At 41.8% G+C, this 72,089-nt stretch overlaps 1 protein-coding gene across 1 annotated transcript; it reads left to right on the top strand.

The window, feature by feature from the left end:
• The first annotated feature begins 49,098 nt into the window (after positions 1-49,098).
• ADAMDEC1 (ADAM like decysin 1) lies at positions 49,099-71,566 on the top strand. Its single transcript, XM_050939752.1, has 9 exons — positions 49,099-49,248; positions 56,713-56,825; positions 57,973-58,049; positions 60,146-60,224; positions 62,232-62,308; positions 63,479-63,671; positions 65,022-65,084; positions 69,517-69,588; positions 71,387-71,566. The coding sequence occupies exons 1-9, from the start codon at positions 49,197-49,199 to the stop codon at positions 71,564-71,566; spliced, it is 906 nt and encodes a 301-aa protein (XP_050795709.1). The 5' UTR covers positions 49,099-49,196.
• The last annotated feature ends 523 nt before the right edge of the window (positions 71,567-72,089 follow it).

Raw genomic sequence — 72,089 nt, 5'->3', positions numbered from 1 at the left:
ATCATTTTCTTCTAATGAAACAGTCTAAATAAATTCTCCCCTTTTGAGAAGTTTTTATACTATAGCTTTGCCTTTAATACCCTGAGGGCTCATCTTATTATGGTACTAATGTGTCCAACTCTGTCCTGATGTTTTCTGCACAACCCCGCAAGCTTCAAACCAATTTAATGCAACAAAGGTCTCATCTGTTCACCAGAACCACACAGATAGTTCAGGAAGAAAAAAAAAATTACAATATTAGGTCGTAATCATGTGTTCAAGTGCTGTCCTGAGTGCTCAGCATTTTATGGGGTCAAATCCTAATGCTGTAACAAGAACAGATTCTGGCACAATGGTATAGAAATATTTGCCACCCCAACAATCCCCAAATTCCCACTGCTACCAACAGTATCAGGTTAGGAGACTCTCAGCTACTCAGCATTCATTGCAAACAAGTGGCATTTTCACTGCTGGTTGTAGTTATTTTTAGCATTTCTGAGCTATCTTTAGGCTTCAGTTTAACGTCACAGGATAATTTGCTAGGATGTAAGCCTGGTGGTGAGGGCCAATGACTGAAAACAACAAACAAAAAAAAACCAAACCAAAATGTTGAATCATGAATGGATGGAAAGAGTGTGCGCTCTTTCCTTGGCCGATGGTTTTTTGACTTTTTTTCCTTAAAATTATTATTTGAGTCTATGATTGGGCAAAGGTTTTGCAAATATAAATTAGTTTTATGACTATATCAGCACCTCTCCTTATCCCCACACAGAAAAAGCACTTTTTCAAGGGTATGCAAAAACCATCCCAGTAGTGCTACATTTTTTTTTAAAAGACACACCTTAAAAACAAACATTTTAAAAAGTTCCAGAGCTGAACAAGTTGAAAATCATATTTACAGCTTCCTTTTCTTCAAGCCAAAATAAACGGGGAAATCTTTAAGAGCACCGTTTGACAGAGCAGAATGTTTCAGCTTATCTTATGACACATTCCAAGAGGTCACTGTGGCTGCATCAGATGTCACATTTTATATTAAGGCTCCATTTAAAAAAAAAATGTAAAGGATTAACAGCTGAATTGATGTTATAAATATGTGATAGATGAGTAATAGATACTTACGAGCACATCCGTTAAAAGGTGTTATGGTTATAAGCAACATTATCCTATATAACAATCGACTAACCACTTATGAATACTTTCTTAATGCTTTCTAAACTGTCCATAAATGGAATTTTATGACAAAGTATGACCAAGATTTGAATAAAGAATATCCTCCCTAATGCTTGTCACTGGGGGAAGAGCGGAAGTAACAGAATTCACATGGGTGTTATGAGGATAGATACATTAAAGATTGTGGTACTCAAATACTACCAGTTATGGGGTGTATGATGTATGTACCATAATAGGTTGATAGTAGATGTGAGCTGTTCTTGTTCACCACCTTTACCGGGACTACTTGTATGAGTAAGAGTATACAGGATACACAGTCAGCCAAAATAAGCCATATAGTGCCAGCAGTGTTTAAAACATGCTCCTCATTGAAATCAGTAGTTAAAACAGCCATTTATTGCAATGGGGGGCAGGACTGGGTTCTAAAGGGCTGAAAAATAAACACTCATTAAGCCTACTGGATCTTCTGGATTTAGATGTTTGGCTGTAGCTGGCAAAGATCACTTTCCCCTAAAGCTACAGCTTTGGTAAGCCTTCCTTCTACTGTATCCAAGCCTCAGCTGTCATCTTTGTTCCCAGCTGGATTCTACACAAGTCTTCCATGAGGGATAGCTCAGTGATTTGAGCATTGGCCTGCTAAACCCAGGGTCATGAGTTCAATCCTTGAGGGGACCATTTAGGGATTGGTCAAGCTTTGAGCAGGGGGTTGGATTAGATGATCTCCTGAGGTCCCTTCCAACCCTAATAATTATTCTATTTTATTTGCTCTAGAATGGGGGACTGGACCAGTGATAGCTGTGATGTGTCACCTAACTCTTGGGAAGCAGAAAAAAAATCTTTAAATATATTAACTCCTGTTACTAAAGCCTTCCTTAGAAAAACAAATTCTCATAAAAACCTGTGACTTGGGGAACCTGGCTCCTAATGATGAAACAACATTTCAAGATGGTTAAGATTTCTATACATGGTAGAAGGAAAGTGATTTCCCTTTAGCTATAATGTTCTATTAGTGTTTAAAGGGCAACATACAGCTCTTTGGAAAATATGGTCTTTAGATTCCCTTATAATGCTCCTTTCTCATTTTGCTCCTATGAATTGTATGGTAAGTTTCTTAAAGTGCTGGCTAGAAGCCCTGTACAGAAAGGAGCAGTTATTGAAAGGTACAGTTTAGTTGTGTGGGTCAGGTCTTACTGGGATTACGGACAGCACCTGAGCTCTCTTAAACAAGGGTAGATGCTCCTTACACCAAATGCAAGAGACAAAACACACAGTTAACAGGTATCAATTATACAAAAGCAGAGACAGCTGTTTAGTCTTCACAGAGTGTCAGATATGGGCAGTTTTGAATGAGAACTTTGCACAAGTCCACAGTGCGTTAACTATTATGAACCTGATTTACATTTACACTGAGGCTTACTATTAAGCAGTGGACTCAGCTTTAGGAGAACTAGAGGAAGAGCCAACTTCGGTAAAAAAAAAAAAAAAAAACATAAGACACTAGACCAAAAGAAACCTAACCACTCTATTGGTTCGAATCTTTGCACTGGTTTGCCATAACCACCACTTTGGATAGGGTAGAACTTTCAGTGGCAGGGGATCACCATTTAATTCTAGCTACTGTAGGAGCGAAGTTGTTAGCTCATGCAAATTGACTGTAAATAAACATCAGAAGTGAAAGAATTAAGATCCTGAGATGCAATCACCTTTCCAATATCTGCCATTGCATCAGGCTCATTTTATTAACATGAATCTTCTCCCACAAATTAAAAAAAAAAAAGTTAACTGGGCAACATTAGACTCAGTGAATAAGTTGAAGTGCTGTGATGTATTTGGTGGACTGGCCTTGCCTTTTCTTCAGTTCCCATTTCAACAGATGATATCCCAATTTTGGGGAACACAAAAAGGTATTTCTGCACAACAGCTGTGCTGTCTTCACTGCTATTGTTACATGACCTACCTGGATTCAAGCTAGCTAAGGTAGAATAGCCCATGCATAACTTTTGCTGTGTGGACATACCCCAAAAAAATCTTACTGTAAGATAGTCCAGGGGTGATGAACCTGGCCAGGATCTGTAGGGGCCTTATACAAAGCCTACTGAAGCAATGAAATGAATCCCATTGTATTCAGCAAGCTGTGGATCAGGCCCCAGAAAAAGACGTTGGCTTCATAATTATAGCTTGCTGTAACCATGTATTGTGCATTTTTAGGTTGCTTTTGTTAGCTAGTGTACTAGAATATTTACCTTCTTTTCTCTTTCCTAAGATGCAAATATCCGGGTCCATGTTGCACCTGAGTGGCATGGTGCCTCTTCTTCCAATCTAAGACCTTAATCCAGCAAACATACAGGGTGTGTTTTTACATTTATGTACATGCACAAGGCTGAGTCTTCACTATGAAAAAAAGAGGGGTGTTCTTCAGTTGAGTTTTCTTCACAAGGATTTTACCATGAGTTGGGTTAAGGTAGTTTTCATACTAGACAGAGTGTGAGGCCATAAGACACCCCCAGATCATCCAGTCTGACTTTCTGTATATCAGAGGCCACTATCACCACCCATCCAGCCTCACACAAAACCCAACCACCAAAATTAGATCCAAGTATTACAGCCCTTAAAAGGCTCAACTATTGTAAGCCACAGGCACAATATGGGAGATAAAAACAGCAACACTATTGCAAGACTGCCTATTGCTAAGATTGTAGACATTTCAAAACATCCTCTACTAGAGAGGCAAGAAATTATTATTTTCATATATCTTCATTACTCGTGAGAGAAAGAAAAATGGTTTCACACAAATACATTATGGAAACTACTGGTTGGTAATCTGAAAGAACCTCAGATTACGTAAAAACTATTACTCTAATCCTTCAGATGTCTGGCTATGCCAATTTCCTGGCAGCAGTCATTACACACACTTACAGTAAATCTTTGCCTTCCCTAGTTCTAATCTAAAACTGATGGACAGGCTTATTTTTGGCATCTCTTTGGTATTTTGCTATAGAGGAATGCAAATGTCAAAACCGAAAAAATAAAAACCTTGGTGGAAAATTAAAGCGCAACTTTGACTACAGCTCCGGCAATTAGACATACACAGATAACTGATCTTTAGCTGCTGTAGCCCTAACGCCAGAGCCTGGTGTTTTTGCTGCTTGCATAACGAACGCCCAACGAAGGTCACTGGAACATTGCCCCAGAGTGATCAGCAGTGCCAACATTTAACATTAACAGCTCTTTTTTCACATTCAGTTAGTAGATTGTAACCCTAGATAAGGGTGTTTTTCCCCCTTTTATGAGCAACTTTTCCCAGCATGCTGCAGAGGAGTTTTCAGTTCATTCAGAGAGGTGGCGGAGTTCATTTAACGCCCATTAGCAGCAATGGGAAGTGCATGTGTATTGATGGCAGAGTGGACCCCCAAGGTCAGGGTTGGAAGTGGATTCACACAAATTTAAATTTCACAAACTTTGGATGCAAATCTCCACTCTCTTGCTTCTTGTAGTGTCAACAGGCCAGATTCCTCACCTTGGGTACTCATTTACACTACTGTAATGTGAACAGTAGTGTTTAGCACCCACTGTTGCTCCTTTCTCAATGGTGCATATGGCTACATAAAGTGTAAGGCAATGGAAAATTAAGCCCATATACTACAGTGCAACATGAAGATGCAGAGAATTGCTTCAGGTCTGTTATCTCTAGTTTATATGGCCAGGTACATCCCTGAAAAAGTCCTCTCCTCTGCTTGTTTTTAATATATATACCACCTTTCAACTATCCATGGATAGCTATAGACTTTATACTCGTCTCACTTAGGATAGATCTACACTGCAATCAGATGTGAATGCAGCACCTGTAGTGACACTTGAGCTAGATTTGATTTAGCTACAAACAATAGCAATGAAGCCGTGGCAGCATAAGCTGGCCACTTGAGTGCTTACCCAGGGCCCCAAGCGGATTTGTACAGCCCACGCTGCACCCCATGCTGGCCTGGCTTCTCTGCTATTGTTATTAAAGTTAGCTCGAGTAGGTGTACACCTGCCTCAGTCACCCTGCCAATTGCGGCATGGACAGAGCCTTACTATAGGTTCACAGCTATGTCACTCCATTGACTTTAGTGGAGTCCTAAGGTAAGTGGCAGGAGAATCACACCCAGCATGTCCCCAAACCAGAAAAGTTGATGGTATGCTGGGTGGCAGGATAGTGCTAGAATTTGAAAACAGTCTGGGGTTTCATGAACATTTTTCACAAAAACATCCCCCCCCCCAAAAAATTTAAACCTGCTACTGTGTTGTTGGGTTTTGGTCCTCCCCAACCCCCAAAGGAAATTAACAAAAACACATTCCTCTAGACTAGAAAGCCTGGGCTATGCAAACAGATTCTTGTGTGCAAGTCATTTTTGCCTGGCCTCCAGGAGGGAGGAAATTAGAAAAGCATCACGTAATCTAGAACTCACATTTTGTCAGACTTGTACTGAAGTGGAAAACTCAATCCAACCTTAATGATGGAGCCACCCCTCAACACCTTTGTAAAGGGACTGGAGAACACAACTGGCAGTTGTCAGAGTTCATCTAGAACTCACAGGGCCTGACTGGCCTTCACGTACATGACATTGTACACCACTCCGGTAATAAAGAGGCCTTAAAATGAGTGCAAATACATGCATGTTCACTTTAAGGTCCCTTTACACTGCCAAAGTAATGTAGGATGACCTTAGTGTCTACAAGAATCAGGCCCATGGTTTTCTAATAGGTTCTAGATTAATTATTCTGCCCAAATTCCTAGTCATCATCCAGAGACCTCAAAAGCACTTTACAGAGGAGTTGAGCATCATTAGCCACCCCCCTTTATAGATGAGAAAATAAGATCAGCCTTTTCCTCATTTATTAGTATTACGTATTCATAATCTTCTTCCATGCAAACTGAAGCCTTCCTTCTCATTCCCCCGTTTCAAAAATTTGATTCAGAATAAAATCTTTTGAAGGGCTCTATTAACTTTTAAGTCTACATTTTGGGGGAAGAGGGGAGGGGGGCAGGATATACTAGGAGGAGTTAGGAGCTCAGAGTTCTATTCCTGGCCCCACCACTGACCTGGTGGGTTACTTTTGACAAGTTACTTACCTCACCTGTGCTTCAGTTTCCCCATGTGTAAAATGGGAATCCTATCAATGTCACAAGGATAGCATGAGACTAAATTTACTAATGTTGGTGAAGAGCCTCAGATAGAAGAGGCTATTTACATCTTTGGTTACACAAGGCTTCTTCTATATTTCCAGGTTTTGACAGGACTAGAAACTGGTTAAAGTACCACAAGAGAGACTGTTCTTGATGCACTTCTGCCCTGATCACAGCAGTAAACAAATCTTGCATCAGTCTCAAATTGTGATATTTCTAGCTAGTGTCTCAGGGCCAAACCTTATGCAGTTCAGTGTATGGTCATGATATATAGGAAAAAAAAAAAAAACAAACAAAAAAACAACAAGTTTAGGACACCACATAAAGCTATGAAATGAACTGCACTTACTGATTCTCTCTGTAAGGTAGGTTGCTAAGCTGCTAATGGTAGTTACCTTCTTGTAGTTGTACTGATATGCTGGGAAATTAATTTCCCGTTATACTTACTCCCAGTAACTGTTCAGCATCTGAAGCTGAAATCACATTTTCACATAAGAACTTACAATACATTTGTTATTAGCACATAGAGTCTTACCTATTTTTTTCTGAAAGGGTCATTTAATGGAGCAAAGACTAAGCAGCATTGTTTTTTAAAAAGATCCTTCTCTGCCACCGATGACTTTTTAAGATCCAGTTAATAAATTGTCGCTGTGGAACTAGGGCTCCAAATGCTCATTTAACTACAACTAGCCATGAGCCAAATCCCGATCTATTGAAGTCACTGTCAGTTTTGCCATTGATCAGGATTTGGCTTCAAGATTCTTCACCATCCATGCTGCCCACAACAGGGGTGTGAAGTAAAGAATTGGCAGGCGGCCTGACGTTTGCGTCAGGGCTGTTTCTGGGGGCTGTTAGCTTAAAAAGACAATAGGGGCAGCTTCAGAAATGGAAAGCAGCTTTTCACCTCCATCTCACTGACTCAAGTCCAGCCCATGCCACTATATGAAGAACTGATTTGGTAGCTTTTTTTTTTTTTTTTTAAAATAAAGTTGCCACTGTATACTCCTGGACCCTTACATTTACACCTGTCCTGCGGGGAGGAATTCTATTCCATGCTGGACTCTGCTAGTAGAGACACCGAGCTTGATTCTGAGTCCCCCATCTCTGGCTTGAGCAGAAAATAGCCTTCCTTTACAGACAGCTTCCCCTATGGGAAGCAAAGAATAGCTGTAAACTCCATTGACACCCCTTCCCTCCTACTATATTGTGTGTAGGCAACTCGTGTGGCGCACAGCCCTTATGCCAGTTCTACATTGGCTGCAGTGACTGTCAGCATAGGTAAGATTTGGGGGGGGGGGGGGGAAGGGAAGGGGATAGGGCTGGTTCTATCCTCTTCAAGGCCCCTTTTCGCTGCCAGAGTGGCGTACAGATCTTTTGTGCATCTGAGAATTAGGCTCTTCCCCTGCCGGACATGTGGGCTTTTAAAAGATCCAGAGTTGCACTGTGTAGCCATGCTATTTCCTGCAACTATTTGCTTTTTCCTTGTAGATTTCTCCTCTAAACATCGACCAGGGCCAACGCTGTATAGTCCGTGACAGAGTCACTGCCTGAGTCTTCCTGACTTCTTCAGCTGAGACACAATTGAATATGCCTCTTGTAACTTGGCAGTTCTGCGGAATTAGAACACTTCCTTCTCTTAGTAGGTTAGTATTGGTTCCCTTGTGGAATACAAAGTTCTTGTTTTTATATGGAGTCGCTCAAGCATTTGCTTCTTTTTTCAATAGTAACTGTACTTTGCTGTCAGCTTCCAACAAAAAAACATGCTCATACAAATAGAGGGATATCTCCCTCTCAAAGGGTGCGAAGAGTTTCCTGGTACATAAGAATGTAAATCCTAACAAGATGGCTTTGCACTGAACATTTCCTGGTGTCTGTTGGTTTGTGATGAGAATTACACTTGGAGTTGCCCCTTTGGTCCATGTGAGAAGTTGACTAAGGCTCTTCTACAAGTAAATTGTTGTTGAATTTCTGGCAGTACTCTTTGCTCCTTGGAGTGCAGACCAAGAAGTCCAAAAAATTTGCAACAAAAGGAAACTGCTTGCAGCCAAAAGAAACTGTTTACACGGAACTAAAAAGAAGAGACCACAACAAACCACACACAAACTTGTACACCTGCTTTTGTCCTCAGATGGTAGAATAAAATTATTGAATTGGCCTTCACCTGGGGTTGGAGATGGTAAGGGTCAGTAGACTAGTTAGTTTGTAAGAGCTTCTGGGCAGAGTTATCTTGTTTGTACAATGATTAGCACAATGGGGACTTGACCTCCAGGCACTCATACAATATTGCTATTGCTAACAAGATAGATAATGAGGGACAGAGCCTCAGCTGGTGTAGGCTGGCACAGTTCCATTTTCTTCAGTATTGAAGAGTGTTGAACAATGGGTTGGCAGTTCAAACCCAGCCAAGGTTCTGGAGTGAGGACCAGACAGATTATTCCTCAAAAGTAACTCAGTTGACTTCACTGGAGCTAAGACAGGGAGGAGTTAGGCCCAAAAGTTTCCCCTGTTGGGCCAGATTTCCAAACAGAGCTCAGCACATTGGATACCCGGCTTTTTTGAAAATGGTATGCTCATGGCATACACACAGGGGGTTAGAAACAAAGCAAACATGCTTCCTGGAAGACTGGAACACAACACTACTTTATTTCTAAGAATCCAGACCTCTAAACATAACAACTAGAGAGAGAACATGCATACAGACATGCTAAGGCACAGAGAGAGTCATACCTTCACCCACTGTCAGTGGAGGATTTAGAGTTAGTGAGGTCTTGTGTGCAGCTTCATTTTTGCCCCCTACCCCTTGGCACCCAGCCACTAAACAAAAAAAAAAAAAACCAACCAAAAACCACACACAACTTGTGCCTCTCCACCCTGTTTTTCCATTTTTTTTTCTTGATTCTCTTATAAGTAATGGGAAGCAAGTGAAAATAAAGTGAGGTACCTTGATTGGGGTAAGGGGCTGGGGTGCAGGAGGGAGTGGGCTGTGGGAGGAAGTTTAGGTGGGGGGGTGCAGACTCTGGGCTGGGGTGCGGTGTTTACCTCAGGTGGCGTAGCTCCCAAAGTGACTGGTGCACACACCCCTCTGGCAGCGGCTTCTATCTGGAAGGAAGTGGGGGCCAATTCCCAGCCAATGGGAGCTGTAGAGTTGGTGCTCAGGGAGGTGGCAGCATGCAGAAACATCCCCCCTTAGGGGCCACAGGGACATGCTGGCTGCCTCCATGCCACTTGGCTCCTGGACGAAGGGAGGCAGAGCAGGCAGGTAGCTGCCTTAGCCCTGCTGCTGGCACATCTCTGTGTGCCTGTTGGGGGTGGGGCAGTGCACAGAGCCTCCTGCCCCCTGGCAGGGGCATGCAGAGACCTGCCAGCAGCCAGCTGGGAGTGGCATGGAGCCACCGGCCATGGCATACAGGCAGCCTGTCTGAGCCCTGCTGTGCTGCTGGCTGGGACTCAGGGACAGGTTGTCAGTTGTCCTGCATTTTCGGGGGCCCGTTGTTGAGGGCCCCGTGTCACTGCACAGTTTGTTTCATGGTAAATCTGCTCCTGCCCACCTTGCTCTAGACAGATTCTTTTGCAGACTGACTGCAGAAGACCCAGATCACATCCTTCCTTACAGAGCCTGCAAACAGTCCCCTATGATTTAAGGGGATCACTGAATTTTGACAGTTTTCAATACACCACAGAAAATCTGGCCATAGATGTCACAATGAGAGCTGCTGGGAGTTAGGCACTAAAAAAAGAAAAAAATCTGGTCCTTGTTTGGGTGTCTAAATGGGAGCTGAGCGCTTCTGAAAAGTCTGGCCTGACTCTCCAGCATATTTCTCCAGTTGTGTCTCAGTTTAACACCATTGATTTCAATGAATTGCACCGGTCTTCTATTGCGGAATAATTCAGTGGGGGAATCCAGGCCTCCCATTTCCAGGAACACACCACAATAATATGGTTTTACTCAGCCAGCCCTAGCTGTAACGTTCTGGTGCTTGTGAAAAGCTAGCAGCTCTGGAGACTGAATTCCTTCAGTTATCCACAACACACGTGTCACATGGCCAGCAGAAGCTTCTCCCACCCCACCACCGTGTATCAGCCACTGGCTGGTCAAGCGGTTACTTCTATGAGTGAGACAGTGTCTTTGATTCATTCCATTCTTGGCCTCTCTGAGGCTCCCAACATCCACCAATTGCAGCAATGGGTTTCTGGGTTGACACCTGTGCCACTAAGAGTTGGGACTGAGAATTGGAGCCAAGAGTCCTTTTACATAGGTCAAAGTACAATAGATGGCAACAAGTTTGGGTTACCATCCCTTGGGATGAATTTGAAGTGGTGAACTAGAGAGAAGTTATGTCCAGTTGTTGATGCCATTCCCATGGTAATAAGGTTCAGACATTTCAATTAATATCCTTGGAGAAATTCACACCTGTGCAGGTGCCAACAGGGGGTGATGGTGGGTATGTGTGCACATGCACTACAGGTCCCCCACCTGGGCCCAAGCCATAGAGGAGGAGCTAGAGGCATTTGACTCTGTAGCAGCTCATGTTTTTAGTTCTAGAGATCCCTGGTTCAATACCCAGTGTGTCAGCCAAGTTAGTGGCCATGACACCAGCAGAAAGCCTAAACACCATTAAAGGCCTTCTCAATCCCTCAAAAAAACCCAATCATTATGGGAAGCATAAAGCCTTAGTGAATTTTCTACCCTTATTCACCAGGACTTTACCTGACACTCATCTCTGGTAGCTAAGAAAAATCCTACAGGTGGAGTGGTGGGTAGGTGAAAGATTCATCTGGCTTTGTTCTTTGGACACAATTTGTTATTTGGATTACAGAAAAGACTCTAGCTGTCCATATTTTTAAATCCCAATGACCTTTAACTATGAGAAATAAGAGGAAAAATGTAAACCCAGACAAATTCATAGCTACAGGGCAGGGGAAAGGAATGTGTTCCTTTAACATATGAGAAAAACATTGCAACATTCTGCATGAAATGTCTATTTTCCTTTCAGTCCTGTAGCTGTTATGAATTATAAATCAGATGATTAGTTGTTGCTTGTGCTATTTTGATCATGAGTACTCTGGCTGTTCTAATTTTTATTGTTGATCAAATAATTGTGTGAAATATATTGTTTCACCTTTGCAGAATCTTGTTTTAATACCATGGTCCTCTACTGATACATCTGAGCCACATTAATGAGAGGAAGCAATGATGCATTTTCCACCCAAGCAGCATCGAGTATTTTACAAGATGAGGAATAACTCTAATTCCCTACCTTAAAGAAATGGATGCAACAGTGAGATAATGGTCATACAGAGAGTAAGTTGAGGAATTAAAAAAATATATTGAATTTCACTCCCCCCCCAATTCTAACCACTAAACCACATTGTCTTACGTGTGTAGTGAACCCATCTAATGGAATATATAGTTCCTTATATAAGAATAGGCCACACTGAACTGGCAGGCAGTGTGGTCTAATGTTAACAGTAACACTTCAGGAAGATGCAGATTACAAAAAAATTCTGGTTTTGGCCCATTTTTCATTTAAAGACAAAATTGTACCAAAATGAAGGCAAATGGAAATGCTATCACAACTCTAGTACGTCCCCCAAAACAAAAATGTTTCCGTTGTTCAGCTGTCAGCAAACAGCCCAACAACAATAAACCAAAGAATCTCACAAATACCACGCTCCTTTTAATATGGAAAAGTTACCCCCAGTGTCTCAAATAAAGTCTGAGATGAAGAAACCCCATGCATCTTGAAATTTATGACTGTAATAAAAGCGTTGTTTACTGTTACTCAGTTGCAAGTTCCCTTTGCTTTATGTTTGACTCATTTTGCAGCAGGCAAGAGACCAAAACTCATGTCTCGTTCAGAGAAAGATCTGGAAGAAACTCACTGATTTTAGTCAGCATTGTGGGGGTGGAGGGAAAACTATCACTCCACCTAACTCTTCCACACCAAGAATCATCAGGGATAAAAATTAATAGTGAAAAAGTGGAGAACACCATGAACACATCCGAATAGTTGGGGCATCCGCCTTACCCTTAGAAGACATTGGTTTAATTCCTTGCCCTGCTACTGACTTCCTGTTTGCCCTTGGGCAAGTCAGTCTCTATATGGGTACATGTAAAATGGGGAGAAAAAAGCATTTCCTTATATTACCAGAGATGCTGTGAGGTGTAAAAGTTGTGAGGTGCTCAGATGCTATAGTAATGGGGCTAGATGAGTACCACAGATATACAAAGGATCAAATCCTTGCCAGGTATAAACTAGCATATTGCCATTGACATCAATGGAGTTATGTTGATTTATAGCAGCTTAGGACTTGATCAAAAATTCAGGTTCTGAAAAGAACCTAAGAAACCCAGCACATCCAAACACACACAAATAACTGTGCCATTCATGATCTTGTGTGTCAAGTCAAGGTGAAATTCAGCCCTCTGCAGAGGTCCAGCCCAGGCAATGCTCCAGTCCCACTGAAGTCCTATCCTGAGGGCTTAACTCTGACTTAGTGGATAGGCCTGTGCAGACCCTATGCAAGGGGATGCATTTCCCTCTGGTGATACTCCATACTGGTTTCTCTACGAGGGCACCTGAGTGTTTGGTTTGCCTTTAAGTTTCAAGGAACAAATCACAATGAACAAAGATGACGGTTGTCTCAGCAGAGACATCTTTCCATATTTTTTGCATTTAGGAATGAATCTTAATCCCATCTCTAACTGCATGTGGCCATTCAGGAGCAATATCACTGCCATCGTGCAGCACAAGGGGCAGGATTTGAGCCCATACAAGGGACAGGCATCCCCAGTGTGGTGCAAAGACAAGTCACGAGGTGGCTTCAGCACATAGCTGTGCCCTGGTGCTATACTGAGGGAGATAAGCAGCCATGTACATGGATTTTTCAGTCCTCCTCACCCCACAGATAGAGCCTACAAAGGTTTCAGCAGCCTTCAGGCGAGAGCTGCTGCCCAGCAGCAGCTCCACTCTCACTCCAAGGGAAAGACTCCTTCCCTTTCTAGGGGGATCCCTGCAGCCCAGCTACTGAGGCCAGGCACTGGAGTATGGCTTTTGCCTATACACAATGTTTATTTCATTGGATGTTTTCTACTGTAGAAAGTGTAGTTCAGGTTCCCCTGGAAAGGTCCCACACCATCCCTGGAGCTTCCCTTTGCTCCACATCCCTTTTAAGGAACCATGTGATATGCAAGTCTCAGAGCAATGTATCTGGCTCCCTCCTGTGGAGATGGAAGTTGTTAACCCCCTCAGCTACCTCTGATTTACACAAGACGACTCATGCCAGCCAGTGCCACAGCTTAGGTCTACCAGAGCTTCCATTACAGCAGCATCCTACATTCAGTGCTAGCCAACAAGATCCTCCCTGCTCTAAAAAGTTACTAACAATGCCATGGAAGTGGTTAAAGGTGATACACTGCAGTTATAAGTTTAGCATGATGCAGCAGAAACCTGCTGCTCTAATGATTCTCAGCAGAATTCTTTAACACAGTAACTTCCAGGGTTTTAATTCTGCCTCTCCCTCCCATCTAAGTCTAAATCCCAAAGTCCTTTCTTGCTCCTTACTACTCACTCAAGCAAAGCTCTCTTGGAAGCAAGCAGAATAAGGCCTGAATAAGGCCTTCCAAATAGGGCCCTGTGTATATTTGATATAGATCAGGTCTAGTTATTAAAATAAAATGAAAAGCCAGTTAACTCCTCCACTACTAATATGCAGAAACCTAGGGTGAAATTGGCCAGTGGGTCAGTACAAAAAAAAAAAATCCAATTTACTCTGTAAACAGGCTTTAAGTGGGACTTTAGTTATGTAAAGTCCTTGTAGTGGCTCTCTGCACAGAGGTACATTTCACCCCTTCAACAGTATCTTATTCCAGGATTAGCACCGTGGGATTGCTTTGCAGAATAAAGCACTACTGAATATGGGTACAGTGGGAGAATTGTGCCCAGTGTGTGCATAATGCCCTCCCCATTCTCAGCCTCTAAAGAAAATAGAGGAAAATAAATTTAAATGCAGAGGATTCGATAAAAAACTGGGAATGTAGTTAATATCACTTGCCATCTGATTCCCCCTCCCCTCCCCACACCCACCCGTGGCCTTGTGACTTCTTAAGCCTCAACTTTCTGCAAGCAATGCCCTAAGAGGGACTTACAGGGGGATTTTGAACAGCACCTAAGCAGCTTAGGCACCTAACTCCTATTGAAAGTCAATGGGAGTTAGGCAGCTAACCGGCTTACGCACTTTCATATCTGCAAACTTCCATCTCTCCCCATTCACTCTCCCACTCCTATGCATAAACAGATCCACACATGAACTGCCCTCTACTGGTCATTAGATACAGGAAACTTTTCCATTTACTCATGCTGTTTTCATAACTCATGCATTTTATGCTCACATGTAGAAGTTCTATGGGCCTATTCCTTCTCACTGGGCCAGATATTCAGTAGGTGGAAATCAGCATAGTAGAGTTATGCCTGATTTACACTCCCGCAGGAGTTGAACCAGGATTGCTGCATGCCTGATAACGTACAAAGATAGCTGCAGGCCCTGTCTGATTAGTACCAATTAATAAAAAAATAGATGTAAGGCTGCGTATCCTTAAGTTTTTGTTTACCTGTTGAAAAGGTGCATGGGGCTGTACAAGACACAATATAGTCTTTGCAGAAGGCTGGATAGTAGGAGATCTGGTCAACATTTTCAAAGAGTGATTAAAAAAAAGTTTCCAAAATAGCTTTAAGTAAGAGATCAAAAGTCACTGAAAAACAAAAAGCAACACCACAAACTTGATATCGGGGGGAATTGGGGAAAGATTGTTTTGCTGACCACTTTTGAGTCTAAATAAGAGAGGACTTTAGCCGAGTTACTGGTGTGCAAGGGTTTGGTCCAGCTGCTGAGGAAATAAATGGAAAGGTTTTCTTTGACATCATGCATTCAAGAATGAGATCAGAAAGAGGCTCAGAGCATAGGCCAGATGCCTTAGGATGCCCAGAAAAGAAACTAGTCTGTTTTTAAAAGTAGACTTATTTGTTATATCATTGACGACTCACTTCTTGTGGGTATGGTGAATGCCCACATCTGTCCTGTAACACAGCCCTGTGAGGACATTAAAAGTCAGCCTCAAGGGGTTAACGCTTAGTGTGGTTTGACCTGTTCCAACCGCCTTACAAAGCTTGGCGAGTGTGGTGGTTTAGAACATATGTGTCAACTTTCCAGCACAGCTGAACTATATAGTCAGGCTACATAGAGAGAGTATAGATAAAGAACAGAGCAGATTTTATACCAGTAGGAATTCAAGCCTCTCTAGGATCGTGGAATAGGGTCTCTGAATAACAGTGCTGTTGGAAGAGTCTGGATCAGGCTGGCTCATCTGTCAACATAGAGCAGCTTTAAAGCCAGCTTGGTTCCAGCTACCTGTAGGTTCCACAGTTTAGTGGGATCCCCCAGTGGAATAGAGCCATTGTAGGGGCAACACTTCAGTTTCCCCTTCTGGCCAAAACAAGCTCAGGTGTATCTGGATCCTGAGCTTGGGGTCAGAGCCAATACTCTGAGATGTATGGCTGAATGTGATCCCCAGTGACTGAAATCCAGCAGCATGCACTAGAGCTGCCTTCTCCACAGCGGAAGACATGCAAGTCAAGGTCATTGTCAGACCTGCATTCCTTGGGCTTCAGTGAGGGAGGCTGGCGAAACTGCCCCACAGGTAGGGAAGGGAAGCCAGGCTTCTTCACAGACTAGCAATTAAGGGGGCACGGCTGCACATACAGTGAAACCCCATGTATCTGAATTGGGGTCTAAACTGACTCCATTGCATTAGCCAACTGATATTTCTTGGGGGGGAGCGGGGACTGGAGGGGGCTGATAGGCAGTTCCAAGAGAGACTAATCATCAGCTGGGGCATGATTGTTAAGGGGAGCTGCAGGTTTCAGCTTCTCTGAAGTCAATAAAACCCAAGTGCACTTAGTGCTTCTGAAAAATAAGACCCCAGGGACTTGGGATATGTTCCTGGTTCTGCCACTATGCGGCCTCATGTGCATCATTGCACTTCTGTGCCTCAGTCTCTCTTTCTGTAAAATGGGGAGGGGGGAAATATCTTCCTCACAGAGGCACTGTGAGGCTAATCTAATAGAATGGGCTGGAGAATGCAAAATGTTACTAATTATTGTTCCATTACCAAAAAAAGCCTCTACAAACCCCACTCTGTTACATCAGAACCCATGAGATGAGGCTTCCACTGTGTCATGCTCTGTAGTGGATTACTTCACATCTTCTGTTTTTAGCATCTCTGCTCAAAAGAGCCAGTGGCAGAGGTTCACCCCAGGCAGGATTTGCATTGTACTTCTCCCAGTTGGAGTTTAACAGCCCGTTTTGCTGGCTCAGCATTGAAGGCTAGTTTGGGTGACCTTTCCAGCTCAGATGCATGAGGGAGGAGGGGGGATGGGGTGGTGTTCTCACAATAACACTGGGTATACACCAATGCAACTCCTGCAGTCAGTGCATTTACTTTGGTTTCACACTGGTGAAAGTGCACGCTCAGGCCCAGACAGAATACAGAGACCTATTAAAGCATTTACACGTAACATTTCTATGCTCTCCTTCTAATTATTTTGACCCTGGGAATGTACTTCCTACAAAACCTTGTAAAGACAGAGGGCCAGATTCTCTTCTCATTTAACCCATTGTAATTGGATTTACCTCCATTTCATTGGGATACAGAGTTAGGGACTGGCCCTAGATCACTAGCATAACAGCTTCCAATTCTTAAAGTGGGAATTCCAGAAGCTAGTCCAAAACCACTGTATTTATGCCGATATTTGTCTTCCAGCTTTAACAAGCAGAGCGCATTCTTTGCATGCACCTCACAGTAGTGATCACTGGGTGGCAGCAAAACACTAAGTTGGGTTAGATCCTTAGGGGTGTAAATTGGTGCAGCTCCCTTGACACCATGGGGGCCAAAACCTCTGCTTGACATGAGTGGAGCAGTGTAGATTTACAGCAGCTTAGGATCCATGCCCATCACCGTGTCATTTGGTGTCATGTTCCCCCATTAATATTTGTAATTCATAACAATAATCCAACATGTATGAAGGGCCTAGCTCCTCCCTGCCTTGGGTGATGTAAAATGACACCAATTTTCTTTAGCAGTGGTTTGCTCTCACCATGCACCCTTGGGGCCACATATGATGCAGGGCAGTAACGAATGCAGCTAGCAGTCTTTTACACCCACTTTATACAGGTCTCAGTGACTAGGCTGGGTGCATGGCCATACAGATTCTGGCACAAGAAGTTTGTACGAGTTGCTGAAGGTCACCTGGTTAGTCTGGGACACAGCCAGGAATAAGAGCTGGAAGTCTGGATTCCCTGTGACCTATGATTCTTGTGAAACAAGCACCTTAAGATGAGCAGTTCTGTACACTAATACAGTGTCAAGTATTTTCTAGTAACAAACATGAATAGGTTAGGCTCAATCTTCATTTGGTGTAGATCTATTTAGATCCATCGATCACAGTGTAAGTCAGCTTGGCTCCAATTGGAGAATCCTCTATTTAGCTAGATATTAGTAAATATCATCGGGCCAGATCTCTAGTTGGATAGCTCCACTGGATTCAGTGGAACTATACTGATTTACATCAGTTATGACCTGGACCAGTAGATCCATTACTCATGGGGTAGTATGAATCATGGTTTGATCTGACCCTGGGATGAGGTCTTATTGCTTGGGTTTTCTTCACAGTTCCTCTCTCAAAACTTAGATTTTGCTAATAACCTGCAGACAAATAATGAACCAAAGCAAAAAACAGAAGGAAGTTGAAATTACCAATGGGTAAAGGTGTTCTCGCTGGAATGAGATCTAATTGTTAATACCTGTATCTGAATAGGTAGTGCCCTACCCCCCAAAAAAGCGCTTCTAGTATTGTCTTATTGGCACTGAATTTGTTTTTTTACTGTGGATTCAGTACTGGACTGAGTTCCTGAAAAGTCTACTCCTCTGTTTGTCGAGAGAACAGATACAGTGAGTGTGGCAGCAGGGCAAGCTTCTCCTACACACCACCCCACAAATGCTCTCCATCTGACCTCTGGAGGCTCTCTCTAGTGGAGTTTAAGTTGGGTCCCTGGCCTCTCTTCTGAGAGAGTCACCAGTGGGTGCAATTAGTGGTGGTTATGATATGGACACTAGCCACTGGGAACTGACTGAGGCCCACCAAAGTAATTTCACACAGGCCCTCAAGCAGTTGCTATGGTAACCATTTTTAGATGCTACCTGTTAGCATGGGCTGCATTAGCACCACAGTGGAAGAATCCCTAAACTGTACTACTAATCCCCTGAGCTGTTCGGTCCCCTGGCTTGTTTTGAAACGATATCTGACCCATTATGCTGTATTGGATTGTGAATGGCAACTGTGTCTCAAAAGACAATGGTGTAAGTGCTAAGGCTGTTGAGTTACTATGGGTTCTGCCTACAACATCGCAAATGGCAAAGACATCTAACTCTGGAGCTACAGTCCTTTCCCCCTCCCCCCCCCCCACATAGGGCAGGCATAAGTTGCAGGGCCAGAAGATGAAGACAGTGCACTACTAGTGCTTGAGGCCTCCTGCACTTTGTTCTGTGTTCTCCTCGCTCAGCCACCTGACTCCCTGGTGCAGGTCAGCCCTAGCTAGCTGCATCTTCCCAGCTTGAGTCATTTTCAAGTCCCTCTTATTAGTGTCCTTGAACTTGAGCCTAGGTTAGGCCGGTGGCCGTGGAGCATTGGATTATTGTATATTTGTGTAAAAAGCGTTTTATAGCCCCCCCATCTAATTAATAGGCAAGATCAGAATCTCTGTGGCATCATGGAGACCTGGTTCGATAAATCTGATGACTGGAATATTGGTCTAGAAGGATACAGCTTTTTCAGGAAGGAAAGGCAAGGGGAAAAAAGAGGGGGACGTGTTGTATATATTCTTTATGTATAATGCACTTGTTCTGAGGTCCAGGAGAAGAAGAGAAGCAGATCAGTTGAAAATCTTTGTAAAGATGAAAAGGGTATAAGATAGGGAAGAGGTCATGGGGGCAGTGTCTATTATAGATCAAATCAGGAAGGAGGGAAATGAGACATTTCTAGAACAAAGACAAGTCCCTTTTCCAATAGACGTCTGCTTGAATAAAGCAAAAAGCCACAAATTTTCCACTAAAAATCCAAATACATTCAAAGGACAACTTTTTTCTAAAACGTTTTAGACTTGCTTCTGACCAACAGGGAGGAAGTGGTAGCAAATCTGAAGGTGGATGGCAATTGGGGTGATCACGAAATGATGATTTAATGATTCTAAGGAAAGGAAGGAGTGAGCAGCAGAATAAGAACATGGTCCTCAAAAGAGCAGACATTAAACTCAAAAGTAAGTAAGTTTTTCTTCTCATGGGACCTAATGGAAAAAGGAGTTCAGGAAAGCTGGTAGTTTTCCAAGAAGTCAATATTAAAAAGGCACAACTACAAACTATCCTTATGCAAAGGAAAAAGATAAGAGGAATCTTACAAAAAGTGGAAAAGATGACGAATTGCTAAGGAGGAGAAAAAATAAATAGCACAAGCATGTAGGGACAAAAATAAGAAAGGTTAAGGCATAAAAATGAATTACATGTAGCAAGGGACATAAGGCAATAAGAAGAGGTTCTTAAAATACATTAGGAGCAAGAGAAATATGAAGGGACGTACAGGACCTCTACTTAGCAGGGAAGGAGAGCAAATAACTGATGACATCAAGAAGGTGCAGTGTTTAATGCCTCTTTTGCTTCAGTCCTCACTATGGTGACCAGATGCACAATACAATTATTAACAAAAAAGGGGGAAGGAACACAAATCAAAATAGGGAAAGCACAGGTTAAAGAATAGTTAGTAAGTTAAATATAATTGACTTGGTAGGACTTAATGAAATTCATCATAGGGTGCTTCAGCTAGTTCCTTAAGTAATCTCAAAATCATTAGCAATTATCTTTCAGAATTCATCGAGGATGGGTGAAGTCCCAGAGGACTGATGAAGGGCAAAATGTAGTACCTATCTTTGAAAAGGGGAACAGAAAGGACTCTGGTACCAGTCAGCTTAAACTTTAATACTTGCTGTCATTTGTTGTGTTTGTACAGTGCCTAGAACAATTGGGCCAAAACTGGATAGATACTTCAGGTGATACACTAATAGTTTACTACTACTACTACCTGGCAGTTTAACTCATGTCCCTGGCCTCTTGATTGCCAGACACACCCAGAGCACGGGATTGCATCTCTGACCCTTCTTGCTAATAGCCATTGATGGACCTATCTTCCATGATCTTACCTAATTCATTTTTCGAACCCCTTTAGTTTTGGCCTTCACAATATCCCCTGGCAATGAGTTCTACAAGTTGACTGTGCTTTGTGCGAGAAGTACTTTTGTTTATTTTAAGCCTGCTGCCTATTAGTTTCTCTGGGTGACCTCTACTCCTCCTCATAACACAAGAACTAAACACCCACTTCCTTATTCACTTTCTTCACACCATTCATGGTGTTATGAACCTATATCATATCCTCCATATTCTCTTTACCAAGCTGAAAAGTCCCAGTCTTTTTGATCTCACTTCATACAGAACTTGCTCCATACCCTAATCATTTCTTGGACTCTTTTCTGTACTTCCCCCTCCCCCTCAATTCTAATATCTTTTTTGAGATGGGGTGACCAGGACTGCATACAGTATTTAAGATATGGGCATATCATGGATTTATATGGTGGCATTATGGTATTTTCCATCTTATTACCTATCCTTTTCCTTATGGTTCTAACATTGTGTTAGCTTTTTTGACTGCTCTGCACATTGAGCAGATGTTTTTAAGAGAACTAGCCACAATGATTCCAAGATCTTTCTTGAATGTAACAGCTAATACAATCCCACCCATACACACAAAATGATGGGATCTAAGTTTACAATGTGCATTACTTCACATTTATCAACACTGAATTTCATGTCATTTTGTTGCCCAATGACCCAGTTTAGAGAAATCTCTAACTCTTTGCAGTCAGATTTGGACTTGCCTATCTTGAGTAACTTTATATTGTCCACAAACTTAGCCATCTCAGCTTACCCCTTTTGCCAGATCATTTATGAACATTGAACAGCACTGGTCCCAGTACAGATCCCTGGGATACACCACTCTTTACCTCTCCATTCTGAAAATGGACCATATATTCCTAACTTTTGTTTTCCATCTTTTAACCAGATCCATGAAGAGGACCTTCCCTCTTATCCCATGACTGGTTAGTTTGCTTAAGAGCCTTTGGCAAGGGATCTCGTCAAAGGCTTTCTGAAAGTCCAAGTACATTATATCCACTGAATTATCGTTGTCCACATGTTTGTTGACTCTCAGAGAATTCTAATAAATTGGTGAGGCATGATTTCCCTTTACAAAAGCCATGTTGACTTTTCTCCAACAAATCATGTTAATCTGTCTCATGATTCTATTCACTATAGTTTCAATCAACTTGGCTGGTACTGAAGTTAGGCTTACTGGCCTGTAATTGCCAGGATCACCTCTGAGCCTTTAAAAAGAAGTAGGAGTCACATTAGCTGTTCTCTGGTCATCTGATACTGGAGTCAATTTGATGATAGTAGTTCTGAAGGAACTCAAATATGAAATAGCATTCACTCAAGAGTTCTGCTATCTGGCCTGGTGACTTATTTGTTCTAAAACGTGGACTCTATGACCATGGACCGGAGGTCACACTAGATGATCTTAAAGGTCCCTTCGGGCCTTAAAACGAAGATCTCATTGAATTTAAATACAAATCAAATGCTGTACAAGCATATGGGTTACACTGCCAGTTAGTAGTATTCAACTAGTTTTGGCTCAATTATTCTAGGCACTGTACACAAATGACAGTCACCAGCCTAAAGATCTTACAATCCAAAAGACAAGAGGTAACAAAAGTGAAGGCCATGGGTGTTGTGCTGCTTAGGCTAGGGATTAGTTTCGTCTTCCCAAAAGCTATCATAGGGCTTTCCTGAGGCATAATTCACTGAGGGCTCTGCATCCTGTGCAGTCTTTTATACCGGTGCAATGTGCACATAAATGGTTATGGGTCCGACCTGGTAGTTTTACACCCACTTTGTACACCTGTTTCACTGGGGTAAGTGATGGCACAAGGCAATGGTGATTCAGGACTATGGAGTATAAGAGGCCTTGTCTGTACTAGACAGTTGTACCTCTAACTATACCAGCATAATTAAAGCAGCACAACCTCCCTCCCCTACTTATGCTGCTATAAAACTTTTATACCAGTACAGATATTTCCATATGGGAAAGGAAATAAGCCATACTGGTATAAGACATCTTTATACCATTAAGACTGCAGCCACAATCATCGTGGGACTGGTATAACAATATTGTTAGAGAGTTACTCATCTAGCCAGCAATTACACAAAAACAGTGTATAGACCAGGCCTAGGAGAACTATATGCTGTTGTAACTAATAATAAAAAATAGTTTGATAGCCAAGTAAAAACACACAGCCTACTGGTTTTGACAAGTTTAGTGTTTCGAGTTTATGCTAAAGCCAAACTATTTTGCCATACTGACGTGAAGAACAAAAGAGGTGGAACACAAAGGATGTGCTAAACTTGCAGACAAAAACTACTATTTAAGAGTTTACAGCGATTGCACTATAACTGTGTATCTAAGTGACCAGAAGAGACAGACTTGTTTATTACCCTCCTTTTCCCAGAGCTGCCGAGCCAAACGTGAGTAATAAATAATCTTAAAGAGTCCATTCAGCTGCCTCTTTTCAAACATGGTTTTACAACTGTTTGATTAACCCACAGTCATACTAAATGCTAATGTGCAGAAATAAGACTTGAAATTACATGCCTGCACGTCCACCGCTTGTCTGTTTGCAGTTCTTGAACATGATGACATGTTGATTGCAGAGATTTTTACTTCAAGCTCTTTTAAACTTCACTGAAGTGGAGTGGTTTTGATGCAGTGTGTACTGTATAAGGAGAATGGGCCCTGATCCAAAGCCTACTGGAGTCAATGGGAGTCATAGCTGTGCCAAGGTGCCAGAGCAAACCGGAACCTAATTTTTTAAAAAAGGTAAATACAGCTTGCGCAGCTCGGTACAACTTTAAGCGTCAAAGGCTGTAGAACAAATTGGGTGCGATTTCGAGAGTAAGTTATTTTACAGATACATTCTCAGGCATATAAATTTTAAGCCTTGCATAACACTAAGTTATCTGCGATCTCCAACTTTCTAGCTAGCATTGGTCACAGACATGATAGTATGAAACAGGTACATGAATTAATAAGCTCTCCAGTGAGGATAAACTGTTATATCAGGTGACCAGGGAGCTGCTTGAATCAAAGCACTGAGAAATGATCAGGAGCATGACTGTCAATTTAAGGTGAATTCACGCAGTAGAGGTTCAGCACATACACCATTTAAGCGTCACTCAAAAATAGAGCTCAGGATATGCATACCTGACGCACGGGGTGATTTTTCACCACGTAGGGGTGCCCACTCAGCACTAACTCCACATGTAGTGTCAGAGCCTCAGCTGGTGTAATTTCATTTACTCCGAGGGGGGTTTCTTAACACAGATTCAGTTCAGTATGAAGCATCCTCAGTCATTTCAGAGTTCTATACAAGGGATGTTCCTTTGTTTTCACTGAATGAATTTTATTAGTCATTCTATTGCCAAGTAATTTTAGGATGGCCAGTGTATTTGCAGTGTAATTTCTAGTGATGGTTGGACCTCAAATGTAGGTTTGCAAAACAACCTCCCACTATGGGTTATCAAATGAACTAGAATCAGTGAGCTGGCTCAGACTCTTAATGGAGGTTTGGCCACTAGAAGGTGACAAGATATCCTCAATAGCATGGTTACACCTACTAGTGGCCAGATACTGATCAGGTCTGTTTTGAAAACTGGTTTCAAAATCTTAAAGTTGGTCACTGAAGTTTTCACAACTTCCTGATTACACTTTCAAAGGAAATACCACTAAATCAGCCTCTTTGTGGTATTTCACTACTTCTGCTTCCAGTCCCATCCCAAACTAGGGCATGCAGAAACATGCAAAACATTTCCAAGGCCCAAACAACATAATCAGACTTGGCTTACTTGTTGTTTCAAAATCATTTGCATATAATTAACAAATGTATATGACAATGACTAGATTCACGGAATCTCACTGAGAGCTCATTTGCAGCTGTTTATTAACTACAAACTCCAGATCTTTTCCCAGAGTCACTGCTTCCCAGGTTAGGGACTCCCAGACTAAGTATGGTCTACATTCTTCTTTCCCATTTAGCCATATCAAAATGCATGGCTTGCTTGTAGCAAGCCGACTCTGAATCAGTGACCTGCCCTCTTCATTATTTGCCACTTCCTCAATTTGAGTCATCAGCAAGCTATCAGTGATAACCCAAATCCAGACAACGCTTGTCTGTCCAGCTGGTCAAAATCAGAACCCATATTTGCAAATGGACTCTATTCTTATGAGTCAGACCTTTGGGACTCTTAGGTCAGTTCAAATCATGGATTTCCAACTCTAAAACATACAACTGACAACAAGCATGCTCCTTTTATGAGGACAAAACTGGCCTTTAATCTCCAACCTGATCGTACAGAAACTCAGACTAAATTCCCCATTCGTCAGTGTTTACACTAAATTAGACTCTGAGACAGCAGTAGAGAAGTCTGTGTTAGGCAGTCTGTTAGCTAGCAAGTTAGTGTTAAGGGACCCACCTTACATATCAATGCTGAACTGGAGTCCATGTGAATTTTGGCTTGAGTGCAGAATCAGCCCCTTTAATTGTTGCAAGATACTATGATAACTTTAACACACACTTACAGTCCACTTTAAAAGAAAAAAAAAAATCTTGCTCTTTTGGCACCCTGGCAATGGAATACGTGGAGGAACACAGGTGCGCAGTCAGATTTGGGAGGGTTCAGGGGCATGGATAGCAAGAAAAAGCTTATTTCTGAATGGTGCTTTTCATCGGTAGATCTCAAAGCACGTCACGATCTTTTAAAAGCAATCCTGGAACAGCTCAGAAGCAGTGAACTATTACCATCCTGATTTTACAGAAGGGGAAACTGAGACACATGACTTGCCCAAGATCACACAGGAAGTCCAGAGGTGGGAATTGAACATGTGTTCCCAAATTCTAGACCAGTGCCATAACCACTGGGCCATCCTGGAACAGGGATGGGTCTGGAAGAGTCACAGTTGCTTTGACCCTCCCTAGTCTTCCCCCTCCCCATAGCAGCTCTGTATTAGTGATGCATTAGCCACTGGAGCAGATATGTAGTCACTTTGTGGGTTTGGATAAGGGTGCCCTCTCCTCACTCCATGTGCCTCTCTCCAGTACTCCTATGACTGCATAATGGAGTGAAAATGTGGCTCCTTAGCCCTGATCCAGTAGTGCACTTTTAAGCATAGGCTCAACTTTGTGCACTTGGGTGATCCTTAGCAGAGTCAGTGGGACGGCTCATGCCTTTGATGTTAAGCACCTTCTCAAGTGCTCTGCTGGATCAGGGCCAAAGTGCATAAAATGGTATGCAACAACAATCCATCTCTCTACTGGGGTTGGAGATCTTTAGGGGAACTGAACGCTGAAGTATTTTGCTCCTTCCTCTCCCATGTGAAACCCAGAACCACGGCAGGAAGCTGAAAATGGTGGTCTCCCACAGAAGCTGAACAGTTTCAAACCTCAGGTCACTTAGTGTGGAGTTTTGGGGTGACCGTTCTGATAAAATTAGAAGTAACTTGAACTGGTTCTCTTGCCTCTAAAAGCCATGGCACAAATTCCACTCAGAGCCCAAAATGGCTCTCACTGAGGTAAAAGGGAGGGGTGCTATTGATTTAAATAGGGACAGGAAATGTCTCTGGGCTACTAAGCTTTTTAATTTGCTCAGCTTGTTTAAAAGGCATAGTTCCCCAAAACCTTGGGAACAGCTAAGAGACTCCCTCCTGCACACCCTTTCTTTTATCATCAGCAAAGGACATTTCTCAGTTTTTTTTTCCCTCGGCTTTGTTGCATTGCAGTGAATAGCACTTCCTTAGAGTGGGTGTTTGGATGATGTAAGTGCAGAATCATTTGCCTAGCGATAGCTGTGTGGTATTGGTCAGTGATGCAAGAGCTGTCGGAAGGAAAGTACAGTGCCCAGAGACCTTGCAAGTTTACAATCTTATTTTAAATATTTTTTTCAAGAAGTTTACCTAGACAATGGAGCTGTAGTTCAGCTCTCTTTTCACCATTGCTTTTATAACTGTTACACTAGACTTAAAAACTTCCCTTATCAAAGATTCCCCCCCGCCCCCCAGGACAGTTGTAGTCTGGGATACATTTTTCCAAGAGCTTTAAGTGACTTACAACCCAAATTCTTAGTCTCAAGTGATTTAGGCACTGAAATGCTTAAGTCTCAATGAGACATGCTAATAGTAAAATTTTCTTAAACACCCAAGTGACTGAGGAGCCAGAGTCTCGCTGGCTTTTAAGTTACTGCTGAAAATGAGACCAGCTCCTTAGTCACTTATGAAAACTTGGTCATTACAGCTGTCATTTTCAAAAGCCCCTCAGTTATCCAAATCCCATTACAATTCAATGGCAGTTGTGCCCCAGCTTCCTACACACACCTTTGGAAAAATCTAGCCTGAAAGCTGTGGTCAGGTAACAGGGAGACAAAAGACCAGATTCTATTCCTGACCCTTGCTCTCGGTACAACCTGGGGCAAGTCACTTCACTCTGCCTCAGGTTTCCATCTTGTAACATTGGAATAATAATAAATAATAACGTTTGCCCTGTGAAAGTCTACTCACCACAGACACATCCCCTCATGGCTGGGCATGACACAGCAGCAACTTCTCCTTTGGTAGGCCCTGCCAACCCTTGCTCCTTTCCTGCCATGGGCTGCTTCTTTTTGCGACTTAACTTTCTGTTCAGCTCACTGTTAGTCCTTCTCCATTCAGGGTAAATGGAGTCCAACACACACCAATACCATGACAGCATCATGCCAGAGCTTCAGCCCACCTTTCTGGCTTTGGGGGCCCTACAGCCTTTGACTCTGGGGGTCTTCACACCACCATCCTAGGTGGGTCAGTAAGGGAAACTCAGGCCCAGTCTCCCCTCTGGGGGCCAGCACAAGGACCCTGTGCCAAGTAGCTAAAGTCAGTTTGTTCAGCCCCTTTGGTACGCCCCTGGGCTGTTTCCTACCAGGGCCCGTAAGAAGGCCTTTCTCACAGGCTCTTCTTGTGCTGACATCTCTGCAGCTCCCAAAACAGGGCCCCCCAAATGAGCTATAGAGAGCAAAAGATCCCACACCAGAGCTATCTGCCCTAAAAAACCTCTAGTTAGGCCACAGCCAAGACTTCTAGCACAGAACTAATTCAAAAACCTGACTCTCTCCCCAGCAACTAGGGAATGAGGTAGGATTTTCCTCTTTTAACTGACCCCTCCAGGCTAAGGCTTGATAACTCACACAAGTGTAACAGGGTGGGGCTGACTGGGCCCACCAGCTCTCATTAACCCTTTCTTTGTCAGCGTGGGTTCTGTATACCCCATCACACTTCACCTTTGTAAAGCGCTTTGAAACCCTCAGCTGGTTGGTCTCAGATGTGTATTTACTGCACCATTGTCTCAGGGAGCTCAGCTTAGGCATATTCATAGTAAAATAATGATAATAAGAATGATATAGTGCTTTTCATCAGTAAATCTCAAAGAGAGAAAAGAAACCAAATAAATAAAGGAGAGCATGTTTTTAAAAGTGGTAACAGAGACTGAAGACAGAGAAGTGGAGACATTGTTACAATTAAAATATTGAGGTAGGTCCTCCCCTGTAGAGTCGGGCACCACTGAATGACACCAGCTGAGGCTCTGATCTCATCAATCAGTTCTAAAGAGCTTACAGAACAGCTGTATGACTGTAAGGTTTCATTTATATGTCAGAGGTGGCCAAACTTACTGACCCTCTGAGCCACCTATGACAATCTTCAGAAGTGTGAGAGCCAGGAGTATGTTTGCTAGGATTTGGGGCTTCAGCACTGCTCTTGAAGCCCTGAGCCCCGGCAGGTGCATCCCATGGGGCTGAAGCCCTGAGATCCCCTCCCCCCCACATTGGGAAGAAGCCCCTACCTACCCCACCATCCTGCTGCAAGGGAGAGGTTCCAAACTCCCCTGCCCTGCACTCTCTAGTAGGTGGAGAATGGGGTGGGGGGTGGGGGGGTGTGGGTGCTCAGTGAGCCGCACTTTAAAGGTAGCAGAACCACAGGTAGCTCGCAAGCCACAGTTTGGCCCACCCGTTAGATGTCATGGTAGTAACTCCCTTTCAGCTCTTTATAAATAAAAGAAAAAAAAATCACCCTATTAGTCATTTTACAGAAGAATGTAGAGCTTTCTTAACTCACAAATAAAGAACATTCTTTCTCTCTCTCTCTCTCTGGATGGACACACACACACGTGTGCGTGTGTGTGTGTGTGTAGCCATATGGGTCTGATTCTTATTTATACTAAGTCCTCTTTAGTCTACGCTGGTAGTGTTTCCCTCCACTGTGGCCTCTATATTTCCTTTTGCTGGTGTTTGTTAAATTGCATATTCAGGCCAGGGTAAACAGCATCCCAGCTAGAAGTGGATTTTTGAAATGCAAAGCTCTTTCTCTGGGTAGTGTTGTGACCATAGGATGAAAACATACAAACCTCTTTACTTCATATTATCACCAGGACACCAGTGTGACTCAGCCTATTAAAACAGGCTATAAAGATAGGAGGTAAAGCAGAAGATTAGTATTATGTCCCTCATAAAACCTGTTTCCTCCTTGTTTCCTAAAGCTTTTGAATTAAGAAACAAATACAAAGTCAGCAGGTATGCTTTTAAAAATGCTATTCCTATGGGTGAGCAAGATTGCAGCTAGAGAGGAGTCCCACACAAAACCCTAGATCCAAACAGCCCCAGACTTGAAAATTGTTATCCAGTTCTCCCTGCATCAACCTACCCTTATCTTTATAAATGGTCTAATGTTCCCCAAATATGTGGGCTCGTGTGCATATGCATATGCATGCTTTGCCTAAAGCAATCTATACTTGTTTAAAAAAAGAAAAAAAAAGCTTAGGAACAAAGTACCTTAGAAGGCAATATTTTTATTGGTCAGAGCTGAGAATTGCTGTTTGGGATGCCTGGGTTCTTATCCTGGCTCAGCCACTGATTGACAATGTGACCTTTGGCAAGTCATTAAACATCTCATTTTGCCAACTTATGGAAAAGTCGTAGGTAAATTTAATAGAGATGTTACCATTAGGTTTCCACAGCAGTGGAGTCTGTCTTCACTGCACAGATTGCATGAGTTCTTACTCTACTGTTACTCCTAATCTGAATCTGGTCCTCACATATGCCATGTAGGCAAACCACTCAAGTATTTCCATAACTTTAAGCATGTGCTCAGACCCACTGGACCTAATGGGACTATTCAATACACTTAAAGTTAAGTTGGTGCTTACGTGCTTTGCTGGTGTAGGGCCATAACAGGCTTTTATACAAATTACTCTCGATCTAATCAGTATTTATCGATAGAATCATCCAATTGAGATCTAATTCAGAAATATCATTCCCTCTTAAGATCTAAAAGGAAAGTTGGAAAAAAACTTAAAGAAGGATCTCATTCTCTATTAAATACTATACAACTTTTCCATAAAGCCTATATGTCTAATTCCAATGTTATGGAAATTGACTTTTTGGGCATTCAATGGCATAAATAATATTCTGCCATCTGCAAGGCAGATTTCAAATTTGAGATTATTGATTTTCTAAATTGCTTTTGCTCTTATTTTAGAAATAAGTAAGGCTACTACGGTTTTGTCACAGAGGTCTTTCGAAGTCATGGAATCCGTGACTTCGAAAGACCTCTGTGACTTCAGCCCTGACGCCTGGGAGCTTCAGGGTCCTTCCGCCTCCTGCTGAGGTAGGGAGCTATGAGGTACCAGCAAGGGAGCACCCGGCCCCCAACCTCTCAGCCGCCATGGGCAGGGGGATACGCTGCAGCTCCCAGCTGCTGCTGCAGGCCGGGGATGGGGCAGTGTACCACACAGCTCCGGCTGCTACAGGAGACAAGGGGATCCCTGCAGCTCTCCACCACCACAGCAGAGCAGGGTGACCCCTGCAGCCCTGGCCTGCCACTTGGGGCAGGCAGACCCCCACAGTTCCCCGCAGTGGCAGGGGGATTCCCAGATTCTGGTGGGGACCCCAGAGCTCCCAGCTTCCTGACAGCTGCCCAGTCCCTTCTCATTTTACCATGGATACTTTTAGCAAAAGTCAGGGACAGGTCATGGGCAATAAAGAAAAATTCACGGAAGCCCGTGACCTGTCTCTGACTTTTACTAAAAATATCCATGACAAAATCTTAGCTTTGGTAATAAGATATATTGCATTTGTGTGCACGAATATCATACAGATTGTCTCATATCTGGTTTTCCATCAAGTTTCATTCTGACTGGCCAATTAGTTGACTAAATCGCAGAATAAATAGACGTTGAATTAGATTTTAGCTTGGCAGTTTTCTTAATGCACTGACTGTTGACTTCTTCCTGCCATCAAAGGCTGTTTGTTGGGCCAAGAGTGTTTGTCCATGGAATACAATAGCATCAGGTGATTTTTCCATTCTAAGCCTAAACAAAAATAGCAAGGAATTGAGGACCTAACTTCAGAGTTGATAGATATCCGATTTCTCTCTGCTACAGGCCACCATCCAGTTTCTGCCCAAATATAACCACAGGCCAGGGGTTATTTCCCAGTACATTTCATGGGAAAGCCTTTGTTTAAATGTCACATTGAATGGTTATTAGTTAGAGATATTAGACACAGATAGGATTTGACATGGTATATTATGGCGCCCATTCTTTTAGGATTAGGGCTGGCCCTTTAGTGGCATTGGTGGCTTTGCCAGCGCAGGGGATTAGACAAAACTAGTCAATGACAATAGATAAAAGTTAAGTTATATAAGGCTACAGGTACATCAATGAAAAGTGGGCTTGAGCAAGTTTTTGGGAGTAAATTGAGAATATTGCATGGACAGGATTGGAACAATGAGGTTGCCTACAAAGTCATATGGCCTATCTCAACTGCCATTAGCAAATAGCTTTTCAACAGCCGGAGATAGGACACTAGATGGAGAGAGCTCTGAGTTACAAGAGAGAATTCTTTTCCAGATGTCTGGCTGATGGGTCTCACTCACATGCTCAGGGTCTAACTGGGGTTGGGAAGGAATTTTCCCCCAGGTCAGATTGGCAGAGACCTTGGGGTAGGAGGGGTCGCTTTCCTCTGCAGCACGGGTCACTTGCTGGTTTGAACTACAGTAAATGGTGGATTTTCTGTAACTCAGAGTCTTTAAATAAAGATTTGAGGATGTCAGTAACTCTGCTAGAGGTTACAGGCCTACTGGAGGAGTGGGTGGGTGGGTGAGGTTCTGTGACCCGCAATGTGCAGGAGGTCAGACTAGATTATCATGATTGTTCCTTCTGGCCTTAAAGTCTATGAGCCTTGGAATAAGAAAAAAAGTTTACTGAAGGCTTAGGTTTGAACATGAAATCACCTTCTCTGGGTAAAAATTTTCTATAGGGGTTTTGGTTTAATCCAGATTGACACAGCTATGGTTAATGTCTCCAGTGGCCCATTCCTTCCATCAGGTTCTATATGCAGTAATTCAAATACACCCCACAATAGAGGCTGGGATTTTCAAAGGAGCCAAAGTGAATTAGGTGCCCAACTCTTATAGAAAGTCAGTGGGAGTTGGGCAACAAACTTTCTTAGATTCCTTTGAAAATACCAGCCATAAATGGTACCAGGGTAACTCCTATGTTTCCCAAAGCTCCCTGCCCTGCCTTCTGGTCACCACAATGCCTTCCTGCCTCCTCTAAGTGTCCCTTCCTTTAAGGTGTTGAGGCAAATTTGGTGCAGTTGTATAAAAATTCACTCCCAGCTAGGAATGCTGCCCTAAGCTACCTCTGAATCGTGGCTGGGATATATCGCAGAAACCTCAGCCCATTGTCTGGCTTGGTAGCAACTCCTGAGCATTTACTGGGGCTTGTGGGCAGAATGAGCAGGGTCTGGGGGTTCCCTCCAGAGGGTGCCAATAGACCTGTACACCCCATTATACAACTAGTAAGAGCAAAAGCAAGGATGAACATTCAGTCAACCCTCGGCACAATAATTATGACTTTTTCTTTCTGATTTTAAGATTTGCTGCATGAAAATGATCTGTGTGTTTAGGTTGAGATTCTCAAAGTTATCTCTGGGAATTGCATGCATAATTCTCATTAAAATCAATGAGAGCCAGACATCAAAATCTCTGAGGTAGTTTTGAAAACTTCAGCTTTCAACCATGCACTGTGCAGTGCATAGAGCTTGGGATAGGTGTATCCATGAATTGTAAATAATAGAGAGACATGGGTGAATAAGGCACATTTGCCAAATATTTGATCAAACATATTATGCAATGTAATACATACAACTAAGGTAAATTGGGTGAACTTGAAGACCCTGGGAATTAGGTACCTGTTTAAATATAAACTGTGTGTGTTTCTGAATTGTGTAGTGAATGAGCGGAAGGTGCTAAGATACCATGGTGATGGGCATGGTATGAGAACCTGAATAGAATAGAAAATAGGAATTGTGGGTGCTCATAACCTCTCAGGTATTAAGCCAAGTGCTTTCACACTCTTGATCACAAATTCTCGTGGATTGCTAGGGGCACCTGATTAAATCCAGGCAGTGAAAACAACTTTTCCTTACATGTTTTATCACGTACAGTAAAAAAGATTGAGTAAAGCAGCTAGTGTGTTTGCTGCATTGCTAAGCAATGACTAAAATAAATATTATACTGATTAAATAAGGCAATAAAAGCCATTTATTTAAGGGAGTGCATATAGTTATCCATTGTATTTCATTAATATATGATTTGGTGTTAAAGTTTCACTGACATGCCCATTGTTCCCACCCTAGAAACTTTTGAAAATAGAGGGCCTTTACCTCAGTATAGTTGTTTTAAATTAGATCCTTGTTTTGTTCTGTTAGAGACAGAAGTCTGTCAAAAGGATTTAGTTCTGTAGGACACTTATCCAAAGGTATCTGAAACCTTTTTATTCTGGAAATTATGTAAGATTTCTTTCTCATCAAGCTTTTTTTTACTACTACTCAATGGCATTTGTTGATCGGGAAATACTGCAAAAACAACATTTGTGCAGTGTGCTGGCACTTTTGTGCCCAAAACTGGCTAAAAGCAGGATGTTCAGAATAGCTTGAAAAGTTGTTTTTTTTTTTTTTAAATTTCCCTGAAGTTTTATGAACGTCAAAAAGAGGTTTGGCTTTGGATTAATGTCCCAGAGAAGGTTCCAGGGCTGGTGTGCCCTTCCCACATTTTTATGATTTTAAAAATATATATTTTATGTTAATTTTCCTACGAATCAGATCAGAGCTTAAAAATATCCACCAGACTTATTTTAAGAATAGAGCTGTAACACTTCATAATCCCTCTCTCTCTCACACACACACACACTCTTCCAATACCTGGCTGCCAGAGAAGTCAAAACGCAAAGGAGTGAGGGCCGGAAGCTCAAGAACTCAGCACCACCAGGGCTAGAAGTTAAAAAGATCTCAACTCCCAATTAGGCACCAAAAGAAGTGGCCAGATCTGCAAAAGTGCTCAGCATGGTGGGTGCTGAACTCTTCCAAAATTCTGGCCCTAACTGTCAGAATGGGAGCCACTGGATGGTGAAAACTTTGGAAAATCTGACCCTCATTTAAGGGCCAGAATAGGGGCTGAGCTTTGAAAATCTAGCCATTTGTGGGTGCTGAACCCCGAAAAACTTGCCCTGAGTTCATTTCAAATCTTACCCCTCACGCCGCCTCCCCTAAAAAAAACCACAAACAGGAATAACATTTGAAGTGTGAGTCTGAGCTCAGACTTAGCCAGTAAATGTCAAGCTTAGAAACATATTCCAGTGGCTTTTCATGAGGGAATAGCTGATATGTGCACCAATGGATGGATATGCTTACACAGCACGTGTCAAATCAGGAGTGTAATTTTGCTTGTTCTGTCAAAGAGTAGCAAGCTGTCCCTGCTATGTCACCCAAAGGATGGACCAGGCAAGACCACTAATCTGATGAAAGAGGTGAAAAAGTATCAAGGAGCAAATTTACTGTCCTAACACAGGCTAAAGCCCTATTGACTTCAGACTTATGGACTGTAGGATGAGGTTATTATTAGTATTGGCATTAACTGTTCACTGACAGTGTGTTAGCTCCATGCAAAGATAGAGGAACACACTGTCTTTGTCTTATTTTTTATTGTTATTAATTTATATTTCAGTAGCACAGTGGCCCCACCCAAGCTTGGGGATCCATTCCACTTAGTGTTGTAAGAGATACTAGAAGACACAATTCCTCTCCTGAAGATACACACAGACATATATAATACATAGGTTGCTGGTAAAGGACTAGCAGCTGGTTTCCATGACACTGGCACAAATTTAGAAAATCTCAGGTGCAGTTAGCCTTGTTGAACAGGAGTCTCGTGGACTCTGTTCGCGGTTCACCACTGAGTGGTTGCATAGTATTGGAAAGTCTATTCCTTCACATGCTACTACACAAACCTATCTGCATAATGAGAAATGACATATCAGCCTGTCAATAGGGTCTTGTGAGTCTTCACTTATGCGCTAAGATCCTCAAGTGAAAGACACTATGCAGAGTGGTTGCTTTTAGAAAGTCAGCATTTGCCAAACTAGAAGATGCCATGCTACAAGGGAATACTGTCATAAGCCAGAATCACTGTATGGTCACTGTTGGTCAGCATCGACAACCATTGTGTATGCAATATGTTGCAAGAACATAAGAACGGCCCTACTGGGTCAGACCAGCAACCTGTCTTCTGACAGTGGCCAATGCCAGGTGCCCCAGAGGCAATAAACAAAGCAGGTAATCATCAAGTGATCCATCCCCCATCACCCACTCCCAGCTTCTGGCAAACAGAGGCTAGGGACATCATCCCTGCACATCCTGGCTAATAGCCATTGATGGACCTATCCTCCATGAACTTATCTAGCTCCTTTTTGAATGCTGTTATAGTCCTGGCCTTGACAACATCCTTTGGCAAAGAGTTCCACAGGTTGAATGTGTTGTGTGAAAAATACTTCATTTTGTTTGTTTTAAACCTGCTGCCTATTAATTTTATTTGGTGACCCCTAATCTTGTGTTATGAGAAGGAGTAAATAACGCTTCCTTATTTACTTTTTCCACACCAGTCATGATTTTATAGACCTCTATCATATCCCCCCTTAGTTGTCTTTTTTCAAGCTGAAAAGTCCCAGTCTTATTAATCTCTCCTTATATGAAAGCTGTTCCATACCCCTAATCATTTTTATTGCTCTTTTCTGAACCTTTTCCAATTCCAGTTGAGATGGGGTGACGCAGTATTAGCTATCCCTTTCTTAATGACTCCCAACATTGTTAGCTTTTTTGACTGCCGCTGCACATTGAGAGGATGTTTTCAGAGAACTATCCAGAATGATGACACAATCTCTCACTTGAGTGGTAACAGCTAATTTAGACCCCATCATTTTACATGTATAGTTCTTTACATGTACAGTGTGGGTCATCTGTTACACACATCACCATTTTCTCCTGACTCTCATGAATTCTTTGGCAAGATCTGTGCTTTAAAAAAAAAGTTTTATGAGGCTTAAAGCAACAACAACAACAGGAAAATGTGAAGCAACCTTCCAAAATATAGTCAGTTAATAAATCTTCTGTTTCTTAAAACAGGCTAACTTCCAATTACATTTCACCATTAGGTATATTCGGAAGATTATTTTTGCTTGATTTTCTTTCATAGAATTGTACCCTTTGCAGGTAATAATTTTAAAGGACCTTATTCTATTTAAAGGGCCTGCGTACGTTTGTGTTGGCATACAGCAAATGTACTATTTAAACAGGATGGTCAAAAACTTCTCCCATACGAATGTAATTTTAAAGCCGCTTTTGCTTTTCTCCCAATGAAAATACATGAAGTGTCCAGCACTCAGAAGGAAGTCAGGACGATGGTAAATCAGTTTCATCTGGATGACACCAATTAAAAGTTGGCTAGGTTCCAGGGCTAAACGAAAAATGAATGCAGGTCTGCACAATTTAAGGTTAGCTAACATTTACATAGTGAGGGTGGACAGGCTGGCACAATGGCTTCCGTGCACCTGTTGTCTCTTCTGTGACATGGTTATGTGGAGTGAACACAGGTGTTTGTCTCCAGAGCTGCGACCTCCCCTTCTATTTTTTTGGATGAGTCATGTCTGAAAGCATTCCACAGTATGGCAGCAGGATGTTGCAACCATAAAGATGAAAAAAAGCACTTAGCAGCAATATTTGTGGACAGTTTTGCTCTGAGTTAAAATGATTGCAGAGCTAACAAAAATATAATGGGGAAAACAATTTTAATCATTCCATGATACTAAAATAAATAAGAGTCTTTGGGTCAGATTTTCTGGTCCACTGTACAGCACAGAGGGGGCACAAAGCACTCTTACAACAACTGAAGTAGGCCAATGGAGCATTCACCTTCTGCAGGGAACTCTCCACTAGTGGAATTCATGAGAGATGCACTCTCAAGGCTGAGCACAGGGAGGAGGAGAGGCTAGCTCAGGGGCATTCCACGGGTGGGCCAGGCATGGCTCCACTCTACCCAGTCCTTTATTGGTGTAAATTAGGGCTGCCTCCCTACAGCCCTCACACATCAGGGGCCAGATAGTTCTCAATCCAGAGGCCAGACCTGGCTCCCAGTGCCCCTCCCCCTTCTAGAGCTGATGGACTAGAGTGGAGAACCCAGGCCTTTGTGTTTATCGAGTGGCTTTCACAGCATTTCACAAACATTAATGATTTTAGCCTTAAGACACTCTGCTGGCAGACAGATTATCATCCTCATTTCATAGCCGGTGAAACTGAAACATAAAGAGGGGGAAATGATTCATGCAAATTCACACAATGAGTCAGTAACCGCACTGAGGGATAGAACCTAGAACTCCTGACTCCAGGTTCCACTAAATCATGCTGGTTTTAGCTGACTCTAGTGACATATCAGTACACTACATGAGACTAACTGCTAGCAATGGGTCACAGTTTCACTTACACTAAAAGCCTTTAGCAAAACTATACAAAAGCTCTGTAATGTTATCATAGAATCACAGAATATTAGAGTTGGAAGAGACCTCAGGAGGTCATCTAGTTCAACCCCCTGCTCAAAGCAGGACCAACACCAACTAAATCATCCCAGCCAAGGCTTTGTCAAGTCGGGCCTTAAAAACCTCTGGAATGTTATGGAATGTGCCAGTCCCATTTAAAAACAAAACAAAACCCAAAGCCTTCTGTTTTCCATGCAAGTAATTCTATGGTACTGAAGAGAGTATTTTCAGTTCAGGTGTAGGATAGTATCAATTTTACATAGCCAAAGTCTGTTCTCAGTTACCTCTGTGTAAATGCGAAGTATTATGCGCGCAGTGGAGTTACTCCAGATTTACATTCGGCTGAGTGAAACAAACCTAGCCCACAATGAACAAGGTAATGTTAGCATTGCAGATAAGCGAAATTTCTGTCTATCTATGTCCTTACATGGTCCCTATCACTGAGAGCTGAGCAACTCTCAAACATGAATGAATTTATCCTCACAGCCCCACTCACAGCTCAGGAACATTATAATACCTTCCACTGCCAATGGGAAATTTGTAAAATGCGAAACTGGGGCCCAGAGGCCCAGATCCTCAAAGATATTTAGGCATCTGACTCCAAATGAGGGTTAGGCACCTAAAGGCCTTTGAGGATCTATGTCCATGAGTGACGCATGCACCCCCCATTCAGGAAGGCTAGCCTCCTGCCCTGCCAGTTCAATCTGGAGGGGCCCTGGCCAGCAGCTGACACCAGGCTGCCCAGAGGAGCTCTGAGCCCTGCCACGGTCCAGCCCCAGGCCTGCGGCAGGGAGAATTAGCAGAGGTTCGGGAGGCTTAGCCTCACCCAACCTCCATTACCCACCGCCCATAGCTAGGTCAGAGAGTTTCAGGCTGTACTAAGGTCTCATAGGGAGTCTGCGGCAGAGATAGGAATAGAATTTAGATCTCCATGGTCCTAACCCAGTGCCATAACTGCAGTCCCATCCTTTATACAACATGCAGACGTCACATGTTACATGATATTAAAAAGAATGCTATGGTAGGAAAGTTATTATTATTATTCAAAGACGCTAATGCCGAGTCATTATCAGGTGAAAAGAAAGGTTACATGAGAATGCTACAATGGACTATGCAGCCTTTGAACTTGTAAGGATTATTTTCTTTCATAATTTGCTTCTAGTCAGCTGTTCACAGAATGTGATGTCTTTGTAAATTCTGGTATCTTACAGTTTGTCCAGGGATATAAAAGGTGCGGCTTTCTGGAAATGAGAATTTCTAAGAACATGAAAATACACTGCTTTCTCTCTAAAGGGATGATAGCTTGATTTACTAACCATTCTGAAGATAATTTCTCTTACCATATATTTATTTGCAGAATATTTTTAAACCCCTTTGAGAGCAAACTAATATAAAAATAAAAAATGACTTACCACCAGCAGAATTTTTCTTCAGCATATTTTGCTAGTGTTTTGTCAATTAAATCAAGTTTTCCAAACTGGGCCATTAATTTTTCATACACACTTTTGATGCACTCCCCCTTATGCACCAAAAGATTGCCTTTGTAAACACGTGCAAATTCTATACCTAATTGCAGGGTAAAATTTCCAAAAGCACGTCTGCCATTTAGGAGGCTCAGAGCTTGTCTACACAAAGACAACTCAGGAAAACGAATCCAAATTAAATAAAGGTGTGACTTTCAAGTGGATTAGTTAAACCTCATTAAACCCTGTGTGAATGCTCTTATTCGGAATTAAAGTGGCCTTAGTTTGGTTTAGTTTAATTTACTTAAGGCCACCTACATTCTCAATAAGAGCACCTATACAGGGGTTTAATGCAAGTTAACTAATCCACTTTAAAATATTAGTCCTGAGCATCCCTGTATAGACAAGCCCTTAGCCTCGCTGACTTTCAGTGGGACTTCAGGTGCATTAGAAAATGATATTTAGGCTCCTTGGTGATTTAGAGTATTTTTGAAATTTTACCCACATCATTTGCATATGCAGATTTTGTTATTTATATCTGCAGCGTACTAGTGTGTGCAGAAATATACATTCAAATACATACTTGTAAAATGTGCAGTCATAGAAGCCAGGCTCAGACTCCTTGGAAAATTTGCTTTATCATAACAGATTCTCACTTAATATAAACTAGGGCCCACTTATAAAGCAGAGCCAAATCCTGCTTCCATCTCTTATTGCATTTGAGGGGAGTTTAGCCCAAATAAGGATTGCAGGAATTGATCTATGCTGAATCAGGACCAGTGACTCTTTGTTTGTACTACAGTGCACGATAGGACGCAATACGCAACTCTACTAGGAATGCAAATTTTCTGCAAAAATACATGCTGTTGTACTTAAGTACCATGACCACGATGGGGACAGTTTCTTTACATTTAGATTGGATTTGCATTTGTGTAACTCCATTAATCTCAGGGGAGCTACTTGTGATTTGCTGAAACAACAGGAGAAGATGGCCCACACTTGAGTGTACGTTCCAAGGGTGAAGCTTTACCTCATGTTAGCTTATACTGAGACAGGTCTAATCAGTGTAAGGCTGTAGTATAGACATACCCATAGATTTCTCTGCAAGAAGGTCCTCTTGTGTTCCTACAGAGGTAGCTTTAAAAGAAGCAATAACCACTAATGGAAGTTTGATTTCAAAACTGGAATATAATATCTACCTTTCTGCTAGGCTTCCATTGCAGAGCTAGAAAAGAAATAATTTACTTTGTGAGCTAGGGAGACTGGTAATTGTTTCATAACTGTTTTGTTAGGTCTGTTGCCCAGATCTGGTTCTGATTTCTAAGAATCTAACGGAAGAATGTTCCGCCCAAGGCAGCTTTAATGTGCAGCATTCGGGATCCTTGACATCATATTCCAGGAATGATGAGTTCATATTCCTCATGCCTAAATTAGTAACTGCAGCTCTGTCTGCAGTGGGGTAAAAAAGTCACAGAGGGCCAGTATAAGGTATCTCCCACCACAGACCTCAAAATAGGGCTTAAGTGGTACATAGACCTTGGTACTGGCCCTGTGCACTAGTGTGCATTTTACCATAGGCTCAAAGAGTTCCATACACTTATCTGGAAAATAATATTAATTAGAAATATAGAATTTTCCTTTTGTGGGAAATTTCACTCTGTTAAAGTTATTCTCCATTGTGAGTTGGAACAAAAATTCAAAATATTGAAAAATTTTCACCAAACAAGAAATTCCAAACATTTCAGATTGGATGTTGACATTTTCAATCAAAACAAAATGATTCAGCATTTCAAAACCAACATTTTTCACTTCAGTTCTCCCTGTAGGAACATTGACCAAAAAAAAAAAAAAAAAAAAAAAAAAAAAGAGAGAAATGGAAATAGACATTTTTCCCATGGAAAATTTCAATCTTGACAGAACTATATTTTCCTATGGGAAGATTTTTGGCAATATGAGTTTTAACCAGCTTTAATATTAAGGTTTCCTTGTGTTTTCTAAATCTATTATAATGTTATCAAACCTACTTCTCCAACAGAGCCCATATGGATGGATGGGAAGTGTTAGAGTCACAGATCAAGTGCTTGTACATGTGTGGCTGGCAGGGGCATTCCAGAGGCCTCATGCTTCTAGCACCAAAACCTATTACCATATCAGAGATGCACGGAGCTTATGAATAGTATAGTATAGAGGTCAGAGTACAGCAAGAGGGATACTTGTGGGCCATATTTTAGTCTCAGGAAAATCAGAGTAAATGTGAGATAATTCTACTGCCTTGGGTCTAAAACACCAGATTGAGACTCATGAAACCTTGGTTTTAGTTCCTGGCTCTGCTATTAGCCTGCTGGATGACCTTGGGAAAACTCATTTCCCCTCTTTGTGCCTCAGTTTTCCCATCTGTTAAATGAGGACAATAATACTGACCTCCTTTGTAAAGTACTTTAGGCTCAACTGATGAAAAGTGCTATATAACAGCTAGATATTATTCTTAATAGATTCATTGGGTCAGCTTCTCATTCACAATAAGGCAGTGTAAAAGGACCTTAAAGTGTGTTTCAGTTACATTCACATTCACTTTACACTCTCAGAGCACTGTAAAGGGTGCTTAGTGTAAACAAAAATCAAGCCCACTCTGAATTAAACTGGCATAACTGAGAGAATTTGACCCCTGCATAGTTGTTACACCAGGGCAAAGCAGGTGTAAAGTTTTGTAGGTTTTAATCTACTCTTACATTCACTTTGCACACAGATACAAAGAAATGCAGAACCAGGTTCAGAGCACTCAGCTTACTGGATCAAACCACCAGAAATGGAGGCTGTTTTCTTCTAGTCAATCAGGTTTGGAGTCCTGTTTGCAGCAGTGGCCAAAACTTGATGCTTCAGATAGAGGCTAAAGGCAAAATGTCCCTGGTTAATTATAGAATGTAGTATTGTGGAGGTGTGGGAAATTCTTTCCTGTCCCCTGTGGGTAAGAAGTCAATCACTTACCAGATAATACCTTTCTGTAACCTCCACATGTCAGTGGGGGTATATCACACAAAGGAGCTGTTGTATTTTCTATCAGCTGTGACTCAGTTGTGGTAGGAGTCAGAAGCAGGAAGTTGTATTCACAGAAAACAAAAGGGCCAAATTCTCATCTCAGTTCCACCGGGGGTAAATACAGAGTGACTCTGCTGAAGTTATTAATAGGCTTGATTCTTCACTGCTTTGTATCTTTTGTAGGGATTTACATGTATGCAAAGTAGGGTGACCAGATAGCAAGTATGAAAAATCGGGATGGGGTGGGAATTAACAGATGCCTTTATAAGACAGAGCCCCGCATATCGGGACTGTCCCTATAAAATCGGGATATTTGGTCACCCTAATGCAAAGTGGGTGCATTCCTGGTTGAAGACCTTTTACATTCTTGTTGAATCAGGGCCCAAAAGCTGGAAGGCAAACTCCCGTTGACTTCAGTGGTAGGAAGATTAGACCAGTAGGATAGATCAGGTAAAATATTTGGTATGTGCTATATGTGACAAGCAATCAGAACCCATTGCAGAAGCATCATCCAGGTACAACTATCTCTGCTTCGCCCTTTGCAAATAAATAAATACAGACAAAAGGGATGTGCCTGATTCTCTTCTGAACTTTTCCCAGTGACGTAAATCCCCAAATTAAAATTAAGGCCCAAACTGTGATCCAGCTTGCAGGGCAACACATAGGACCAAAAAGGTGTAACCGGCCCTTTAACTCATTTGCACTGGGTAACTATACCAGTGTTTGAAGCATGGACAGCAGACTCCACAGGTGGGATGGAGTGAAGTTAGCCTTTGCTCCACTCCCCCAATGCACTGGCTAGAATGGCTGCACTGATATGCTGGGCCAGAGAGGCGAGTATGCTGCCCTAGATAGAGTCCTGGAGTAGGGTGTTTCCTCGGTGGAGCATGGGAAGACCAGCATATAGGTTGTGAGACTGAGGCCTTGTCTACATTACCAAGTTTTGTCACCAAAAATTGCCTTTTGTGGCAGAACAGCAAGAGTGTACACACTACAATGGGAATTTTATCGTGAAGAACGCCCAGTTTTGGCGACAAAAATCTTCCACCCCTATGAGAGACTTCTGTCTTTTCCCCTCCCTTTATTGCCAACAAAGAGCCAGTGTAGACGCTGCTGATTGTTTTGTCGACAGAACTGGCTTCCACCAGTATCCCACACTGCCTGCCCTGATTGCTCTGCTGCCCTCCCCTTTCAAAGCTCCGGGAAGTATCTGTGTGCTGCTCCCTTTGGGGAACCAACAAAGGGCAAATCATTGGAATGCTCCTGTTCTGTCCGGCACTAGGAACACAACAGCAGGCAGGCTGCTGCTGCAGGGGGGAGGGGGACAGACTGCTGATCTGCTTTGCAATTCCTCAGCACAGAGAGCTCACAGAGCTGCTCATGATGCTGCTCTCAGCAGCTGAGGGGGCTGTGGAAGAACTCAGAGAGAATCCCAAGATGTGCAGCGATCCCACAACACTGCATGGTGCATTGCTCACCCTGTCGATGATGGTGTCCCCAGCGTGGACATGATCTGTTGACAGAGGGAGCAAGCCTGAACACCCTTTTGGTGATTTTTGTTCTGTCGACTTTTGGACGTCGACCTAAGTTTTGTCAACAAAACTTGGTAGTGTAGACAAGCCCCGAGTCACAGACTTGCTTCCTTCTCTGCTCTGAAGCCAGCATAACAACTTGTTGCCCCTTTGCAAAGCCACACCTTGATTTGATTTTAAAGGAGAAAGGAATGTCTTCTAAAAGAAGAGTTTGATGATAAAAGGGCTGATCCTCCATTGTTTTGCCTCATCGTTTACACTGCACACTTTGCACCGGTGTGAATGATGGCTTGGGATGCAGGGCAATGGGGAATCAGGCCCCTATTAAGACAAATTGTTAAGAAAAGTTAGTGTTTCTTGAGTATCAGAGGGGTAGCCATGTTTGTCTGGATCTGTAAAAGCGGCAAAGAGTTCTGTGGCACCTTATAGACTAACAAATGTATTGGAGCATGAGCTTTCATGGGTGAATACCCACTTAGTCGGTAGAATACCCACACCGACAAAGTGGGTATGCACCCAAGAAAGCTCATGCTCCAATATGTTTGTTAGTCTATAAGTGCCACAGAACTCTTTGCCACTTTTATAGTGTTTCTTGAGTTACTCTCTCTTCTTCCATGCTTCCTCCTGCAACATGTGCTGTGCCAGTCTTATTCCTTGTAAGTACTGATGCGGTGGAAGGATGAGGTAAGCAAAACACAGTAGACATAGCAGAATTGGGCAGGAAGCTGTAATAATAAATGAATTCCTTTAAAATAGAAGGGGAAGGAAGGAATAGAAGGAGGGACCTAGGACAGAGTTTTCATTATCATCTATTTATATTATGCATATGCTGTTGCACAAGACAGAAGGTATGACATGGGGCCAGCCACAAAGATTTTGTGATCTAAAGCCCTTCCTTAGATTCTAAATGGACCTGAGTGAAAAGTGAGGGGACTCAGTATCACACTGGAGGGACTCTGCACCTTGTGAGATTGGACCTTATTACAAGTAAGACCAAACAGGGTAATCTAGGGAAATGCAGGGAGACCAAGAGAGGGTAAGGCTTCATGGAAGAAGTAGGCTTTAAGGAGGGATTTGAGGGACAGAGCCAAAGTCCCTTGAAGAGAATAGCAAGACTTGCACTGACTTAATTGGGCTACAGATTAGCTGTAGAGGAGGGAGTAGACGCTAAGCTTGCAAGAAGCAGCAATATGTTGGGGGAAGGTTAGAAAGTAGCTGAGAACAGAGAAAAGAAGTAAACAGGGAGGACAGCTGGCCTCGAACCCAGATGCTCAGAAACCATGCAAAAGCTTAATTGTTTTGTTTGTATTGCAGAAAATATTTTTTTTGGATGTGCCTTGGGTTTGAGTTCTGCGAAAGGAAATGCAGAGAAGGAGGAGAAGATGGGCATTATTATTTCGTCCAAATCAGTTTGCCCATCACCGAAGGAATGTTCTGGGATGGCAATTGGGTCTCTGAGGTCACATGCTCACTGAAAACATACCAGTGGGGACTAACTTATTAACAGTCCCCATTTGCTGAGAACTAGAAGTTGAACCACTCACTTAAACTGAAATTGTGCAGGGGTCCAGCATGAAGTCTCTGCTATGGTAGTTACACGGCCCTCATTACCAAAGTACCTGAGCACTTCACAGCTGCTAATGTCATGAACCTCACAGAACTCCTTCCTGTGAGATAGGGATGTGCCGTAATCAGGCCTCAGTTCCCCATGAGTAAAATGCTTGAGACCCAACTTCTATTGAAATTAATGGGAGTTAGGTGCTTCATCTGGAACTTTAGGCATCTCAAAACCTTCGATAATCGATTCCTAATTGACTTGCCCTAGGTCATACAGAGAGTCAGTAGCAGAGCTGAGAATGGCACCCTGTTTTCCTGAGTCCCAGCCTAGCATCCTAACCATTGGACCATACTTCTGAATTTAATCCCCATTTAATTCCTATTCTAAGAATGAAAATGGAGCATAAGGCTGTGTTGGGCCTCTGCACAAGGCTGAATTTTACCCTTAGAGATTATAGATTATTGTGGGATTTTGATAACACATCTGTTTTTTTCCTCCTTTCATTAAACAAAGCATGCGTTGCATATTTAAGGTAAACTAACTAGCAGTGAGATGCAAAGATGTTAGTTATTGAAATTAAAGGTGGAATGAACCAAACTTGCAAAAACTGTAATAAAATTTTACCAGCCCAGGAACAAAAATCTACTTGCCTGGCCGTTACAGTGAGGATGAATGACACAGAAAAAGCAAATGATAGCTCACTTGCCAATCAGATCATACCGTATGGATATATTTCTGATCCCCTACTAGAGAGATGCTAGAAAGTATTAGGCCATTAGGGAATCCCTGAAACAAGAGGATCAACATTTAAAGTTACATCCAAGGCCCTTTCTACTCCATCCAGGGACTTCGTGCACCATCACATGGTCTAGTGCTAATATTGTCAGCTTCTTGGCATGCGTAACCTTCTTCAGCATTAATTTGTATTCATTTAGATTTTGAAAGTGCAGTTTGTTTTAAAACAACAATTAATTTATGAGATCACTATGGACACAGATGATGTTCAAAGGCATTGTATTGAGTTCATGCCTTGGGAGGAATGCTTGGGAACACACCATACAATTGTAAGCAAAATTGTTCAGATGAAGGTAATTTTTTTGGCAATCGAGTGCAGCCATATTTATACTAACTGAGGATATGGCCCAGTAGATTTACTTTATTAGTATTGTTTTAAACAAAAATGTTCCCAGATTTCTATGTACATCTACAATAAACAAGCAAACAAACAAACAAGTAAATACCTAGCTCATCTTAGCATTCTTCATCCATAGATTTCAAAATGTTTTCAAGGAGGTCAGTATCATTATCCCCATTTTACAGATGGGGAAATCAAGGCACAGGGGCAGTGGCTTGCGACAGGCACCCAGAAGGCCAGTGGCAATACATTCCAGGTCTCCTGAGTCCCAACTCAATGGTCTATGCAGTAGGCAACACTGTCTTTATTTATAGTGATACATATTTTCTCACTTGCATAAGACCTCTCAAATATCTTACATCAGCTAGACACCTTGCAAACACAAATTAAACCATGCAACCCCTCTGCGAGGTTTGCCGTTATTAAAATACACTTTCATTGTGTGTGCACACACTCTTCGCAATGAGGCCTCTTGAGGTACTAGTGTTGATGGCTCTTGCCCCGTGTGGAGCAACCATGACTGGTTACACCTCTTTCTTTAATTGGAGGCAGCTGTCTTGCAGAAAGTAAACATTCTGTGTCACCAAGCTGGAGTGCCCCAAAGTACTTACCTTCAAAGATCCTTTCTGTCCCAAGGGTGTTGCATTACAACTTTGTCTCAATGAGGTTTCGCTCCTATCGCAAGAGGCCTGAAGTCAATGGAGATGGGAGGGAACCGTCCATCATAGTGTTGTTTGCGTGGGCAAAATACAGCCTGAAATTAAGACAGGTCACATCAGCAGAAACAAATAGAATTAGAGATTATCATTGGCATCAATAATAACCTAAGAATACAACTGTGGCTTGTCAAAATTCCTGGATTCCATTCTTTGAATATAGGAGGGGCAAAGACCTAGTCACCAGTACTGGAGATCAGGCCTGTTCCACGTGTTTTTTTCCATGTTCTGCCACTGTGTGCCCTTGGGCAACTCACTTAATTTCCCTCAATTAAATGCCTCCGTGTTACCCATCTGGGAAAAGAACACACTGCATAGGGTGTTGGGAGGCTTAATTAAATAATGTTTTTTAAACCTCTATGAAAAGGGAACAAAGATATTGGGTACAAATATGTGCAGCTCAACTCTTTTAGGCCTCAACTCTGTGGCAGATTCTATTAGCACAGACTTCACTTGAAGCCAGTGGATCTCTTCATAAGCCACAGGGTCTGCACTAGCAGATCCCAAAGCAGGACCAAGTCCCAGATGGGTGTTTGGCCCACATAATCTCCTGTGAGGAAGAATTTTATATTCGTGACACTTTGTAAAAAAAACTACTGTCACCGTGCCAAAGCTTGGGCTAGATTCTCCACTGCCCTGCACTCTATGTAGTCATTTACACTAGTGCAAAGTAAATGCAAAGTGATTTCAAAATGCTACCATTCTAATTTGGTGGAGTTTTACACCCACTTTGCAATAGCTTTAGCTTAGTATAATGACTACAAAAAGTATCAGGCAATAGAGAATTGGGCCCTTATCTTGGAATCAGTTTTTATTAAATTGCTACCTCTACTGATAGATTCACATATTGCAATCAGCCTTGGACTTGTCTTACTAACCCTTGTGAATCTAAACTATTCATGAAAGCTCAACGTATTGAGACCTACAATATTGACTGACTGACAGACAGACAGACCCCTAACTCTCACTGCACCCTGTAGATTAAATACATGTTATCAAATTGTTTTAACCAAAGGGTTAAAACTGAAAAACATGGAGGTTAATACCAATATTTCGAAATGGGGATGCTTTGAAATAGACACCTAAAACTATGTTTAAACACCTAAGTAAGGCCTGTTCTTCACTTGAAAGTTTTTCTGGTATAACTACTTCTGTTAGGAAATGGAATTTTTGCTGATATAGTATAGCAGGGGGGAAAAATCGAGTGTGGACAGGGTTATATCCTATCAAGATGGCTTATACCAACATAGATATTAACCTTCTCAGTGCTAAACTGGCATAAAGCCCCTTTATTCACCTAACTGCTTCCAATCTAGCGGGTTTATACTGCTTTAGTTGCACTGGTATAGTTAAAGAAGTACAACTTTGTAGTGTAGGCAAGGTCTAAGTTGTAGAAACTTACTTGTTTCTTCCCCTCTAGATTTTTGACTTCTGAGTTGTTCTCATTATTGATTTCATGAATTCCATTTTCACTTCTCTGTAATTATGAATCTACATCATCAGCCCAAAGTGAACATCACTAATGAAGGCGTCATGGGGGAGGGGACATGAGTGTAGTGTTTAAAAAATAGAAATGATTCGCGGACTGGCCATTACTTTCCCCTTACTCATTGCTCAGAGCCCTACCCTGCCTTACAAGTTAAATGTTAATCAGCACAAACTGAAATTCACATTGATTTAATGGTGATAAGTCAGGACCTGAAACCTTTGTGGTGCTGAAATCCATTGCATATCTTTAAATCTCCATGGAAGTATAAGGTGTCAACATTCCACAGTCTCTGATTCTCTCTTCCCTAACCCTGTATTTACATGTAAAAGGCATGAACATACATATAATCCCAACTCTAACGGCACAGAAAGAAAAGCCCCCTGCATTGTAAGCAGCCATGTCTGTTTTCTACCAGCCAGGCTAAACAAAAAGAGCCTTCGGACAACTCCAGTCCCTTTGGCAATAGGCAGCAGCTCTGTGAAATCATTTGAAAGAAGCAATCAATAGATCACAATTCACTTGACACCAACTAACTGGCAGCAACTTCCGCCTGCAGTGGCATTGCTGTAACTTGAAAATTGTGCAACACCTTTAGTAAACACTTCCTCATGTAGGAACAAGAATAAAGCCGAAGGACCCAGTCTCCCTCCTTCACTGCAGAAGGCAGGGCAGGTTAAAGTAGGAAGAAGCTAGAGGCCAGTCTTTCTCAAAGCAAGGAGACTGCTTTCCAGGCTTAGCTGACATGATTAAAGTACTTCTGATTTCTACAGTTTTGCTCCTTTCTCAACACCGAGGTAAGTTTTTTCTCCTTTTATCAAATCGCTGCTAAGTACAGTGACTGATAAGTGTCTATAGCTTTTGTGAGCTTTTAATTAGCAACAGGTGGCTGATACTGAAGAACCATGGTTGCATTTGTTGTACTCACACCAAATGAAGTCACTTGAAGACAATGGCATTGCTGAAAATAGAGGTTTTTGTTTCACTACCAAAGTTAAAAAGTAATCACTAAAATTCTCAAGAAAGGCGGATTAGTAAAGAAATAGTTACCCGATTGAGTCAAGCCTTGGAACAAGTTTGTTCTGAGGAAGTGAGAAAGCCATTTTTTGACAATTGTGAGAGAATTTATTCAACTTGGCTAATTTGTTGCTTTTACAACATTTGAATTATAATTTTTTTATTGGAATTAAATGAACAGTCATCTACTTGCAATTGAAATAGAATGATAAACGTCTATTTATGCAGCACCAGGATAATATCTTGAGATCACCCAGAATATGATTAAATAATTATATATTAAGTCCTTCCCAATATTAAGTACGTATAATTATTTAACTGTATTCTATATAAGGTGCCATACATTAGTTTTTGAGTGTATTCTTGCTTGCTTGCTATTTGAATCAGGAGCAGATTTTCAGACCACGACATGCACAAATATACACACATTTGCACATGCAATTCATGGTCACTTGGACATGTAATTGTCTTCAGTTCACACACCATATTATGCACAGAATTAAACACATTTGTGTATGGAATTATATGCATTTTCTTAAGAAGAGTTCTGAAAATCTTCCCCTTGAGACTTTATATATCTTGGTCAAAGAGATTTAATTTTTATATGTAGATCCACACTAACTAGTGGTGTTAATTCCTGATTTAAGATGGTTGGGAAATTGAGGTATTTATTTATGCCTTATCGCCAATTTTTTACCTGTTGTAACAGATCCAGAATCCATTTCTTGCTTAGAAAAAACTGAGTTAAAATCATGCCTGAAGCAAAACAAGATGACCATACATTTACTCTGAAGAACTGACTCTAGGAAAACTATTAGAAACAGAACAAAATATAACTGCCTACTTAACACACCCAGAATCTTGTAGCTAAAAATCCTCATATGAAATACATACCAAAAGTATTAAACTGTAAGGCTTGTCTTGACTAGAGAAAAGGTCAGGTTTAGATCAGGCTACCTAGCTAAACCCAACCTAACTTGAGCAACCAAGGCTGTAATCTGACTTCCTAAAAATCAAGCTAAAGGCATTACCCTGAATCTGCAATAGGAAATTATGGTTAGGTTGATTTTAGTAACAACACTCAATCACTTTTCCTATTCTAGTCAAAGCCAAGCTAGGGGCTGTTTCAGGAACTCATACTCTCTGATTAGTGCTCACTCACATTATTCACTGAAGAGACCCACTGATTTCACTCAAACTATTTACATAAGGAACTACTTCTCAAATGGAGGAGCTGCAAAATCAGACCCATAGAAAGTAACATTCGTTGGGTGCTGAGCTCTTTTGAAAATCTATCTACAAGTGTCACAATGGGAGATGCTGGGTCCTGAGTGCTTAGGAAAACCTGTCTGTTAGTCTATAAGGTGCCACAGGATTCTTTGCTGCTTTTAGGAAAACCTGGCATTTATTTATGTGATTAAAATAGGAGCTGACCTATTTTTGAAATTCTAGTCCCAAATGTAGGTGCTGAACCCATGAAAATTTGTCCCTTAGGGTGAAATTCACCCTCATGCAACAGGATTAAAGGGGGCTTATGCGGTACATAGGCCTTGTGATGTCTCATAGGACAGAATCTGATTTTCAGGGACTCTGAACACCTTCAAGGGAAGTCACATGTGCGAGAACCTCTGAAAATCAGGTCGTGATACACTGATGTTCTTCATGTGCAGAAGTTGAAAAACACTTCTTACCCTTAGTAAGCTCTTTACTACCACAATACCTCTACCACATACTTCACTACTATACAGACAGACATACAACATATGCACGTGCACAAGGGGAGATGGAAAAAGGCCATTTGGGTCATCTAAGATGTCTCTCCTGCCACCTCCATCACGTACATGTATGTTCCCTACCTCCAGCACATTTTCCAGTGCTTTGCCCAGTCCATTTCAAATGCCACCAGCCACAGCAGGTCAAAAATGTCATTGAAATAGAAACTTTCCATGGGAATGTGTCAATTTTAACAAAGTTTCCCTTTTTTAAAAACAAAAGTTGAAATGAAGTGTTTTGACCTTTTCAGAACAAAGCATTTTGAAGGTATGTATTGAAATGACTTTTCATTACAAAATATATTTTAGTTTATATTATAAATTATGATACAGCATAACATTTTAAAAAGTCAAAAATCAGAAGAAAACATTTCAACTTTAACACAATGAAATGCTTTGAATGGCCCAAAACAATGTCTGTCCTCCCCCCTCCCCCCGAATAATTTTGGGGGAAACTTTGAATTTTTTTGGTTTTCATTCCAATTTGGACCCAGGAGTCCCAACCTCAGATTCTACTTCTGCACATACTTCTACTTCTGCCCTCTCACTCTAGTGATCCTAATGGATTCTGGACGTGGCTCCATGCTCCAGACAGGGATATCAAGAGCTTGCACACCACATCACACTGGTACTAGTGTATGATCCACAATGGGGTGATCTGTCCAAAACAGGAGAGTGGCTGTAGTCCAGTCCAGGGGTTCTCAAACTTCATTGCACTTCAACCCCATTCTTACAACAAAAATTACTACATGACCCCAGGAGCGGGGACTGAAGCATGAGCCCACCCAAGTGGGGGGCCAAAGCTGAAACCCCAGGGCTTCATACCCAGGCTTGGGGCTTGTAACCTGAGCCCTGCCTCCCACAGCTGAAGCCGAAGTCTGACCCCAGGCAGTGAGATTTGGGCTTGGGCTTCAGTCCCGGGCCCCAGACAGTCTAACTCCAAACCTGATGACCCCATTAAAATGGGGTCGTGATCCACTTTGGGGTCCTGACCCACAGTTTGAGAACCGCTGGATTAGAGGATGAGGGAACAAGAGCAGCTTGGAAAACGAGAGCATCTGTTACCATAGATATTAGAGAATATTTAATGACTCAGTTCTGGATTGGTGATAAAGAAGCTATAGGGATATGGAGATCTAACAGGTGCAGAGTAACCGTAATACTCTGATCCAGATCCAGCAGCTAGGATAGGCTGAACCTCAGTGGTACCAGTTCTAGTCATTGTTCCATACCTGATGTAGCGAGCACTGTACAGCCATTTACATTCAGATCACTTTTCAACGCAATGGCTAATACTGCTCAGAAGGCAGCACAAGAGAACATTTTTGGCTACCAAATATTTTCTCAGCCTGGCAGCTGCTTCTAGCAGCAGCAATGCAAAAACTACGAGACATATTGCCCATTGGCCCAGAACACTCTGGGGCCAGATGCATCCTCTTTCTGCTGGGAATGATAAAAGGGCCTTCCCTCCCATTGTGCGACTATTTCTGATTGCCTCATAACGTGAATAAATGTCAGCAGTTTTAGCTGAGCTGTTTGTTCTGCGGATACAGAATAGTGTCCAGAGGACACAAAGCTAGATCTTCTCTGGAATAGTTTAGACCAGGGGTTCTCAAACTTTATTGCACTGCAACCCCCTTCTGACAACAAAAATTACAACTGGACCCCAGGAAAGGGGTCCAAAGCCCGAGCCCTGCCACCCTGAGGTGGGCAAAGCCCAAGGCTTCAGCCACCACAGGGGGCCTGTAACCTGAGCCCCGCCACCCAGGGCTGAAGCACTCAGGCTTCGGCCCTGCGTGGTTGGGCTCAGACTTTGGCCCTGGCTCCAGCAAGTCTAATACCAGCCTTGGCGACCCCATTAAAATGGGGTCTCGACCCAGTTTGGGGTCCTGACCCACAATCTGAGAACCACTGGTCCAGTGCATAAGTCATATGGCTTCTGCTATCTCAAAGCTTGTTGAAGGGGAGATCATGGTAGATGGAAATAATACAGGAGTAACAGATGCACAGCAGCCACCTGGGATAGGAAGATAGATGGATTCATGTATATACCCACATATATGTCTAGTAATGATCAACATCACAGAGGAATCAGTAGCAATCCAGAACAATCAAATTCTTCCTGAAAGAACTATCTCGGAAGACCCCTGTGCAACTGGTCTGTTACAGCTATTAGGTAATATGCTAATCGTACCTAATGCTATGCTAGATGCTATCTAATATATACAAGTTCTCTGCTGCAAAGAGATTAAAAACTAAGTTAGACCCGGATTCAAGAAAGCATTTCTATTTAGGACAACACTTAAGCATGTGCTTAAGTCCCATCGGACTTACAGTGAAGTATGGGCCTAAGTGCTTTCTTGCATTGGGGCCTCAGATATAATGCAATAAAGGGGTTGTACAGAAGGTTGAAGGAGTGTGCCCATGGTTAAGATCATGGGGTTACTCAGCAGAGGCCGGTGTACAGCATGATGGAATAATATTTAGAGTAAACAGACATTAGCTGGCACTAGTATATAAAAGACACACAGGTGCCACATATCCTCTGCAGCCTGAGCGGAAATTCTATTTATATTCCTCCCACTCGGAAACAATCACAAATTATCCTGTTAACATGAAATAGGTCAGATTTTTTCAAAAACCATTCATGCGCCTTGAAACAGATGCTCTGTTCCAGTCTTTCTTCTGTGCACTGCTCCGAGATCTGAGTTTGTCAAGTGTAACAGAGGGATCTAGAAGCAAAATCACATCTAGCCAGAGCTACAGGCTTAGCTAATAATTTAAGAAGGGCTAAGCTCCCACAGCCAAATCTACAATGCCCATCTGAAATGCAATTCGCTCTCCTACCCTAAGCTCAGCATTATACCCAATAGAGATTTGAGAGCCCTGAGAGGAGAATTTTGCTCTTGAGGTAGGACAGAAGAGACACACTGGCAAAAGAGCACTAGCAACATGACTAGGGCCAGATCATGATAGCACAAGGGGAGCAAGAGAAGGAATGCAGAGCTGGCTCTGCACAGAGGAGGTACAATTGAAACCCCCAGGCCCTCCTCAGCTCATGGTCAACTCCTTGCTATCATCCATCTGCTTGTAATCCACCCCAAAAGAGCTATGGTCCTGCTCCCATCTGCACACCCACCAGTGAAGATGGCCAGATGCACTGTGTGAGGGGAAAGCAGGATGGGAGAAGGGTAGCTTGCTGCACCTTCCTTAACACAATCCCCACCCACACCTACTCACCAGCCCCTGTGATAGCCAGATGCACCTGCCCCAAAGAACTATCCACCCTCAAGCTAACACTGAGTTGATGAAGCTCTGAAATGCCCCCAGTGTGGGCAGGTGCCTATCAAGGTACAATCTGACCCATAATACAGACTGCAGCTCTCCCACGCAATAATGGCACAGGAGACAACTACTGGGTATTGCAAAATGTGCACATGCTGATGTACTGACTAACCATGAGGCTCCCTGGTTACCTAACTGGTTTTCTTGTATTCTGGCATGATGATTAGTGCTGTGCACATCTGTTCACAGTGAAGTGTGCGGTCAGTCAGTCATTATCAAAGTTTCATAGCCTCAGGGCCTTTTGGCATTGAACTCACTCTGGTCTTGGATATCTACAGTGCTTTTGTGTGAATGCATTTAACTAGCCTCAAGAGGAGTTAATTAATGAGATTGGTCCAATCCCATGGCCATACTAATACATACGCTTTGCTGGATAAAATATCCATATTCTACCATCTGATACTTCTAGTATGCAAGCACCTGTATGCGGTCTGTGAAATGTATTTTTTCCCTATGATAGTTCCCTCTGAAATTTTTCTGATTTTGGCATACAAAGATTCAGATTTTCAGGTTTTCAGTGAAAACCCTCTTTTTTTGGACAAAACCAGAACTTTTTTGGCAAAAAATTATGTTTCATTGACAAGCCATTTTCCATAGGAAAAAAGGACATTTTGATGCAAATTTTCCAACTTACTCAAGTGAGGAGGGGCAGAGAAAAATGGTTAGATCACATGCCTAGCCATCTAGCCTCTTGGGGTTTATTCTCAGCTGGGCCACTGACTCGCTATGCAACTTACTTACCCTTTCTATGCCTACAAAATAGGGCTAATAAAAATACCTGTCTCACACATGAAAGGTACAGTCTCAGCCCAGGCTCAGCCCAGGCTATTAATGAGTTCTGGACAAATTTTCAAAAGAGACTAGTGTCCAATTTTTCCAATGCTCAACTTGAGACAGATGTTTTAGCAGGGCCTGATTTTCAGAGCACGTCTGCTTAGCCCTTAATGAAAATTAAGCCCTCTAAAGTTGTTGCAGATTGGACACTCAGAATCCAAGCCACCAAAAAAATCACTAGTCACTTTTGAAAATTTTGGCCGCACAATCGAGTGTTGCGTTTGGATTCAGCACCAGGTGGTGTCCAACTGCTTGTGCTATGGACTGGGTATAGTTTCTGCATGAGGAATGCAATATGGAAGCTCAGTTCTAAGGAAACATGGTGGTCATCTGTTCTGCTTCCAGAAGAGATAGCTGTAACCTCTTGGCCGGCTGAAGATGAGAAAAAAGCCAATATGGCTGTTGCTATCCCTGGATATTCTAGCAGCAGCTGAGGGGCTAACCACAAACACAGACTATGAATCCAATCAACCATGATGGGCACACCCTCAGTCTAAGAGTCTGATATCACTCCTGCCATCTCTTACAGTTCCTTCCTGTGGCCAGCATCACTTGGACTGTATTATGCAGGAAGCCAGATTAGCTGATTGTAATGGTCCCTTCGGGCTTTGAAATCTATGAACCACTCTTTCTCCTACAAACGTCCTTGTACACAACTATATTGATCACAAAACAGCTGGTATGAAGTGTTCTCATAAGGAACTAAACATATTCCATACTCCTATATAAAACCCCAAATAAAAAGCAGGAGCAGGGAGCAGGAGAGGACTGAACAAAAGGAGAGAAAAAGACGACAATAAAAAGCAGAAAAGAGAAAAAAATTTCAACTATCACATGCAGATAATCACGCCCAGTAAGATATAATAGGTGAAACATGCTACAGGAGGAGGATTAACTGGAACTATTTCTATGAAAAGACTAGTTGAAAATATCTCTAAAGAATTAATCTGACATTGCTCCCAGTCCCAACTACCCATGAATACTGTAAACTTACTTACCTACCATACAGGAGGAATTCTTTGTTAATTTACACGACTTTCTGTAATAGAGTCTGGTGATCATTAACTCTACAGAACCACCTGACCTCACCTGCATCAGTTGCAAAACAGTGAATGCACAAGTAAAGGTGACATTTTGAAAATCTTGCCCAACATGTTGATATAAAAATTGTGCAGTGCTAAAATACAATTCTATGAAATGCATGAAAATTAAATAAAATGATACAGCATTTAGAATCTATGGAATTTAAAAAATAAATACATTTGTTTTGACAAATCTTTTTGTTTCCCTTAGGGACTGCACGAAGGGAATTACCTGGGGTGAAGGACTACGAAGTGGTATATCCACACAAACTACACACGTTACATAAAAGAGATGTAGCAGGAAATCAAAATCCCAACAAAGGGGTAATAAAGGAGGCATTTTTTATTTGTTAGCATGGGAATGGGATAGTTTTGTCTTGGGTCAGAGTGTACTTAACTTTCAAGATAAGTTAGATCCAGACATCAGATCATACTAATGGAACAGAATAACTAGACTATTGAATCCATTCCCCTGCAAGGGCAGGCCATGATAGTCACACAGTAAAAGTAGGTGGCAAAGTCTAAATGTGATTGGTGAGTCTCCTCCTAGTTCATGATGATATGTTTATTCACAGTGTAAACCAACTCATTAGTTGGCATTAGTGGCACTTTTTGCTCAAAAGTAGAGCTCGGTGGATAGTGGAAAACAGTAGAGCAGAAGCACCTAGCATTCTGGGGTGTTGTATTTTAGATCCAAAATATGCAACAGAGCCACATCCTCCAATCTACCTTTGGGTGGTGGTGGAACAAATCAGTGGGTAGGGTTCAGGACAGAGTTCTACTCCTAGCTCTGCCACCAGCATGCTGGGGGATGTTGAGTAAGTCACTTGACTTCTCTTGGCCTCTCTTTCTCCATCTGTCAAATGGGGCAGCAAGACTTGCTGTCCTGAGATCTATGAATAAAGGCCCCAACACAGGAGAGCATAAGCACATGCTTAACTTTAAGCACTTTAATAATTATTACTATTATTGAGATAGTGCCTAGTGATCCACCAAGTGCCTATTGTGTTAGGCACTGAATAAACTGAGTAGTAGATGGTCCCTGCCCTGAAAAGTTTACAATCTAAATAGAAAAGACAGACAAAGGGTAGGGGAAAGGGATATAACATACCACTGAGTTCAGCTAAAACAATTCAAATGCTTAAAGTTAAGATCATGCTTAGGTGCTTGGATGAATAGGGATAGGATTATTCACATGCTTCAAGTTAAGTATGTGCTCAAGTGCTTTCCAGAACTGGGTCTTAAGCGAAGTAGAGTCTCCTATGGAAGTCAGCAGAGCTGTACGTGTACCTTTGAGAGCAGACTTTAGATTTTAGAGTTCAATTTATTAACGTCATTTAAAAACTGATGCTTAGTCTAGAACTGCCAGCGAGTTTATTGTCGTGGGGGAGTTAGTGGTCTCAAGACCAGTAAATTCACAGTGAGGCTGGTGCTTATTGCTATCAACATTACAACACTCAAATATTTGCAGGCAAGATATGATGACAGGATGCAATATGAAATTAAAGTCAACGGTGAGAAAGTGATACTTCATCTAGAAAAAAATAAGTAAGTTCAATTTCTTTTCTTATAACATTATCACTATCACTCAGGTCACTGGAAAAAGATACTATAAAGCACTCAGGATACAATTTCTAAAAGTAAATGGGACTTAGGGAGAAATTTTAACTCTTAGATATCATAGTGATGGCAGCAAAATAAGAGCCTTAACAGAATAGAATAGAATCAGCGGCACTATAGCAGAGCCTGGCTAGCATGCCACAACTCCAGAACAGATATATGACATTTGCTGTGATTGTAATGACATTCCTCCAGCTCCTGCTGCTTTCTGTTGGATTTGAAAACCTTGGCTGCAGCAAACATGACTTGTGAACACTTGTCCATGCCTCAGTTTCCCTATATGTAAATAGGCAATAATAATACTGACTGACTTTCAGGGATATTGTGTATTCACATTTATGAAGAATCCTGAGATCCTCATAAGGAATAAATTATAAAAATGCGATAGGTAGGCAGACAGACTATTAGTGCCCATTTATGAAATCATAGCTGCCTTTACTGTTAACTTTGCTCTCTCACTCCTACTTATTAGTCTAAATTAACCTGTGGTTTATTGTCTAAATCCTAGATTATAAAATTTGTGCATCAGGGGTTGTCTTTGTGTTATGTTTGTTCTTTTCCTAATGCAGTGGAGCTTTGATTCCTGTTTGCGAGTGTGTAGGTGCTCTCACACTGGAAAATATTATAATAGACATTTTACAAGTGATCAGACTTCTAAATCTTACTGGGTTCTGAATTAATATTGCAAAATAAGAAACATATCCTGGCCTAATGAGTTTAGTCTATACATATAGTATATGCAAGGTACATAGAGAAGAGGCTATAATACAAAACAGAGAATATCAGAACACTATCGGACCATACAGAGCAAACATGAAATAACGTGTAATCGTTATTTTGCATTGGCTGGGTGTGTCTTTTGAATTCTTTATGTTTGATGTTGTGTCATTTTAGGTACGTTTTAAGTGGCGTGTTTTTAAAGATTGTGTAACTATTCCTTAAAGTGGCAATCGGTTTATATTAAATGTATCAGAAATAGAAATAGAAACAAATAAATATTAGTCTCTGTTTTAAGCTAATCAAACTATTTGAAGGGAGCAGAGGAAGAGGAATTGGGAAGCCTTTTGGTGTTAGCTTCCTTTCTTTAAAAATATGATGATCCATCGAATTGCTCATAGAGGTTTGGAACATTAGTACTAGCTGAAGTGAATTGGGCTCCAATTCATGACTGACTTCTGTGGGACTGCTCTGGTTGCTTTAAATTAAGCATCTGTTCAGTGCTTTTGTGGTCTGGGACCAGAGTGCTCAGAAACTTGCAAGACTGAGCCACTGGTGATCAGTGTGCATGCAAGCAAGTCAGAATGCAAAATGAATGCAGTGTATTCAGTGGTTGCTGAATTAAAAGAATGTATTCCAGGGATATCATGTCCACATGTTTAGTGTTTTACTATTTCTGTATCTACACTTACATGTATGTCTTTCTAAATGTAGATAGACTTACAGTGAAAAAAAAAATCAGCCTCAACTACGAACCAAGTATGGACAATTTCATCCCCACGGGGAGTTTGACAAAGTTATAAATAACTGAAAACAGAGGGTAATAATGGAAAGTATTGATCAATCTCTATATATGTGTGTGTGTTGTACATAGATGAGCCAGATCTTCCATTGCTCTGCATGTTAGTCAAAGTGGGTGGAAAGCACTAATACATCAGAATAGTAGCGTTTCACGCTCACTTCAAACTGGCACAAATGACTACTCAAGGTGTAGTAGCCCAAGAAAGAATCAGGCCCGTGTATGTATTTAAAAAGGTATAGTTTTGTACTCTCAGGAAGTTATTTTATATTAATACAATGAATAGGCTTTGGTTTGACTTTAGAAGTCTCTTTGTTTGGATAAGGGTTGTGAAGAGGCCTAACTGTTCAGCGGTCTTAATTCTCTAGTCTTTTGATGTTAAAAATAACAACACTGTGCATACTAGTGTTTAAAAAATGGTTTGAAGCTCATTATGTAATTACTTCTTCCCTTGATTACTCCAGCATCATTATTAGCTGGAATAACAGGCCCATTGTATTCTTTCCAGGGATCTATTTGCCAAGGATTACTCTGAAACTCATTACTCACATGAGGGTCGAGAAGTGACAACAAGTCCTCAGATCAAGGTAACATACGAAGGCTCTTCTACAAATCTGTAATCACATGGTGTTCCATGGGGGATTCACCGGCATATTAGCAACAGCACAATCCACTCTTTAATGGAACATATAGGTCCAGATCCTAAGCTCGTATAAACTGACATAGCTTCACTCGCCTTCATGAATGAGTGAATGAGGTTGTGTATCTTGACCTCAATGGAACTGCACTGATTTACACCACTTGAGAATCCAAACCATAGCTTTCTTTATAACAAAGAAAACATTTTTCATGTCTATAGCTTTTGAACACATCTCCCAACCTGCTAGAATTCCCAGAGGAAAGGGAATGGGGCCCATTGAGACTAAACATTCTATGGCTCTGTATGCATAACTTAGTTTCACAAAAGGAGCAAAGTTATTCATTTAACGAGCCCAATCTCAGTGAGATCATGAACTCAGATAAACACACCTTCACTCACACACTTACCCTGCCTCCCACCCACATAGCAGATGCATTAAAATGTATTACAGGTTATACCAGATGGCTTCCTTGGACCGTGACCAATCAGTTACTCAGTTATAAGCACAAAGGCAGTCACTGTACAAGCTTTTTTTTTTAATTAACTGTATGTCTGTGGGTCTTAACCCACTGAACTACAAAACTCCCCTATTTTAAGCCATTGTTCATTGTATTTTTTTAACAATTACAATTTGAAATGCAGCAATAAATATTCTTTGTCCTGGAGAAGGCAAGAGTAACAATAGAAATTTGGATGGGTAAAATCTGTGTAAGGACTTCAGGATTCCTCTTCTTAATATTACAGAGGCCATGCCTCATTTTTCTATTTATTTCTCTCACCAAATGGAAGTTTGCATTTGGTTAAAGATTATTCCAAACAAGGCATGCTGCACGGACATCTGATACGCTGTATGACCGAGGAATTCCAGCTTTGCTCATACTGCTCTGTGGTTAAACATTTTTCAGCGTACCTTGCATCAGCATGAAGTGTACAGCAATTGTTTATTATTTTCTCTAATAATGTTCCTTTCGTCAATGCCTCTTTCATTGTAAAGAAGCTGACATATCGAGATGAATGGCTGTTAAACCGTAATGTGAAAGCCAGCATCCATGAGCAATGAAAAGTACATTTGTATGTGGGTTTAAATGCCATTTCACAAGCTTGTATTCAAGAAAGCAGTTAGGGTAACATTTTCAAAAGCACCCAAGTGACTTAGACATCCCATTGAACCCACTTGGCTCTATTGGAATTTAGGTTCTTAAATCACCTGGACATCTGAAAATTTCATCCTCAAACACATGTTCACTTTTAAGCATATTCTTAGCTTCAATGGGACTTGACAGGACTTAATCATATTCAAGTTAAGCACAGAATTAAGAGGTTTCCTGCATTGGCGTCATACTGAAAGAACATAACCTCTGATTCTGCAAAGCACTTAAGCATGTGCTTAACTTTAAATACAGGGGTAATCCTACCCTATTCCACATTTAAGCACATGCTTAACTTTGAGAACATGAGAAACACATGTTTAAAGTTAAGTACATGAAAAAGTGCTTTGCTGAATCAGGGCAACAGAAGGCAAATAAACTTGGCAGCTGTAATCCACTGGAAGATTCTTCTATGGAGGGGAAAGCCTGTGCTGGTTAGACTTGCCAAAGTTAGGTCACCTTTGTGCCAACAGACCAACAACGGAGCTGCTGTAACTGACCTGGGAATTGTCACCCTCCATTTCCATTTCAAGCAGGAGGTACCACAGGTCATAATTTCCTTTTGAAAGCATAGGCAATTAAAGTAAATGGTGGAGAGGGTACCAGTCTCCTTTCTGACCAGAGAACCGTAACTCAGATTTGATAGAAAACAAAAACTACAATATTCAGAGAAAATCATCTCCAAATGGGACATATCCACCAATAATGTAATATGACATAATGCTACAGATGTAATTGGAGCTAAGCCAGTTCACACCAGCTGAAGATCTGGCCCAATATGACAATTTATCATTGCTTCCTGACAGGACCACTGTTTTTACGACGGTCACATCCAAAATGATAATGACTCAGAAGCAAGCATCAGTGCCTGCAGTGGTTTGAAGTAAGATTGTAGCTAATAGTCTTCATGGTGAAATGATACATGAATGTACTTTTTAATCTACAAGACTTTTTGTTCCCTTGCTCTTTATTTATAGTCACAGTTGCAGCCAGTGCTATGAATCAGTAAGATCTCAAAAGTTTAGCTTTATAAGGGTGAAATCACTATGAGAATGGGTCTGAGTAGTTATCCTACAGATCTCCTGAAGAAAACTGTTTATAAAGAAAAGAGAAAAAGAAAGAAAAACCCAGAGGGTGTCAGCAATTGTTTGGAGGGGGTGCAACTGCATATTTTCACTCTGGTTCTAATACTAGATAGGAAACTAAAGGAACACCGATGTGCTGTAGGAAGATATGTTGATAATTCAGCAGGACGTGATAAACCAGTGCTTGAATATGCTTGAATATGGTGTTAGGTGGAGCTGTGTTGATGGAGATCCAGTCTTTTGCATGAGACAATCAATTCAAAAATCTGTCCTTTTGTAACCATTAAAGATTCCATTCAATTTAAAGGGCTGGGAACATTAGTTAAACAATTTTAAAAGGAATATTGTTCCATCAGAAAATGGGGTTTCATCCACACAGAAATCTTCTGGGGAAAAAGACTGATTTCAGCAAAATTCTCTGTCAGAATGTTTTGTTTCAGGTTAACACACAGAAATGAAATCTTCTGATTTCGGAATGTGAAAACATTTTGTTTTGATCACAAATGTCAAAACAAAACATTTTGACATTTCCAATTAAAACACTGAAATGAAAAGTTCTGCACAATTTTAATCTTTTCTTCTTGAATTAGGATGAACACAAACGCCAAAATATCAAATTTCCCATGGAATCAAAATTCCATTTTCTGGTCAGAGCTCATCTGTATAAAAGTCATGAATAGAATTCTGTTCCACTGGCTTAATTCCAGTTTGAGTAGTTTTACTTTTCTAACCTAATTTCCCCTAGAATTTCAGTTTCTCATGGCATTTTTTACTTCCTGTTGTGTACTGTATTTGAGGGCTGTTAAAATTCTACTATGTACCGTTATACCAGTATGTAGTGTGATCCTTATACTAGGGAAGAAAAGTACTCCACAAACGTGAGTCGTCATTATTCTGATAAAATCCTATGGATTCTCAAAGATCTCACCTTCATTCTGATCTGAGGGGTTTAAAAAAATGTTTCACAGAGGATATTTCAAGACCCATGGTCAACGATACCTTATCCAACCCCTGAAGCTCACAGACAGCGAGGAACATGCAGTCTTTAAATATGAAAACCTGGAAGATGTTGAAGGCCCAAAAACTTGTGGCGTAACCAACACTACCTGGGAATCAGAAGATCCTATCAAAAAGTCCTCTAGATCCAGCACCAGTCTGGAAGTGAGTATCAACCTGAAGATAAACTAAATCACTAAGAACATTTCTGAGAATTAGTTTTTGTGATTCAGGCATAAAGGGGTGAATTACTCCATATTTTGAAAATAATCAATCAATTATTCCTACCTAGAAGGGCAATGTGAGACAGGATCTTAGGTGTAGTGAGGGATTCACCATGCTGTTGCTGGAATAGAGGCAATCCGTGTTTCATGTTGTATGTGCTGGGTAACTCCAGGAGAGAATTACATCTTGTAAAACTGAATGGGTTCTTCGTTAAAGCACCTATTTATAGAGATTCTGCAACTGTGACTAGCATTCTAGCCATGTGTACACAGACTGACTCCTGGTGCCTGCTCTGAATACTTCTCTCCTGCAACCTGTGCTTCTCCCTCCAAGTTCCATGCAGGTTGCTACACTGTATAACTTGTTGTTTTAATTGGGAACCACAGCTTAGAAAAGGAGGAAAATATTATCCGTTTTCAGTTAATTTAGTTTTAAATCAGTACAGATACAATCCTAAAGTCAGCTTCTGTAACCGTGGGCCTGATCCTCAGTTACAGCTCCTTTACATCAGAATCAGTCCCTGTGCATGAAAAATGCACACATCCATCCAAATTACACCTGAAACGGCCCAAATTTAATGTGCAAATATTGCATCTGCAAATGCACATTTTGCACATGGAAATGGCACAGTTTGCACACACATTTTTGGAGGCATTTTGAAAATGTGGCCTTGACAGGTATACATTTTTAATATGAACTCACAGATCTGAAATGTGACTCAAGCTGTTGAATCCTGTACATAGCTGAAGGGAACGCAATTTATCTTCCATTAGTTTTGCGTAGTGTTAATTAACATAGTAGCAGGCAGCTTTAAACACAAATAAAGGCAAATTCTAGCTGCAGATACAAGCATGCAATTGCCAATGGGGAATCAATGGATTGAGTTCACCCACTACAGTTTTGAATATTATTGGTCAATACAAGTTGCGTATTGATCTAAGGCCAAAATTTAATTAATTTAAATTAAAAAAAGAACTATAGGCTAGATTTACAAAGGTATTTAGGCTTAGTCAATGCGACTTAGGTGCCAAACAATATCAATGGAAGTTATGCACCTAACTGACTTAGGTGCTTCTGTAAATTCTACTAGGTGCCTGTCTGCATCTTTAGGCACCTAAATACCTTTGAAAATCTGACCCTGAGCTTCTGAAGTGTAAAATGGGGATGACAGTATTTCCACTCTCAGTAATTTAGAGAGAGAGATTATATGATTATAAAATATTCTTCTTGAATCTAAAGGGGGCAGATCAGAACAGGTCCTAACCATCTTTTGCAAAATGTTTTTCTTAGAAAAAGGAATACCTGAAAGCAAAGAAGTATGTTGAAGTCTACATAGTTGTAGACAATGCTGCGGTGAGTATTCAGACGAACATTTTTCACTTTACCTTTACAACAACTATGGATTTGATTTTTCAAAGCACTCAGCACTGGTCTAACTGTGCTCCCATTGAGACAAATGGGAGTATTATCCTTGACTTCAGCGGCGGGCAGTGTTAAGCCAACTTTGAGCAAGGAAGATCCTGCCCTATGAAGATTTGAAATTCACAATGGACAGCCAAATATAGATCTCAAGTAAGACTGATTGGAAAATGTTTGTCGACATACTGACATTTTTTGTATGACAATATACGTGTATGGCCTGGTTCTCTGTTGCCCTGCAACTAGTGTGAGAGCCTATCCCACATGCCTTCCCCAGTTGCACCACATAAGAGAGCTATAATGGAGTGAAGGAAACCTAAAATCCCCAGTTCCAGCTATGGGAGGATTCCCTTAAAGCAGGCACTGAGAAAGACAGCTGTAAAGCTGTCCTCTGAAGATCCTTCTTAAGCCCTGGCTTATGGGGCGTGCTGGGGCAGGGCTACAGAATCCCAGACAAGGTTGCCATAACTGAGATAGACCCCCAGGGCTATCTACATTATATCAGGCGTCCTGGAGCAGGCAGAACCCAAAGGTGACTTAGCCACTATAATCTTCTCTGTCCTCCTGGGCTGCAGGTTCTGTGCTGTGCCTTTAAGAGGCTCAGGACAGGATATCATATGAGCTAACTGGTAGTAGCAGGAGGCTGTCATCCTCAATGTGGACTAGCCACATGATACACTTTGACCCTGATCCCACAAGCTGCTTCACACAAGCGAATCACTGTGCCCAGGTGGAACCCCCATCTACCCCAGTGGGACTCTGCAGAAGCGCAGGGGTCCACATGTGCAGAATAGCGTGTAGGATCAGCTCATTGGCTGTGTGATCTTGACCACCATCTCGTCCCCAATACCTTTAACAAGTATTTTCAGCAGCATTTCAAGGATTTGGGGCCCACCTGACCAGAGGGAATGTGGAGAGGAGCAGAGAGAGTTATGGCCACCAGAAGTATTTATGAGCCAGGAGAGGTTTGCAAATAAAGACGGAGATTTTGAATACAAGAGAATCGTAACTAAATAAATTAAATTAAAGAAGATATACCTATCTCCTAGAACTAGAAGGGACCCTGACCTTTAAGGGTCATCGAGTCCAGCCCCCTGCCTTCATTAGCAGGACCAAGTACTGATTTTGCCCCAAGTGGCCCTCTCATGGATTGAACTCACAACCCTAGGTTTAGCAGACCAATGCTCAAACCACTGAGCTATTGTAGCTGATCAGTTACACAACCTGCTGTGTAGGTAAAATATGGATATTATAAAAAGGTCCTGATCCTGCAAACAAATACGTGCTAAACTTCAAGCACAAGAGCAGTCTCAATTGTTACCAATGGGCTTAAAGTTAAGCAACCTGTGTTTGCAGGATCATGTCCACAGCTGATCATATTTCTGATAGACACTTTCATGCTTACTGATTCATGCTCCTCTCATCCACTGGACCCAACACTTGGAAGTTACATCACGAATGAATGTGTTTCCATTAACTAAAACAGTGCAGTACCAGGAAAGGCGAATCATCTTGGCATGAAAAATAATGAACAAAAACTAGAACAATTTTTTTTCCAAATCGTCGTCATTGGTTCTTCTTTTTTTCCCCTATCAGCATATTTTCTAAGAACATTACTATATTTGGTGTTGTGAAAGTATGACACTTCCATCATATGTCCCAGTTTTCAGGGGGAAGTTTACTCAGCCTTAAATATTTTCCAAAGGCAGAAACTTGACATCAGCCCAGGAGCAATCTCTTTTAAACTAATTTTCATAAAACCTGCTATTACCTTTTTTTTTTTTTAGATTCTAAGGGCCTCATCTGTACTACAGCCTCTTTACACCACAGTGAAAAGAGGCCTTAGAGTGAGTGGAACTTTACTTTACACCTATTCTAAGGCTCCTTATTCTGTCAGAACAGTGTAAAGGGGCTTTAATGTAAACCAGACCCTAAAAGGACAGGAAGAAACTCAGATCTGTATGAGTTTAGGCTACTTTGTCACTTTTGTACAGCATCCTCTGAAACTCTACAAATCCGATTCTTCCTCACTTGCACTTGTGTCAATCAGGATTAAATCAACTGAAATCAGTGGTGAAAAGTGGATTTCGGTTGTGATCAGAATCAGGTCTGGGTTGTGCACCTTCTATTTTAGCATACAAAAACACTACCAGATGTAAAGCCTAATCCAAAACCTACTGAAATCAAGGAAAGTCTTTCCACTGACTTTAATGGGCTTTGAATCAAGCCCTTTGTGTTTATTATGAGAACTAGTGCCAATGATTTAATATTCATAAACACTTATGGTAATGCTACACCTGATAGTAAGTGTTTGCAGGCCCCTCAGGGTAAGCCCACCAGGCCGCCTAAGCTTGAGAGCCTAAGCTGCAGTCCAAACCACACCGATATTCAGCTCAAACTCCACTAACACTATTCTGTCTGCCTGGGCTGGGAGACTCGCTCCCAGCTTCAGTGTTGACGTAACATTAGATATTTACAGGTGCTGGTCATCCAGTCTCTAGGCACTGTGCATTAAAAATAATAGGTCAGATCCATAGCTGGTGTAACTCAGCATTGATTTCAATGGCACTATGCAGATTTACATCAGCTGAAGACCTGGCTTAATATCTAGAACGGCTGTTATTTGACAAAGAAAAACAAGAATAGGGGGACAGGATTTGGGGCCTAGTCCCTGAGCCTTGAATTCTCAACCTATACTATTGTGATTGCAGTACAGTAGGTGTTGCGGGCTACAGTACCTATAGTGCAATGTGTAGCTGTATGTAGAAAAGAGACAAATACGGGGGAATATGATTGAGGTCTACAAAATCATGAATGGTGCGAAAAAAGTGAATGGAAAAGCGCTGTTTACTCTTTCACATCACACAAAAACTAGGGGTAACCTGATTAAATGAATAGGCAGCAGGTTTAATAAAACTGAGATGAAGTATTTTTTCCACAAAATGAACATTTATCCTGTGGAACTCGCTGCCATGGGATGTTGTGATGGCCAAAAGTATAACTGGATTCAACAAAGAACTGGATAAGTTCCTGGCAGATGGGTCCATCAATGGTTATTAGCCAAGATGGTCAGAGACATAACCCCAGGCTCAGAGTGAAGATAAACCTCTGACTGCCAGAAGCTGGGAGTTGAAGACACAGCTGGATCACTGCATAATTGCCCTGTTTTGTACACTCCCACTGAAGCTCTGCTACAGGCCACTGTTGGAGACAGGGTCCTGGACATAGGGTGACCAGATAGCAAGTGTGAAAAATTGGGTTGAGGGTGGGGGGTAATAGGAGCCTATATCAGAAAAAGACCCAAAAATCAGGACTGTCCTTATAAAATTGGGACATCTGGTTACTCTACCTTGACAAGATGAACCATGGTCTGACTCAGTATGACAGCTCTTATGTTCTTAACATCACCATCTGCTCTCAAATAGCTATTCACTTCTCAATGACTAAGGGGTGAAATTCACTACTGTGCAGACAGGCAATACAAGGTCTATGCACCACCAGGGCTGGTGCAACCATTTAGGCGACCTAGGCAGTCGCCTAGGGCACTAGGATTTGGGGGGGCATCATTTTATTCGGCAGCAACCGCGGCGCCGGATATTCGGCCACTCCAGTCGCCACTGGCATTTAGGCGGAAGGAGCTGGTGCAGAGGAGCACAGGGAGGGCAGCCTGCAGCAAGTAAAGTGGGGGGTGACACACAGGGGAACTCCCCGCCCAGCTCACCCCTGCTCCTCCTCCTCCTCCTCCCTGAGCACTCCATGACTGCTTCACTTCTCCTGTCTCCCAGGCTTGCGACGCCTAAACTGATTGACGCCGCAAGCCTGGGAGGCGGGAGAAGTGAAGCAGCCACGGCGTGCTCGGGATGCTCGTGCTCGGAGCAGGGGTGACCTGGGGCAGGGGGGGTGCCTCAGAGTGGAGGGTGTGGAGCTGCCGCAAGGTGGGCGCCTCAGGGAAGAGGGGGGGGAGCTGCCGTGGGGCGGGGGGCACCTCAGGGCGGGGGAGGGTGCAAGGTGGAAGTTTCGCCTAGGGTGCGAAACATCCTTGCACCGGTCCTGTGCATCACTGAAGTCTCACTTAGATGCATAAAATAGAGCATAAGGTGGGGGACTTCAGTAGGCCTTGTGCTCTCTCTGCTCAAGGGCTGAATATCATACAATGTGAGCGATTTGAAATATACAATATGATATGAACAGGCGATAAATAGTAAACTGAGATCAGTTGCTATACTAATACCTTCGTTTCACTTTAACAAAGACCACTAATTTGTGGTGCATTTTTATTTGAAATGTTTCAGGTCTTCTTTCCCCAATCGTCGTTTTATTTTTTTCCCTTATCTTGTTACTGATGCTTTCATATTTATTTTTGCAGTATAGGAAGTACAACCGCAACATGGCGAGTATAAGAACACGGGTTTTTGAAATAATCAATTACATCAACATGGTAAGCCTTGTTATTATTAAGTAAAAATGCTACATAATTAATTAAGTTTTGCAGTCTTGGGAGGTTTCTATAATTACACCTAGAAAAGAATGAAGAAAATTGGATCTGTTGGCATTTATGAAAGTGCATAAAGCAGAAATAAAGAATCAGATGGAAAAAATGAAAGGAGAATCTGTGCCTTCACATCTATAAAAGCAGCAGAACCATGATATCAAACTAATGAATTTTTTCCTCACAGTTCACAATGGTTTGGCTGAAAACAACTGTCGACACTGGATCTGATTCTTTACTGCCCCAAGCCTTGCACATTTTATTCACAGCAGTGAAAAGTGGGTATGAAACGCTGCCAAATCAACATAGTGGTTTACACCATCTTTGCGCTCAAGCAACTTACTACACAAGGTCAAGTCAATGGCAATCCATGCTCATGTAAAAGGCAAAATTATAATAAACACTACAAAGGTCTTTTTTTTAAAAATTAAAAGACCAGCTCTTCACAAAACCTTACAATTTCCATCAAATTTTCAAAGAAAATTCTTCCTTAAGAGGAAACTCTATGCCAAGATTCTTATAGATTGCATTTTTATACAGTTAGGCTCCAATCCTCCAAATGCTTATGCATGTGCTTAACTTTAAACATATGATAAATCAATCCAATTCAATTCCATGTGCCTGATTCTCATTTACGTTAATGCCCCATATATTATACTGCTCTAAGGCCTGATCTACACTGTGGGGGGAAAAGGGAGTCTCGATGTAAGATACGCAACTTCAGCTATGGGAATAGCGTAGCTGAAGTCAATGTATCTTATTTCGACTTACCTCCCATCCTCACGGCGCGGGATCGACGGCCACGGCTTCCCCGTCGATTCTACTTCTGCTGCTCGCCCTGGCAGAGTTCCAGAGTCGACGGGAGCGCATTCGGGGATCTATATATTGCGTCTAGATGAGATGTGATATATCGATTCCCAATAGATTGATCACTACCCGCCGATCCGGCGGGTAGTCTGGACATACTCTTAGAGGGTAAAAGAGCCTTACTAGCACAGCAGCTAGAGATCTAGTCCCGACTGTATGCCACATGTCCATAATATCCCGTGCTATATGTTCAGAAGTGAGGGAGAAATAATTATATAACTAAATCAGATATTTTAAGGAAGGGTTTACAGCATCAGCAGGTCTTAGCAATTGTTACAAAGAACTGATTAGAGTTCATTAAAAAGAAGGTGTAAAAAATTTCCACATTTTTTCCTCTCTTTAGTTTGTAATTTCTTTAAATATGCTGCTACAATTTCAAAATGGGACTTATTTTGACAGTTTCTTCAGATGGTCCAAAAATTGGGGGCAGGGAAGGGGAAAGAGGCAGAATTAAGAAAAATCATATTTTTTGCCTTTTTTTAAAAGTTTCAAAACTTCATTGGAATTTCAGAATTCAGAAAAGTTCATTTAGTTTTAGAAATGATCAAATGTTATCAGAATAAGTCCCTGCTGTCCGAAAAAATTATAAGTTACTTAGAGTATGTCTACACTACACGCCGGATCAGCCGGCAGCAAATCGATCCAGTGGGGATTGTTTTATCGCGTCTAGTTTAGATGCGATAAATCAATCCCCGAGCCCTCTCCCGTCAACTCCTGTACTCCAGTGCCACAAGAGGAGCAAGCAGAGTTGACGGGGGAGTGGCAGCAGTCAACTCACCATGGTGAAGACACCACGGTAAGTCGATCTAAGTACGTCGACTTCAGCTACGTTATTCACTTACTTCTTAATTCTTCTGTCCATGATCTCTCCTTACGACAGGTTTATAAAGCCATAAACATTCATGTGGCTTTGATTGGTCTAGAAATCTGGTCAGCTGGGGATCCATTTACTGTGAATTCTTCAGCCGGCACCACGCTGGACAAATTCTCAACATGGCGTCAAACGGACCTGCTGAAACGGAAGAAGAATGACAATGCTCAGTTACTCACGTACGTATGATGTCCTTTTCCTCTTGTATTTCCAAATATGCTAGAAGAATTTGTACCCAGAAATTTGTTTACAAAAGATAACCAGAGGTGCAGTTTATAAGGGTCCTAGTTTTGTCATTTCAAACAGTGGGTTGTAATATTCACAGATCGATAGGGTGAAGCCCTGGCCCCGCTGAAGTCAACAGGAGTTTTTCCATTGACTTCAACGGGGCTAGCATTTCACCTATAGGTTTTTAAGGGCAAAAGAGATTGTTATGTTCATCTAGTCTGAGCTCCAGCAAAACAGGAACACTATAAAATGTGGTACAATGCAAAGTGTTGGTATAAATGCAAATAAAATGAATGGAGATGGAGTCAAGCACCCATGCATTTTGGAGGGGGGAAGTTTAATATCCAAATGAGGAGCTGGATATGAATTTTGCAGCTGTTTATCTAGCTATCTGGGCCTGAAATAAAGGGCTCAGACCCAGATTCTGATCTGAATCCAAACTTCGGAGAGGTGCCCAATTCAGTATTCTGGCATGAGCCAACTG

This window comes from Gopherus flavomarginatus, chromosome 2, assembly GCF_025201925.1.
Source record: "Gopherus flavomarginatus isolate rGopFla2 chromosome 2, rGopFla2.mat.asm, whole genome shotgun sequence".
Classification (NCBI taxonomy): domain Eukaryota; kingdom Metazoa; phylum Chordata; order Testudines; family Testudinidae; genus Gopherus; species Gopherus flavomarginatus.
Note: the sequence above shows the minus strand (reverse complement) of the source record. Positions and strands in the feature narration are given on the sequence as shown.

Coding starts and splice junctions, on each gene's coding strand:
- ADAMDEC1 (XM_050939752.1), top strand. CDS start 49,197: ATGATTAAAGTACTTCTGATTTCTACAGTTTTGCTCCTTTCTCAACAC. Junction 56,826..57,972: donor ATCAAAATCCCAACAAAGGG/GTAATAAAGGAG, acceptor AAATATTTGCAG/GCAAGATATGATGACAGGAT. Junction 62,309..63,478: donor AGTGCCTGCAGTGGTTTGAA/GTAAGATTGTAG, acceptor AATGTTTCACAG/AGGATATTTCAAGACCCATG.